Source organism: Panicum virgatum, chromosome 9N (assembly GCF_016808335.1).
Source record: "Panicum virgatum strain AP13 chromosome 9N, P.virgatum_v5, whole genome shotgun sequence".
Taxonomy (NCBI): domain Eukaryota; kingdom Viridiplantae; phylum Streptophyta; class Magnoliopsida; order Poales; family Poaceae; genus Panicum; species Panicum virgatum.
Genome location: NC_053153.1, coordinates 79792018 through 79860467, shown reverse-complemented (window position 1 = coordinate 79860467; position 68450 = coordinate 79792018). Strand labels below are relative to the sequence as shown.

At 47.1% G+C, this 68450-nt stretch overlaps 7 protein-coding genes, 1 long non-coding RNA gene and 1 pseudogene across 12 annotated transcripts in view; 5 read left to right on the top strand and 4 right to left on the bottom strand.

Annotated features, from left to right (window-relative positions):
* LOC120693293 overlaps positions 1–3432 on the bottom strand; it is a 19671-nt gene extending 16239 nt beyond the window's left edge. Inside the window, exon 1 of the long non-coding RNA XR_005682955.1 lies at positions 2680–3432. This is a non-coding gene — a long non-coding RNA (uncharacterized LOC120693293). The remainder of the gene's footprint in view (positions 1–2679) is intronic.
* Positions 1–5051, bottom strand: part of LOC120693292 (protein CHAPERONE-LIKE PROTEIN OF POR1, chloroplastic-like) — a 26093-nt gene extending 21042 nt beyond the window's left edge. Inside the window, exons 1-2 of the mRNA XM_039976714.1 lie at positions 4623–5051; positions 3439–3805 (exon numbers count right to left, since the gene is read on the bottom strand). Of these exons, the coding sequence (XP_039832648.1) occupies positions 3439–3805; positions 4623–4928 (673 nt within the window). The 5' untranslated portion in view covers positions 4929–5051. The remainder of the gene's footprint in view (positions 1–3438; positions 3806–4622) is intronic.
* Positions 5052–6790: 1739 nt separating this feature from the next.
* Positions 6791–9657, top strand: LOC120693287 (CSC1-like protein At4g35870). The gene has a single exon (XM_039976708.1). The coding sequence runs from the start codon at positions 7036–7038 to the stop codon at positions 9418–9420; it is 2385 nt and encodes a 794-aa protein (XP_039832642.1). The 5' UTR covers positions 6791–7035; the 3' UTR covers positions 9421–9657.
* An 892-nt stretch (positions 9658–10549) lies between these two features.
* LOC120693289 (mitochondrial outer membrane protein porin 6) lies at positions 10550–14225 on the top strand. Its single transcript, XM_039976710.1, has 7 exons — positions 10550–10829; positions 11278–11356; positions 11936–12003; positions 12094–12204; positions 12736–12822; positions 13039–13247; positions 13495–14225. The coding sequence occupies exons 2-7, from the start codon at positions 11308–11310 to the stop codon at positions 13799–13801; spliced, it is 831 nt and encodes a 276-aa protein (XP_039832644.1). The 5' UTR covers positions 10550–10829; positions 11278–11307; the 3' UTR covers positions 13802–14225.
* A 236-nt stretch (positions 14226–14461) lies between these two features.
* Positions 14462–16682, top strand: LOC120693288. The gene is made up of 7 exons (XM_039976709.1): positions 14462–14947; positions 15068–15165; positions 15311–15382; positions 15509–15633; positions 15726–15798; positions 15963–16089; positions 16450–16682. The coding sequence occupies exons 1-6, from the start codon at positions 14686–14688 to the stop codon at positions 16065–16067; spliced, it is 735 nt and encodes a 244-aa protein (XP_039832643.1). The 5' UTR covers positions 14462–14685; the 3' UTR covers positions 16068–16089; positions 16450–16682.
* Positions 16490–20017, bottom strand: LOC120693290 (annotated as a pseudogene).
* Positions 20018–49475: 29458 nt separating this feature from the next.
* Positions 49476–52828, top strand: LOC120691552 (cyclin-dependent kinase inhibitor 5-like). The gene is made up of 3 exons (XM_039974645.1): positions 49476–50155; positions 52130–52339; positions 52425–52828. Exons 1-3 carry the CDS (start codon positions 49821–49823, stop codon positions 52492–52494), a joined length of 615 nt encoding a protein of 204 aa, XP_039830579.1. The 5' UTR covers positions 49476–49820; the 3' UTR covers positions 52495–52828.
* A 6023-nt stretch (positions 52829–58851) lies between these two features.
* LOC120690767 (protein NPGR2-like) lies at positions 58852–63014 on the top strand. Of its 4 annotated transcripts, none has more exons than XM_039973569.1 (6): positions 58852–59304; positions 59869–60144; positions 60225–60474; positions 60575–61791; positions 62110–62260; positions 62360–63014. In XM_039973569.1, exons 2-6 carry the CDS (start codon positions 59896–59898, stop codon positions 62686–62688), a joined length of 2196 nt encoding a protein of 731 aa, XP_039829503.1. In that variant the 5' UTR covers positions 58852–59304; positions 59869–59895; the 3' UTR covers positions 62689–63014. The 4 variants fall into 4 exon arrangements, with proteins under 4 accessions (XP_039829503.1, XP_039829502.1, XP_039829505.1 ...); XM_039973568.1 differs by having other exon boundaries at positions 59866–60144; XM_039973571.1 differs by having other exon boundaries at positions 58855–59304; positions 62372–62962.
* A 396-nt stretch (positions 63015–63410) lies between these two features.
* LOC120690766 (splicing factor U2af large subunit B-like) overlaps positions 63411–68450 on the bottom strand; it is an 11968-nt gene continuing 6928 nt past the window's right edge. Inside the window, exons 4-10 of one of the 2 annotated variants that reach the window (XM_039973567.1) lie at positions 66052–66123; positions 65744–65785; positions 65347–65436; positions 65168–65275; positions 64989–65081; positions 64582–64661; positions 63411–64502 (exon numbers count right to left, since the gene is read on the bottom strand). In XM_039973567.1, the coding sequence (XP_039829501.1) occupies positions 63737–64502; positions 64582–64661; positions 64989–65081; positions 65168–65275; positions 65347–65436; positions 65744–65785; positions 66052–66123 (1251 nt within the window). In that variant the 3' untranslated portion in view covers positions 63411–63736. Of the gene's footprint in view, positions 64503–64581; positions 64662–64988; positions 65094–65167; positions 65276–65346; positions 65437–65743; positions 65786–66051; positions 66124–68450 lie in introns of both variants that reach the window. The other variant, XM_039973566.1, reaches the window with a different exon arrangement.

Below are 68450 nucleotides of genomic sequence, written 5' to 3'. Positions count from 1 at the left end.
TGGCACCGGACCCCGCAGCGCTTAGCGTAGCCTGATCCCCGGACGAGCCAGGGATCCGGAGCCCACGGTTCGGGTCACCCCCGGTCTGCCGCGGGGCCAGTCCCCCGTCGTCCAGGGTTGGCAGGGTGGCCAGCACCGCCACCCTCGCTGGGTCCTCGCAGAGGGGGACTATGCTCTGCGGGAGGATCAGATTCTCTGCGATGAAGGTGTCTCCCGTCACGTTCCGCACCAGGACCTCCAAGGCCTCCTGGGTCAGGTCGCTTCCCTCCCCGCGGTGGGTCCTGCTGCAATCGTTGAGGCCGGTGAAGCTCCACGCCGGTCGCGGCCGCTGCTTCAGGGGGGCGATCCGGCGCTTCACGAAGTCGCCGAGCACGTGCCACGAGGTGAGGCCGCTCCCTGCCAGTGACCTGATCTTATCCAGCACGGAGTCGAACTCCGGCTGCAGCGATGGCTTGGCCCTCCAGGACGCTTTGTCGGAGGCGGGCCCCGCGGTCGGCAGGACAAGGCGCTCGTTGGCTTCGGTGGTGGCAACCACCCAATCCCTGCGCCACTCCTCCCACCTTCCGCCAGCAAGGCCCAGAATGTAAGGAGTCGGCAGGTCGCTCCTTATCTGGAAGTAGTACCCTCCCACTTCGTCCTTGCTCCTTCCGGACTTCACCAGGATGAAGAAGTAGCGGAAGAGGATGACGCAGGGACGCACTCCTACGAACATCTCGCATAAATGCACAAAGATGGACGCCAGGAGGAGGGAGTGGGGCGTCAGATGCTGAAGCTGGAGGCCGAAGTCTTCCAGCAGCAGCAGCAAGAATGAAGAAATCGGCAGCCCCACGCCGGCGGAGACGTGCGAGGTAAATAGCACGAACTCCCCGGCGCGGAGGTTGCCAAGGGGAACCGAGCCTGCTCGCACCCCCCAGCCGGTCTCCTGAGCGCTCCACCCGAGCAGGCGGCGCACTGTGTTCAGCTCTCCCTCGGTCTGGAAGCGACGGGGATGAACAAGGGATGCCATCTCCTGACGGGCGAGGAAGGAGCCTGTGTAGGGGGGAGAGAAGGTCAAGGAAGGCTCGGAGGCAAAGGGGCGCAAAGGCTGGAGGAAGAAGACGAATGCGGGAAAGCAACCATAGGATACGGTATGCCCCGTTATAAAGCCTGTCTCAACCAGCGCGCCCCGGAACCGTCGCCGGAACTCAAGCGACGCTCGCACCAGGAGTTAGCCGCCCAGTCCATGACGTGAGGGGCCCAGGCCCACCTGTCAGGGAGGGTGGGTAATCAACGGGGGTGCGAAAAGGCGGGATCCGAACCGTCGCCCGCGCGCGTGAAGCAAGGCGGAAGCCGAGCTGACGTGCGCGCATTAATCATAGGCGTGGCCGAGCTTTTCGGGAGCTGCGCCGGTGGTAAATGATCCGTTTACTCCGGCCGCAACAATGCCAAACGTCGCGCGTGTGACTAAGTGAACCGCTTATCGTGGGGCCCTTAGTCAGTAATCCGTTGCGACGTGATGAGGCAGCAACCAACCCAATGGGTAGTCAAAGCCGGTCAAGACCTGCAGAAAGGAGCTTCAAGCTATATAGTACCAAATCGCAGAAGTGGCCCCACCTGTGGGCTCGTACCTCCCCCAAGGTGGGCCCGGGGGCCACTGTCGGTACCCTGCAACAGGGATACCCACTCTTACTGCAGCAAAGCAGGACCCGCGTAGTTATCCGTAGCTGCGCGGGAGAGACGGAGTAGCCAGGCCCCACAGGCCAGGCTTTTCCCTCACCAGGCCAACGGCCCCGGACCGTTCCCCGCCTGAGGATGGGTCCGGTGGCGCCACGTGTCTCCATGGAAGGGAAGCTCCAAGCTGACCGCCGAAGCCTCGGACCCCCAGAGGGGTCCGGGACCTCCTACGCCCGTCCGGACTCCCCTCACCGTGTAGGGGTCCGAAGCCGCCACGTGTCCCGGAGGCGTGGGATCGTGCGCGAGCCTTCCGGAGGAAGACTCGCCCACCTACCGCATTTAATGCGATAGACAAGGCGTGCTCTGCCGCCGTGGTACACAAGACAGCCTTTTGTCAGGCCCCGCTGCGCGCCGCGTATTACCAAGGAGCACAGTGCAGCCGCCTGAGCCGCGCCCGCGCAGAGCCCGCCTGTAGCATTAAACGGATACGACAGCACGGCACTTTTCCATCATGCCGCCTACGCCGCAAGCTACACCGCCCGCTTAAGCAATGTGACGGGCGGTGTCACTAGCTGCGACGGGCCTGACCTGACAAGACGACGCTAGGACATGATGGACGAAGGGCTCCGGGAGCAGGCGAGGGAATCCAAGAGAAAGATCTCCTTTGCCTGCGACGCCATAATGCATGAACAGTGCGTTAGGTTATACTACATCGTTGGACCCACCTGTCGGGGATCCAACGACTGTGTACGCGCCCCCTTGAGATATAAAAGGGAGGCGCTCGCTGTGCACAGGAAGATCCATACAGACTCAAGCTCTCGCACCTCCTCACGCTTGTGGGAAGGCAATACAACACACAGTGGATGTAGGGTATTACGCTCCGGCGGCCCGAACCACTCTAAATCCTGCTGTGTTTCTTGTGTTCTGAAGGGAGATCGATCTAAGACTAGCTACCCCCTGAGTACACACCCTCTGGGCTAGGGCGGGTGCCTTCCGCCACCCGGCCGTGGTTTGCAGCACCACGACACTTTTGTTTTTCATCAGGACCCCATTACTCTTTGAACCAAACTCACTGTCACCGAGAGCCCATGAAATGGTCCATGAGCAGATTGATTATAGGGAGATACAGCAGAAGAATGGACACACAGAAGGATGGTGCAGCATGTTTGACTTGGCTACCCAAGTATATATTGGGAAACCCACGCACCTTATCATAAAAGTCTGACACAGCATTAGAGACACTAGCATTGGATTATGACAGAAATAGCTTTTGTCCAGTATAACCTAATGCAAGCAATCTATGCTTCAATCATCCTATAGAGAACAAGGATTAAGGCAACTTTCTTAGTATTATATGAGTAGTGCCGTGGTGAAATCTCTGGTTTCTGTTACTATGCTCAGGAACACTGATAAATCAAATGATTCATGGGCAAGTATTAGTTTGTGAGAAAACCACCATGCCAACATAGCTTCAAAAAGCAAGAGGATAATATAGAATTCATATATGATGAACAATGCACAAATTTACGCCACTCAAGGAGTCAAGTATTGCACCAGCATGAGCATTACTGGTTTTTGCAAAAAAAAGGTGAACAATGTGATGAAAATGTTACTGTCGATATGAATTATGGAATCATTGCAAGTTCAACTCTAGAAGAACATTCCTATGATTCTGCAATACAAATCGTGCAGGCTTAAAAAACTTTGCTGCATATATTCTAAGAACAGATGTCCAAATGTATCAACACAGTATAACTACGGGGTAAAAGTGGTGGATCAATTTACCTAAGTTCATATTTTTCTTTGCTAGGAAATACAGTGATGCTCCAAATCCTGTTGCTAGGATAAAACCTGGCACATCCGGGCTAGTGTACGCAGATGGTAAAGACGCAGAGCTTCCACTAGCATAGGTGAAAACCATCAGTGCACCATAAACGCATGACTGGATACCCAAGCTGCTCGAAGATGGAGTCTCAAATGTAATAGGAGCATTCTTCATGGTTGTCTGCATCCACTGTGGGAGCGGGACTGTCCCTGCTCCTGCACTTTTTACAGGTTTAACATCAGCATAGCGAATGCTGTTATCAGCAACCTTTCCAGCCCTCCGCTGCGATAAACTCTGCATAAGCAACATGTCGTAGGCAGCTTCCACCTGAAATAAAACAAGCACTCGGAGTCAAATACGGCACCAGGGAAGCGTATGAGATTGGATTTCTGTGTTCATTTGAGGAACAACTGTAACTACTTGTGAAACTATCTTGAAATAGACAGTTCAGAAATTAGGCAAGTATCTGACAAACGGCCACAAGCAACTGTACTTATCAAGAAGATGCCTTGCAGAAGAAAACAAGAAAGAAATAGAGCTAGTTCATCTGAATAAGAAAGGCTATAAACGTCATAAAATAGCAGTAAGTCGCATAAAAAAATCGAGCACTAGAACATGCGAAAACAAAGTTACGAAAAACATAGAATCCTTCATCCCTACGGAGCAGGCTACTACCTCAAAAATAAGGCAATATATAGTATATGATCATCTCCACCATAAATATACAAAGGCCAATACCTCTTCAAGGCTTAAGCTAACCCACTGCACAGCTTTTTAGAGACCACGCGTGATGAATCACGCATCAAAATTGCATGAACCAATGAAAAGCAAGTCCATCACCAACTCAACGAGCTAGATAAAGTAATCACCCTTTCGGCCTTTCCCACACTGTACAAGCAATTGTGTTCATAAACAAACTTTGATTCTGCATTTGAAAGGCGCAAGGATATATCACAACAATCCACATCGCTTCACACATTCCCGATTGATCCAGGCGTCTCCTAGTACTAAATTGGCAACTTCAATCGGAGGTACCAAGGACCCAATAAAGAATACCCTTATTCCCCCCGAGCGGCTGAGCACAATAAAAGGCGGACGCGAATGGAATAATAATAATGAGTGGAGGAGAAGTAGTCTCGGGGACCTGGGCGACGGCGTCCTGGTCGTCCTTGCAGGAGGCGAGGACGGCGTTCTTGGCGCGAAGGATTTCTTCGAAGGACGCGCCCTCGGCGACGCCAAGCAGCTTCAGCGCGCCCTCCACAGTCATCTCGAACGGCGCCGGCGAGGAGTCGTCCGCGCGGGAGGCCGCCAGGCGCGGGGGCCTCCACCGCGAGCGGGGGAACGCGCAGCACCGCCCCGCCGCCGCGGCCGTGTACCCGCGGGGGAGGGGAGTACCGCCACATCCGCCACGGCCGCCGCCGCCGAGGGAGAGGGCCGTCGCCGTGGCCATTCTTTCCCTTTGGCTGCGCTCGCTTGGAGCCTCAAGTCTAGCGTGCGTGCGCTGCTGCTGTGTGCGTCGGCTTCTGCCGTCGCGGATGATTTTTTTCAGGGGGAGGATTCGGCCCTGTGGGTCGGGGTGTTTTCGGACACTTCTTGGGCTTTTTCTCGGGACGAGTTTGGATAAGCTTCCAGGCTTCCAGGTTCCAAGACGGGCTTTCTTCTCCATCCCTCCTACTAATATTTGGCTTTGAGCGCCACTTGGAAAAATTATTATTTTTTCCTTAAAGAGAACATGGAAGAACTACTATCAACGCGGGACAGGGCAAAGGGCTAAAGTAATGCTCCTCTTAAAAAAATATAGGCTGTTTTGACTTTTTTAATTTATAGTGCGTGCTATGAATCTAGATATAACATATATCTAAATGTATCGAAAGAACATAGATATAACATATATTAGTAGAATGGAGGGAGTGTGATGATAATTGGTCAAAATGTACAGACAAAGGGTAAAATGATGTTCATGATAGATAGATAGATAGATATTTTGAAACACCATAAGACAGACCTCTAGTAGGGTTATAGGGTATGAGCTTATTCTACAGTCATTTAGTACTGTATAAGATATTGAAACTTAGTTTTCAAATACAAGATAGAGGAGTTAGTACGTTTTCATGATTCTTATACATTCTTCGTAAAGTTATCGTAATATCTATTTATTTTGAATATGCATTGGCCTACCAGGATCAACGAGATTATACAATAGAGAATAGTGAGGAGAATGGCATGACACTTAGTGGATTGTAAAGCCTGACTGCTGCGTACCATTCTACTAATTTCCAATTTTCAGATTTTAGAGAGTAGAGAACGAGGGAGTAAAAAGGCAGAATGTTTTCTTTTCTTTGCTTTGCACGGATGAGAAAAACTGACTAGTTACAATTGATTTTATGCGAAATGGAAGCATGCCCAGCATTCCTACAAGCGTGAAGTGAAGTAGTTTGGTGGCCAAGTTAGATCAACGCAACAATTTTTTTTCATAAATAAACGCAACTGCTTGTTATAAAAGCAGTGGCATATTTAGGACATATTTGTTTAAACGGTAATTTTGAAGTTTTTCTAAAAAGCTGCTTTTAACTTTCTAGTCTTAAAAAAAGATGCGAAAAGTTTAGAAAATTGAATTTTTTAGCTTTTCTAAGCTTATAACTTTTGGAAGTTGCGTGAGAAGTTTGTTATTTATTTGAGCTTCTATCTATTCATGCTGAAAAAAAAACTGTCTAGAAGTTCAAACAAATATAGCATTACAGTTTTCACACGCGTATTAATTATGTGATATAGCAAGATTTACTGGTAAAAATTTGTGGGGAACCATCATTACCTTAAACGAAACTAATTTAATAATTTGTCTTTGACCGGAGCTAATCAAAACTAAGGTCCTAACTACCTTCCATGAAGTTTTGTAGGTACTTCTACAACCATCTGTTTCTTTCTCGTCCTCCGGTAATACAATAATCTTCTGATGTTGTAGTATAACAAATAAATATTGTGACTTGAATGGTATATGCAACAATAGCTCATATAGTGCTGCAAAATTGATTTCATCTTTTACTTGGTTAAGCTATTTATTCCGTTTTGATTTTTTAAATTTATAATTTTTGTTATGTACTTATATTATATATAGATTTATAGTAAAAATTATATATTTAAAAGTTAAAATACAATTTGGAACGAGTTGGCTAGTAAATTTGATTTGACCGGTTCTGGATGGAAATTACGTCCAAATCACCCTTGAGCAAGTTTTCCAGGTGAGGAGGAATCCTCTGCTTCCCGCGGTATATGCTATATATAAAAAAATTTCGAGGAAATAATTCTGCACCTCTTGTCCCCACCTTCAGCGTCACGCAACTCGACGGGCCGGCCGCGCATGGCGACACGGCTCGTTCACCGCCCCCCTCCCGTGATCTAGCCACCCGGACCGGATCCGCCACCCGATCCGCACGCACCCTCCACGACCAGGACCACGAGCCGCGACGAGGCATCTCATCGGCGACGGAATATTTCGCTGTCTGTCGGACACCGGCTCCACCGGAATCTAGGGTTTGCCGCACCCCGGCGTCGCTCCGATGGGACCGGCCGCGCATCCGCCGGACGCCGGCGGCGGCGGGGACCCGGAGGCGTGGTACGGCAGCATCCAGTACCTCATCAACATCTCCGCCCTGGGGGCCGCCTCCTGCGTCCTGCTGTTCCTCCTCGTCAAGCTCCGCTTCGATCACCGCCGCATCCCGGGGCCCTCCGCGCTCGCCGCCAAGCTCCTCGCCGTCTACCACGCCACCGCGCCGCAGATCGCGCTCCACTGCGGCGCTGACGCCGCCCAGTTCCTCCTCTTCGAGCGCGCCTCCTTCCTCATCCTCGCCGCCGTCGCCGCCGCGGCCGTCGCGGCGGCCCTACCGCTCAATCTCCTCGCGGGGGACGCCGCCATCATCGACCAGTTCGCCGCCACGACCATCTCGCACATCCCCAAGTCGTCACCGCTCCTCTGGCTCCACCTCCTCCTCACCGCCGCCGTCGTCGCCATCGCCCACCTCGGCATCTCTCGCATGGAGGACGCGCTCCGCATCACACGCTTCCGCGACGGCAACGGCAACCCCAGTGACCCCAATTCCAGCTCCGTGGCCGTCTTCACCATAATGATCCAGGGCATTCCCAAGACGCTGGCTGCAGACAAGACCCCGCTCAAGGACTACTTCGAGCACAAGTACCCTGGCAAGGTTTACCGTGTTATCGTGCCATTTGATCTCTGCACGTTGGAGTATCTCGTCCAGGAATTGGGGAAGGTCCGCAACAAGATCTCTTGGCTGGAGGCAAGGTTGAGCGCCCGTGACTTGTTTGATGACTTTTCACACGATGAAGCAGCTCAATCAGAGGAGCATTGGTTTGTGAGGAAGTGCAAAGAGGTGTGGGGGATGGCAGTGGAGAGGTTAGGTTTTACTGAAGAGCGTTGGCTGAGGAAGTTGCAGACTAAGAAACTTGTGCTTGGAAGCAAGCTATCAGATTATAAAGAAGGACGTGCGCCAGGCGCTGGCGTAGCTTTTGTGGTTTTTAAGGATGTATACACCGCAAACAAGGCTGTAAGGGATTTCAAGATGGAGAGGAAGAAGACTCCGATCGGCAGGTTTTTCCCGGTGATAGAGCTCCAGCTTGAGAGAAGTCGATGGAAGGTGGAGAGAGCACCACCAGCATCAGATATTTACTGGAATCATCTAGGTCTTAGCAAGACATCTTCGAGGTTGAGGAGGATTGCAGTTAATACCTGCCTTCTTTTAATGCTATTGTTCTTCAGTTCACCCTTGGCAATCATCAGCGGGATGCAAAGCGCGGCACGGATCATCAATGTGGAAGCTATGGATCATGCCAAATCATGGCTTGCCTGGCTTGAAGGCTCAAGCTGGTTCTGGACCATAATCTTTCAGTTTCTTCCCAATGTTCTCATCTTTGTGAGCATGTATATCATCATCCCATCCGTGTTGTCGTATTTTTCCAAGTTTGAGTGCCATCTGACGGTGTCAGGGGAGCAGAGGGCTGCATTGCTTAAGATGGTTTGCTTCTTCCTGGTCAATCTTATCTTGTTGCGTGCGCTGGTGGAATCGTCACTTGAAAGTTGGATACTCAGCATGGGGCGTTGTTACCTGGATGGTCCAGATTGCAAGCAGATTGAACGCTACTTAAGCACATCCTTTTTATCAAGATCATCACTTTCTTCCTTGGCATTCTTGATCACATGTACCTTTCTGGGAATATCGTTTGATCTGTTGGCACCAATCCCTTGGATAAAACATATAATGAAGAAATTTAGAAAGAATGACATGGTCCAATTGGTTCCTGAAGAAAATGAGGATTACCCAATGATGCAAAATGGTGAAGAAACTAATAATTTGACAACGCCCCTAGTGCCTGAGAGAGAAGATGGTGGCCTTCTGGATAATATTGAAGGGCATGATCTTTCCATGTACCCACTAAACAGGAGCTTCCACATGCCAAAGCAGAAATTTGACTTCGCACAGTACTATGCTTTTGACATTACAATATTTGCACTCACAATGATCTACTCCCTGTTTGCTCCGCTCGTGGTTCCTGTGGGTGCAGCATACTTTGGCTACCGATATCTTGTGGACAAGTACAATTTCTTGTTTGTGTACAGAGTTAGAGGATTTCCTGCAGGCAATGATGGGAAGCTGATGGACAGAGTGCTGTGCATCATGCAATTCTGTGTGATCTTCTTCCTTGCTGCAATGCTGCTGTTCTTTGCTGTTCAGGGTGATTCCATGAAGCTACAGGCTATATGTACTCTTGGGATGTTAGTGTTCTATAAGCTGCTGCCTTCAAGAAGCGATCGCTTCCAGCCATCTTTGTTAGAAGGGATGCAGACAGTTAATAGCTTTGTAGATGGTCCTACAGATTATGAAGTCTTTTCACAACCTGACCTGGACTGGGATTTGTATCAATCCTGAAGAAAAACTCAAGATCAATATATACTTTTTTCCCCATTACAATGCCATCTTTTATCACTTGATGAGACCCCTAGTCTACCACGCAGTCATTCATTCTTACTGTACAGCTATGTAGATTAACTGTCCGTTTAGATGTCTTTGTTTTGTCAGAGGTGACAGGTAGATGCAATTTTGATCATGAACCTGGTAAACATACTTCATTCTATTTTAAGATAATCTAAGCTCCTATTACCAGAAGAAATCTGTCTTATGCATGTCATCCTCTCTGTGCCATAAGTTTCCTATTATAATCGACAGTGCCTAGAAAAGATAAATTTATATGGTTTAGATACAATCATACAAGAGGCAAATTTTGCTACTGTGTATTATAAGTTGTGACAGGAAAACTGTGGCATGATCTTTTGAAGTTATAGCAGGCTTTACAGGCAATTTGTAACATCATTTGTGAGGCATATTGAAGCCTTGGCTGGTGGCTGCTGTAGTATATGCTAACTGGGTTATCGATGTGAGTTCTGATTATTTACTCTGTTCGGCTGGTGTTGATTCTTTGTGAGAGAAATGTACTGGTGGCTGGTACTGATTTGTTTCTACGACGCAACTTTCGTTGGAGCAGCATAAATTACCTCTAAGTTTCTCTGATGTTCTTATGCCCATCCAGATTGCAGAGGATGACGTCTTTAGCTGGCAGTGTAAAAAAAATTCTTTAAATCACGCCTTGTTTTTGTTACTGTATCTTGTGATTCATGTTGATGAAAGGATGATCAGCTAAATAATATGGCCCTCTCGTTTCCTTTTCCGTCTCAGAGCTGTGGGGCCCAACGGTCGGCCACTTAACCTGACCTGTCTGCGTGCCATTTCTCTGTTTCCATCATGTACGATCACCAAAATTTCTCGCATGGATCCGGACCCTCAAAATCAGATCAAATGTTTGAAGCCTGGTGAGTGCCCTCATGTCGCTCTACACCGGGGAGGGAGAATCTTTCTGGATGCGTCCAGCGAGAATCTTGGAGACGAAAGACAGCGAAAGGGGGAAGGAATCCACGGGTGAAACGGATCCGGGAGCGTGGCCGCATGTGGGCCGTCGTGGGCCAAGCCGCGACCCCGCGTGTTCTTGCCGCCTTGCCAGTGCGGTTCGGGATTCCAAACCTAGGAGGACTCTGGTGCGTCTCCCACTCCCAGCCAAGGAAGCACCGCGCCGCGCCGCCGGTCCCCTCCTTCTGTTCTTCTCCCACTTCTCCGTCGGATCCTCGCCGCGCCGCCTCCTCCCACCTTTTCTTAAACGTTTCCCTTCTCTCGGACTCTCTCCTCCCTTGCTCTTCCTTCCCTAGCGGCGACGACTGGGCGAGCGGCGGCGCCACTCGTGTCCTGTCTTCGCCCAGCGATTTGACGGCGACGAGCGCATCCTCCAGGTATGCCCGCCCCTTCTCTTTCCTTCTGCTGTGCGACACGGAGCACCCTAAACCCTAAGAAAACTATCTGTATTCGGATCTGAATCCAGTTGCAATAGATTGCCTACTAACTTCGATTTCGTTTGCAAGAATTATCGGGTGTACATGTGTACACCCATGTCCTATGCTGGGTCCGCCCCTGATTTATGTGCGGGTGCAGTTCGTTTTCCAGAAAATTTGGAGGTTCTTCAACCGAACACTCTGACCCCCGCGTCATGTCCACCTCTGATGGTGATGTAGATGTTCTAACTGAAAACCATTGGTTGTTTCGAGCGGGAACAACTGGTTTTAACAGAGACTTTTGTGTCGGAAGACTGATTGCTGCATGTTTTGAGACTGTAGCCATTTGCATCTCTTGCTCTGTTGATTGATCACGGTATTAATGTGAACTTATTTTCTTGAAATATAGGTCACTGGAACATTACTAAGTTCACGAAGGATGAGCAAAGGTCCAGTTCCATTCGTCAACATCGGGAAGAGAGCAAAAGGTTCTCAAAAGCCCTTCCGGCCTTAGTTTTCGATTGTTGTGCTTCATGCCATTCTACACATTTTGGCAGACAATTCCTTGTGTGATACCTGGCTTAATTATTTGTGTTGTGGCCTGTTATTAGTATGCAGTGCTCTCTCTCTCTCTCTCTCTCTCTCTCTGAATGTAGTATTTCTGTACGAGATGCATGGGGTGATTTTAGAATCTGAGTCCAACCTGAATGACTCTGTTAGGTGCTAGAGGATTCATATGACCATCACGAGGGAGGTGCCTAATACTCGGATTCTTTGTTCTTGTTGTTCTTGCGTAACTTCATAGAGAACGGACCATTATCTAGTTGCTGTGATCTGTATGGATAGGTCATGGACAGAGAAACAGAAGCTCAATTTTGTGTGTCTTATCTATCTTTTCTGTAGAGTGGCAGAAATGTACATCTGGCCCTGCCTGTCAACATATTTATTTGGGATAATGTCATATACTTCTATCTGTTGTTGTATGTGGTATGACACGTGCATATGCATTTTATGATCATATTTATGTGCTAGCAAACTTCATGAGTTAATACTTCCCCTACTTACAGATCTCCTGTACAAGGACTACAACTTTGACCAAAAGTTTTCTTTGTCGACGTCTAGCAGCTCTGGTTTGGTAAGATGTTCTTGCTTCTACTTTTCATTTAGTTTCCTCAGAAAACTCTTTGAATTTCATTTTTCTGATGACCTGCGTTTTTTGTCATAGAATCTCACAGCCACTGGTGTGAGGATCAATGAAGACTTCATTGGTGATATACGGACACAGCATAAAAGTGGTAGAACCACTGTTGATGTCATAATTGATAGCGATTCTAAAGTACGGTCCGTGTAAACTTTGTTGTTTTTCTGCATTTGAATCCCTTTTGTGGAGTTTGGTAGCATATGTTCTCTGTTTACTGCATCAGGGCTGCTAATTGTGGCATTGCTGTCACTAAATATCTTGCACGAGGCATGAACATATCTTGGCACCAGAAATAATTACATCACTGGCCTCATATGCTAGGGATACATGCGTTGGTTATGTAAGCTGCAAGAATACACTTCTAATAAATTCTGTGGGTAGGTAATAGTGTTAAATTTAGCTAGTTGTGAGCATCTGAAAGTGATTCCTATATTAAACAGGATCCCCTTCCATTTTTAGGCTAATAAGATTTAACGCCTTAAAGAACAAGTGGATTTCTGAATTTGAGTTTTAGTACAGATGCGGGTTACTATACCATTTCTATCAGCTGCATTTGTGCATTCATAATATTTAGTGCTTGTTATTCACTTTTGCTCTAGCCATGGTCTTTCTTCATGCATTGGCCATCCTGCACTTGTGTTCTTACTGGAGTCCTCTTGTTTGCAGGTGTCAACCACAGTCACTGTTGATGAAGCACTCACTGGCTTGAAGACTTCATTCAGCTTCAAGGTTCCCGATCACAAGTCTGGGAAGGTTAGTATGTTTCAAAGTAAAGGAGGAAACATCAGCTTTAATGAAACACAGAAAATGAGCAGTGCAATGTGTGCAGGAAGTCTTATACACTGTATTTGGCCCACATGTTGTGTTTATTGATTACATCAGTGGCTAATGATCTACATCTCAACCCACTACGTTTCAAAGAAATGTTTTTTTTAAAACTTTGCTAGTACTTACTTTTTTTTCTGACAGCTTGATCTGCAGTACGCACACAATCGTTTTGCGTTGAATTCAACCATTGGTTTGACATCAGCACCTTTGGTTGAGCTTGCTGCAACTGTTGGCACAAGTGAACTTAGCTTTGGTGCTGAGGTTGGATTTGACAGTACTTCAGCTTCTGTTACCAAGTACAACTCAGGGATTGGATACAACAAATCGGATTTCTCCGCTTCTTTACTATTGTAAGCTCTGCAAGTTTATGCTTTCTGTTTAGACATACATAGAATTTGTGCATTGCTCTGAATGTTATAATGACTTGCATAATCTCTGGTCGCTGTACAAAAGTTAATCCATGTCTATACTATTGTAGTTTGTCATTTTGGTCTTTTCCTTGAAATAATTTGCATGTTTAGCAAGCAAACGATATCTACCTAGCAACCTCTCTTTTACTTGCGGGCTGACCAATCTTTACACATGTTTGCTACATAGAGCTGATAAAGGGGAGACTTTGAAGGCGTCTTATATTCACCTTTTCAATCCGACCAATGGTGCTACAGTGGCGGCTGAGGTAACACACAAGCTGAAAACAAAGGAGAACTATTTCACCATTGGGAGCTCCCATGCCATTGATTCTTCAACATTGCTTAAGACGCGATTCAGCAACTCTGGGAAGGTCGGACTTCTCTGTCAGCATGAGTGGAGGCCAAAGTCCCTCGTGACTCTTTCAGCTGAGTATGATCCAAAGGTGGTACGTTCGCCTTCAAGATTCGGCGTAGCAATATCCGTCAAGCCTTGATGAGTCGACTCACCTCCTGTAAAACAGTACAAGCGTTACACAGTCTCCAAGAACATAAGCTTTGGAGCGATACCTAGAACAGCTCTCCCATTTTAGCCTTTTTGGTACCTGTCTTGGGCAAAGGAGTATTGTCTGGGAGTTGGACTTGTTTTGTGGAATGCTTCCATCAGAGCCAACTCCACACCGAGAATTGAAAATACAGAGGTTTGTATTATAGAGCAGAAGCTTTATTACTCTTTTTGCGATGTTTTTCCCTGTTTTGCTATTCGAATCCAAATGATTTTGGGGGCGATTAAATGCCAAAGGCTTGTGATCATGAGGACAGTTGATTACTCTGGTGATAATCGGGGCATCTTGTACCCAGCGACTAAGGAGTGACTACTGGGATTGTTCCCAACCAGTCAATTGATTCTTTTTGGTGAAATTCTTGTCCTGATTTGATACTTTTGAAATTCATGTATTCAGATGCAGGCTTAGTTTTAATTGCTTGCTGGTTCTTGTGATATGGGTCGAATGCGACTAGACTGGAGATGAGCCGATGGAAGCTTATCGAGCTGCTGGGGTGGAGGCCCGCGCTGCGTGTCCTAACGACACATGTCCCTCGCGACGGCATCGAGTCTACTATTGTCCTTGCACACTCACAGGGCCACGCTCGCGCACGCGCGTGTGCTCGCCTCGCTTCCCTTGGCCGGGCTGTCTCCACGCCACGCTCCCCACATCCCCTTTTTCCCTTTTCCTCCCCTCGTCTCGCCACCACCTGCTCCTGCTCTAGCTCCATCGGTCTATCCCTCCGCATCCGCATCGTTGGGCATCTCACCACCGCCAGGTCCAAGAGACCAAGATATAGTGACTGGTCGGTAGCCAGTAGGCAGAGTGCACGAGGGATGGTGGCCGTGTCTACCGCGGCGATGGCGAGCTCGTTTCTCCTCCGGCCGCGCGCCTCCTTCCGGCGGGCGCTCCCGCCACCGCCACCGCCACCTTCCAGCCGCCGGGCATTGCCAGCGCCGCGGGTTCAAGCGGCGAGCACCCAACAGGAGCAGCCGAGCCTTTCGACGAGAAGCGAGGGCGAGCGGGGGCGGCCGGCCGGGACGCGGCTCTACTCGCTGGCGCCCTACCCTCTCCTGCTCGCCGCGCTGCTGCCGGGAGGTACGTAGGGCCTTGAAGCCTTGTCCTTGCTCTCGGTTTCTTTTTCTGCGCGTGTGCGCCCAGTGGTCGGTGCTGATGGCTTTGCCCTCTCGCCGGCGGTTTCGCTTGCCTGGTGGACAGCTGAGCCGGTGACGGCCGTGTTCGCGCCGTTCGTGGAGCTGGTGAAGTCATGGGACCTCCCCGGCTGGCTCGTGCACTGGGGCCACCCCGGCAACATGGTACGCCTACGCCTCTACGCTCCGCCTTCGCAGATGACATTTTTGCAGTTCCTACGAGTGTGGAGAGAGAAAATTATGTGGCTGCCGGAGCAACCATGTAGCTGAGCTGACAGTGAAACTCTATGTCCTTTGTTCTTTCTTTCAGGCTGTGGTGCTTTTTGCGATGGGTGGCTACGGAACATACCTCGGCTTCAGGATCAAACTATCAGATGATCCAGTAAGTAGTATTCGCTAATACGGCCGTATCTCAAGGCCACTGATAGGCAGAAATGCATCTTTTCTGCCTGTACATTTTGCCTTCCATTGAGAACACTGTTAATTCAGGCATATAACTTGAATACAGGAAGAGAAGGCTAAGGCCAAAGATCTCCACCCAAAGCTTCTTGCCGGCATGTTCTTCTTCTTCGCCCTCGGTGCCACAGGTGGTGTCACCGCTCTTCTTACCTCAGACAAACCAATCTTTGAAAGGTACTCCTCTCAGAGAACTCAGAATTTTCAGGACACCATCTTCCTTCTGAAAGCTAAACTCGCCTTCTGTTCATTTTTCGATGGATTTGTAGTCCTCATGCAGTAACTGGAGTCATCGGCCTGGCACTCCTGACCATTCAGTCTATTCTTCCAAAATTGTTTGAGGTAACTTCAGAAGACACATCAAATGATCACGGCAGTTCAATGTTTCACTTTTGGAATTCAATTCACAGACCCATCGAACTACTGATTTTTTTTCGATGAAATATACTCTAAAATTACTGATGATACGTATAGCTACCATGAATAACTTGGTTCTCTGATGCCAGGGGAACCCAGGGCTTAGGAATACACATGGTCTACTCGGCAGCGGCATCATGGCTCTGTTTCTAATCCATGCAGCGCTTGGCCTGCAGCTTGGGATCAGTTTCTAACTTTTGGCTAGAATATCTTGGGGTTTGCTTCTTTCAGATTGTTTTTTGGATATTGAACTCACTCTTATTATTATTCACACGAGGCATCCCCTCATAAAGCAAAACAATTTAAGAGAAAGCAAATTTACTATCCTTCTCCTAATATGATATCGCAGTTGCATATTATTATACAAGCATACATGTTTGCTACCTAAAAAAAGAACAGAACAATCAGACAAGAAAGAACAAGCATATTGTCATAATACTAAATAGCAGAAAGCAGCGGGCTGTATTATATGAACTAACCATTATGATGAATCTGAAGATCGGGTTATAGCTGTCAAAGATGGAAAAATCCTGTTGGAACTCATTATTTTAACAGTTGGATCATGTCGATACACAGGTATGGCATGCATGATGAATGCCGATGCAATCTCCAGAAAGAAAAAGAAGAGGGCTTCATATTATGATTAAAGGATCAACATATAAAATGTTCCAGACAAGAATTTTCTCCTTATTCCTCAACTATCATATACCCATAGCAATGTATTGCCTCTAGCCAGGAGGAATTATGAAGATGAATACCTGTCCGACTGTCACCAACATAATGTCCCTGGTTTCATGGGTTTCCCTAAATTTTGCATTTTAACTGCTGAGTAGTCTGTTCCTCCAAGCATATCCAAACAACACGATCATGACCAACAAGCAGAACGACGAGGTGGCCCCAACAAATGGCCAAAAAGGACCTACGGTAGTGTTCCTGTCACCATTGTGAGGCAGGTTCATGCCAAATGATGCAGCTATTAATGTGTTCATGGCTATGCCAAAGGATACGATGATCAGGATCAGATGGAATTGAATAAGTTGATTGCGTTGGTTGTCAAGTTGGATGTTGATGTAGTCTTCTGTGTCAACAATATATTCTCGAACCTGCTAAGTACCAAAGAAGAATTATCTGATAATAGGAATTATAGCCGTCTAGCAAAACAAAATGCTAAGCTTCTATCAGTCCAATGAAACTGCAACAATTTACTATGAAAAGTACAAAGGAAGTGGACTAGGCTTTCCATCTTCACTAGCTTGCTCCATAATGAACAAGAAAACTCTTCTGGATGGTGATGGTGATGATGATATAACGGTGAATAAGCACAAATTCCCAAAATAAGCGAGTGTGACGTATATTGTAGTCTCAAGGAAAGCCTATGCAGATGCAGTACAGGTTTGGGAGAAAGAAAAGAACAGACCATCACAATAAAAAAAAAGGGCGTACCCAGTGCGAGTGCTCCCACGTTATGTGGGGTCTGGGGAAGGGCCACGGGTGTTATCTAGCAGTCTTACCCTTGCAGTGCAAGGAGGCTGGTTCGAACCCAGGCTGCCAGGCCACAAGTGGAAAGCTCTACCACTGCGCCAGGCACGCCCTTCGAACAGACCATCACAATCCTGTTGCGAATTCCATCCAGCTGCATGAAATAGGATTCAAGTAACATCTCTAGGTTTCCAGCATCAGTGTCCAGTGGCACACTTGTAACAATGCCCATGGCTTGGTTGATAATAGGATTTGATCTAGCCAGGCTTGTTTCTGAAGGAAAATTGCTATTTCTAGCACCAGAAGCCAGTACAACTTGATCCTGCAGAGTTTTTGTTGGCTTCCATGACAGGTGTAGCTGTGTCATGTTTTCATTATGATCCACAAGATGTTGTACTTCATCTCTGACCTTCAAATTTAAAACAGCAATATCAAATAGTATGAAAAGGAAGTGGCTATAGACATCGTAAGGATTATCACTAAAGTCTTTGAGTTATAAAAAAACTCGGCCGGCGGGGGAATGATCGCCCCCGCGGTATTGTGTGATAGAGAAGACCGTCTCACACCGGCCAAGAAAATCCCCGAACCCCTTACACAGCGGCACCGTAGCCCATGTGAGACGACCACAATCGGGGCCGGGCCTTAGACCTGTGCTTTGGCACTATGGGGCAGACGAGGGGATTTTTTTAACCTCAACCTGAAATTCGCTCCCACGGGAAGTCGAACCCAGGACCTGAGGAGTGCCGCTGGCTTCCTCTAACCAACTCAGCTAGCAGATTGGAAGGCATTGTGGAGTATAAGAAAGCCTAGCATGATATGAATGGTAGATTAACTTGTCTTCTTTTTCAAAGATCCAAACATAACTATTTTCATCAACGGCAACAGTCTGCAAAGTGCAATTTTAAAAAGCTAATTTCGTTTATTATTTTATTAGATGGAGCACTTCTTTGGTGTCCTGCTAATCAGCAGGAGACACACATACTGCAGATTTTGTTCTTCAGAAATTCACATGAATACAGTGCGGATCAAAATCTATATGCACAGTTGTAATGAAGCAAACAATGCCGGTCAGCCATTCATTCACAGAACATTAGACATTAAAAATAAGGAAAGAGGAATTGACCAAAAGAAAAATGTATGTCTAACAAATACCTTGTGCACACCAGCAAGCAGGGAAGTGAGATTTCTTTTTAGGCTCCGAACATGCTCAAGGTTACTAGTGCTCACACTTTTAGCCAATTCATCCAGCACAAAACGTGCATGCTTGTTAAGATCAGATAGGCTGGAATGAAATGACAAGCATACAGCTTTCAGGGCAAGCTCCAACACCTGAAACTCAAAGGGAAGCCCACGCTCAGCACTAGTTTGATCTTGGTTGCCATCCAAACTGCCCACTTGTGTGACGCCAACATCAACCTCCAGGCTCTTCAAAGGGAATTTTTTTTTTTGAAACGAACCAGGCAGGAGAGCTGCCGATTATATTAAAAAGAAGATGAAAGCTCAGATTGAGCAATACAATAAAAAGAAAAGAAAAACACAACAACCTAACACCAAACCTCTCAACAAACATATCACACTACACAACACACACCGCCAAACATGAAGATAAAAATCCAGACAATACGCACCACTTAGTCCTCGCAAACTCCACAACTCAAATGTCATCGTTGGCCGCCGCTTGACTGTTACATCCTTCGCCAGATGGAGACTCAGCTCAACCAGGTTCATGTACTATCGCATCTTGTAGATCATCGACACCTTCCCCAACAATGCCGATTAAGGCATTGTTCTTCAAAGGGAAATGGTGCCTCAATTTATCAATGAAAGGGATAACCTCCTGAGCAAGAGGTTCCAGCAGCAGGATTTCATCAGCAGTCACAATAGCTCTTATGAACTCTAGATTGATTACAATAGCCTTCTCTCTAGCTGCAAAACAGGTAAAATCTAAGGTTAATCTGACGGATAACAAATATGATTCATGGTATCAATATTTCAATGAATAACACTTTACGACATACCACTACCAGAACGAGGATACCATTACCAATTAGTAGACCAATAACCTGTACAACACTCGCTAGTACTAGTTCATGGCTCTAGAGATATCAAACTTTTTGTGGACCAAAAATACGAGAGAGCATCAGCTCACCGAGGATAGTGGGGCAGCGGGAGAGAAGGGGCCCGATGACGCGGAGTTCGCGCGTGTGCACCCCGGAGCGTTCCGCGACGAATGCCTTGTCGCACATGAATACCTCGCAGCCGCCCCACCGATCCATCCTCATCCACAGCCGGGCTGGCGCCTTCTTCCGCCTCCTCCCGGCGAAACGCGGCGCCGGCGGCGCGAGGGGCGGCTTGGGGAGGGATGGGAGGCGGCGGAACGGGCGGGAGCGCTTGGAGTAGGACGACGACGAGAATGATGCGGAGGGGGAGAGGAAGGGAGGCGGCTTCCTGCCACCGCTGCCAGACAGCCTCCCCATCGCGGCGGCCACAGCGGCGGCACGGCGAAGACCATAGTGGGGAGGAGGCGGAGAGATAGCGGTGGGGTTTTCGGGCCGGGGGGGAGACGGAGGCGGAGCGGCGGAGGCAGCCGAGAGCGAGAGGTTTGGCCGCGAGCGGCGCGCGGTGGCTGGCCGTTGGGTGGATGGCGCGGCCGGCGAAGCCGACGAGGCGTGTACTACTTGAAAAAAAAAACTGGAAAAATATCCATGGTTTTTAGAGTCGACGCTGATCTGGAGCCCACTAGAGGCCCAAGCTTTCACAAGCCTATTTGCGTTAGAACCCACAGCGCACGGCCCACCTTTTAGTCAACGCGGCCCATGAGTTTGAGGTGGTACTGAAACTCTGCACGATTTCAGTCGTTTCAGACTGCAGGGCGCTGCCGGATGAATCGATTCCTTTCAGACGACAAGGATGCAGCTGAAAATCCCAGAGGCAGCCAGCCACACCAGAACGGCAACAAAACGTCACGATGCTTCGTCCCTCGTCGCAGTCGCGGCGTCGCTGCAGGTTGCCGGGCGGGCCGGCGAGGCGGAAGAGAGGAACCAATCAGCCATGGCTGCTGGCCGATGCCGCGGGGCAGAGCGATTCGGTTCCACCGGCAAGGAACAAGGATGCTGGTTGATAGGAATCCCTCGGTGTCCGCGACCGTCGAGACGTGCACGAGCGATGGGGGGGGGGCTCGCTTGGCCGCTGCCCCTTTGTGCAGCAGGGTGGTGCAGCCGCGAGGCGAGGCCCATCATCCATCCGAAAGCTAAAGGGGAAGGCGGCGGCAGGCGCGCATGGACGGGTGATTGGCCGGCGATTCGGCGGCGTCCGGTGGGGTCGCGGCGGCGCACGGCAATTTCCTAGTGTTTTTACGCGGCGCGGGCGTACGGGCACGGCGGCGCCCCCGGACAGTCTCCGCGCACTCCGAGGCGATCGGTCCACGAGGCTCTCGAGTCTTGACGCGCGCGCCCCTGATCTTGCTCTACTACTACTACAACAACACCGTGCCAATCCACTGGTCCCTCGTCCCTCGAACAAGAAAAGGCAAGCAAACCACTGCACCAGCTAGGCAGGCACGGTACACTCGTGCTCCTCTCGACCTGTGCCTCATCTTTCACCCTCGACGACACTGCTGACTCATACCACTGTACCTGTAGGCAACCGGCCACCATCATCATCAGTTCATTGCTGCAGAGAGAAAGAGAAATTCGCGATCAGTTCATTTCCAAGGAGGAACAGGGTACATGTTGGATTGGATACAGCGTTGTACAGTAGGGTAGGTGTTCCTCCTCGGATGCTGAAGACTGAAGAGATCATACAGGCAGCAGCCAGCAGGCACCCCGGCCGTCAAACGAGGAGAGCTTCTCGAGCGCCTCGGTCTCCGTCGCCCTCGCGCCGGTGCCCACCCACGCTCCCGCTTCTCGCCGCTGCCGCGTGGGCCCGGACACCGCACTGGCGGCTCCAGGCGGTGCTCGCGGCCACCGGCGCTACAGACACGGGAGAGCCCCACCCATCGTGATCCTGACTAGATGTGTGGCCCACGTGTCGGTGACAGCCGCGGCGGGGGGCGCCATCATTGGGAATGAGCGGGCGTTTGACCCACCTCCCGGCGCCGCACGTGCCCCGGCCGGCGGCGGGGCGGCGCCTTTTTGGCGCCAAGTTTTGGCGGGAGGGGCTCGGTTTTGGCGGGTTTGAGCGTCCGGGGCCGAATCTGCGGCGGGAAGGGTTCCATTTCCATCCACCTGTCTATCCATCCATCTGGTTTTCACCATGGGCCTCGGACCGTGCCACCAGGGTGTGCATTTTCAGTTTTTTCACCGGTGCCAAGTGCCGTGTCCTTCCTTCATTGCATCTTGTCTTCATCATTCTTCGACACAAGATGGCAGAGTACAATCAATCTTGCACGTACAATGCTTGTCGGCAAGCGCTGACGTAAGATTCTACTACCACTACCAAAACTAGTTTTGTACGTAGAGTACAGTGCAGATACGCGCCACGCATGTACCGTCGACTGTACTGGAGCTGGTGCAAATTCGAAAGCATCGGATGCCATGCGGCCGGCCAAAGCCTGCTGCGGCAGCCTGCACCACCTGGCACATTCACCACAGGGGATAAATAAACTCAAAGTCCAAAGGCGACGCGGTAAAAACCATTTCGGCCATGGGGAAAGGCAGCTTTTCCGTGCACGGGCTGGGGGTCAGCTCCCAAACGTGGAAAGATCGCAGCTTTTGAACACGGCAACGGACAAAAACGAGCAAAGGCCGTCAGGGGGGATGGGCCCGGCCAGCATGGGCAGGGGAAGAAAAAAAATGAATCCCCGTCAGGTCAACAGCATCAACAGGGTGCGCCAGCTTGCGGCCATACACACCCTAAGAGCATGTATTATGGGAGGCTCCAAACCGGCGGAATCTCACGTGGAGGAGAGAGAAGAGAGGAAAGAGAAGAGAACGGGCGGTTCGCTTGCCGCCGGCTGCTGCGGGCGCGTGCGCCTCTGCTTGTGGCCCCGCATGCCCCTTGCCGCCCACTCCCAGCCAGCAGCAGGCGCAGAGCAGAGCTCCCAGCCGACCGCGCGGGCTGGGTTGTTGCCCATGCTCTAAACCATACCCTGATCATGCAGCAGCGTTGGCAGCTTGCATTGCAGATTTGCAGTGGGCCGCTTGCTCGATCGATCGATCGGTCAGAGTTTGCGCCGGCTTCAAGAACACAAGCTGCCGCCCCAGCCTACTTGTTCAACGGTTCCTAGTAGCTTGACTTAGTACCGTCGATTCTGTGATGTCTGATCTAGGCATGATCTAGCTGCGAACAGACCATAGCTTGCTAGTTTGAGTCTGTTCGGCTGGTAAAATGAATAGTGCTCGGCTGGTAGATTAAATAGTATTGTGTGAGATGAAATAAGCCGTAATAAGCCAAGCCAAGCCAAGCCAAGCCTAGACCAGCCGAACAGGCTTTCTTTCTAGTTTAACATGAGCAAAAGACTGCTTGCATTTTTTTTTCTTGTTGTAGAAATTAATCCTATTATTTTTCTAGTGGTGGTAGTCGACGCGCTCATTAATAACGTTTGTATAACTTCATTAACATCAAGATATGCCGGCTAAATCTTTTGAAGATGCCCATATACGTATGAAGTTGGTGTATGTAAACATCTTCCTCAGTAAGTTGTTTACCGAAATCAAAATAAAGGTAGATTGCTTGGGTGTGCAGGTCTTCAAAAGGGTGGAAAGAAATCATGCGATCGGGACAGCATCTGTCTTTTGTCAATGCTCGAGATGGGAGTTTGAACTTGTGAAGCAAAAGAAGGAAAGAGCGCTAGTTATGTGATTATCACAGCCCCAAAACTGTCCAAGAAGAGAACCATCGGCGACGATGGACTGGATTGGAATCTATACAAGAACATGGTCCTTTTTTTACGGATGCGTAGAGACACTGAGAGAAGACGCACTGCAGGTCACTACTCACCAAAGCTAGGGGGAATCCGAATCTCTTTGAAACCTGCATCATTCCGGGCGATAGATAGGACACAGGTCGTGTCGCATGCCATGATGGGCGATGTGATTCCGGTGGGTACGAGCTGCTGCATGTGTGCGGTGCGCCGATGGCGATGCAATGCAATGGCACTCCGTAGTTGGTACGGAGGAATCGCGGTTTGAGGTCCTCATCGATCTTTATTTTGTATCGAAATCATTTGTACTAACTTAAAAAACACCGAACCGGCAGATTAGTGAATGATGAAAACAGTTGACAGTCTAACCGTGAGAAGAAGAAGAAGAAGAAGAAGAAGAAGAAGAAGAAGAAGAAGAAGAAGAAGAAGCTGCAGTAGTCGATGAGCATTGGGACGCCGTCGTCTACAGTCGGAAGAAGTTGCAGCAAGCCAGCAAGTAAGCTATGAAGGGGGCGCATCGACGCGGATGCATGCATGGCATGGCACTTCGGCGCTGCGCATTGCACTGCAGCAGACAGGAACAGTGCGGTTCCCATCGGATACCCTGACGCCGATGCCGCACGTGGCGGCGTGAATGAGAGGAGGAGCATCACTACTGTCTCACACTCTCTCTCCTGTGGGCCGCAACTTTTGACGTCTCCCTACGTCGGGAAGAGTGCACGTGGCGGAACAAATAATTGGGCGCCGCAGCGATCGGGATGCTGCGGCTAGTCTGCGGCTGTGGCTCTGTTTGGTTTTCACTAACACGAGTAGCGCAACTAGAGAATTTTCAATGCACGAAGTACTAAATGAAGTTTATTTGTAAATTTTTTTAGAAATAGGTGCAATTTTTCGCGACGAATCTAATGACGGTAATTAATTGATTATTGGCTACAGTATTGCTACAGTAACCAACTTCTAATCGTGCGGTCAAAAGAATTATTAGATTCGTTTCGTAAAATAGCGCAGGAGTTGTAAAGTTAGTTTTACAAACTGTTTTTATATAATACTAGTAATTAACATTCAAAGTTTGTGCTACTCCAAAATTAGCGCAAACCAAGCACGACCCGTGTCGCCACGGCCAGCCGCCCCAGCCCCTTTGTTTTCTTCCCCGTCGGCCGTCGCCGTCCTCCTCCACCAGTCCACCTCCTCCCAGGAGCTCCCGTCCGCCGCGTCATAAATAATCTTTGCGTCTCGCCGTGGTTAATTGGCAGGTCCGCGCCCGTGCGCAAACCCCATGGCCGGGGCCTGGTTTTTTCTACTGCTTTTCCTCTTTTTTACCGTACGGAGTCCGTGCTCTCCGGAGACCGAGGCGAGCCTCATTAACTGGCGTATTAACTGGATGGGGTTACCACCAAAGTCAGAGCTTTGTTTGCAACGGGCAAGTGTTTAAGGGAAGATGGGGTTGGGATCCTATGACTACTCGATCTCGGCAGCTCGGGTGCGCGGGATGCTTGTTCATCTATCAGCGGGTGAGCTTGATTAGTATTTGAACCACGGTTAGCGTCTGATCGACAAATCAACCCTTTCGAGATGCTCGCATTCATTCCAAGTTCGGTTTGAATTGTTTTGTGGGGCCTGTGCCAAAGTTGCATTTTTGGAATTCGTCGGTGTCAAAAGGTGGTGGTGTGTGTAGATTTAGAATAGGTCATCAGGTCACTTTATTCTCTCTGTTTCGTTTTTTTCCCTCTCCAAGAATGGAGAACAGAGCCGCGGTTCTCCATGACGTCACGCAGAGAGCTTTTCCGGCGAGGACAAATGGCAAAATTTACTAGTTACTACTAGTAAACCCTACACGTTGTTTAACGCCTGCTCCGCTTTGCCTGCAGGCTGGGCAGCTTTGCATGCATCAGACATGCGAAAAGTACGCTCGGCAGAACTGGATTGATAATTATCTGATTAATTAGCGGCCGTTAATTTTGTGCAGGCTGGGAAAAGTTTGTAACATCCCAAAAATTTACCAAATTAAATCACGCGCTAAAATATTTTTTTAAAATTTTTTTCATCATTGAGCTCATTTAACCATAACACTAATTTCTTCTCAGAAATTTTCGTCGTCCCAATCATCCTTCCATCTTTTTCTTCTCTTTTTTCCGCCGACCGTACCCCTCCATCTTTTTCCTCGCCGCCATCCCATCCCGCGCCGCTCGGCTGCCTGCCGCCCACGCACAACCGCCCGTCGCGATCACGGCCGCGCTTTTCGCCATCTCTCTCTTTCTCTCTCTCCTTTTCTTTTTCTTTTTCTTTTTCTTTTTTCTTTTTCTATTTTCTTTTTCCCTCCTTCCCTTCTCTTCCTTCTCTCTCCTTTCCTCCGCATGCTGCAGAGCAGCTCGCCGCTGCGCCGACCCTGCTCCTCGAACGCACGCGCGCGCCCGCCTGCTCCCGGCTGCCTCCACGCGCTCCACGCGCCCCACGCGGCCGCGCCGCTCGCCGAGCCGCTCGCCGACTCGTCCCGTCGCCTGGCCACCTCGCCGCGCCGCCCGCCGAGCGGCACTGCTCGCACAGCACCCCGCCTCGACGCTCGAGCCCGCACAGCTCGACGCTGAGCACCACAGCCGGCCCTCCACGTGCCCACTGCCCGAGCCGTCGCGTCGCCGCCGCGAATCGCGCCGCCGACGCTCGCAAGCGGTCGAGCCCCATTAATGGCGCCCCGCCGAGCTCGCCGGCCGCCACCACCGCCTCGCTCCTCCTCCACTGCCTTACTCCGCCTATAAATAGGCTCCCCGCGCAGCTCATCTCCCCCCACGACCTTCCACCACCGCTCCTAGCTCCCTCCCCAAGCTCCTAGCGCCGCCGCCGCACTCAGCTATGCCGCCCCGTTGCGCCCCAGCCCGAGCCGAGGTAGGGATAGAACCCTCTCGGTCCCCTCTCGCTTTTCCCCCTCCCCTTGACGCCGCCGTGCCTCCAGGACGCCGGTCCAGGGCCGCCGCCACCCGCCGTCCGCTGGTCGTCGTGGCCAGGCCGCCTCGGACCACCTCCGCCCGAGCCGCGGTAGGGAATCGACTCCTCTCACTCTCCTCTCCCTTTTCCCCCCTCTTCCCGAGCGCCGCCTTGCCCTAGCTCGCCGGCGACGAGCGCCGTCGTACGCCCCCCTCCTCTGTTTCCAGTTACGGGAGGAAGAGGAAGGGCACATTTGTGCTGAGCCCCCTGCCCTTTCTTCTTTTTATTTAAGTGTCCTCCCACTCTTTAGTCTATTTGCCAAAAAAACCCCTTCCCTTCCCTCTATTCTTTAAAGAACCCTTCCACTCTCTAGTTCTTTTACAAAAGAAACCCTGCCTACTTTCCTATTCACAAATAAACCCTCCACCATATAAACATATTTATAAATAAAACCCTACCCCTTTCCAGAATAACCCAAACATTCCCCAGAATTCTAATCAGGTCCTTTCACTAATTACAAACAAGTCCCTGGACCCTTGTTTAGACCCTAAACACCCCGTTAACTTATTATTTCATACGCCAAAAATCCTCCAATCGCCCTCAAACTTTACCACGTCATTCCAAACATAGTTTTGGCCATGCCATTAGGAAACCGCCAATAATATTACTCCTATCTCCATATCTTAATTGTTTCTGATTCGAGCTCAACGATAAAACCTTTATTTCTTTTTCTTGATTGTGTGTTTGTTTGTATACGTCGTAGATCACGGTGTGAATGAGGGAGAGGCCGCCGACGAGCCGCGAGTGAATGAGGACCAGTTATGCGACCCCGAACCCGAAGGACAGTACCTCGATCAGGACTTCCCGGAAGGCTTTGAAGACGGCAAGTTCAATCCCATTCTTTGATGCATGTTTTGTCCCAGTTTTATAAACACAACCTATTGGCCTGTTTTACAAAATTGCATATGTTTTGACTGTTAAAAACATGGTTGGATACCCACCCCTTGATCTGTTATAACCATTCCTTGACCACCTAGATTAATGTCTGAATGTGATTTGTTTGGACATTAATCGCTGCTAGAACGCTTAGGACCTTAAACACGGTACAACTTGTTTTATAAAAAGAAAATGTGTGAGAGTGTGTGGGAAGGAAAAAATGTGGAATTTTCGAAAGATAAGTTTAGACGGGATGGATGGTACTTCTGTGTGATTTGCCAAATGGTGTGCTCTAACCTGTGTGGTAGAGCAAGGAAGGGAGATATTCATGTTGTCACAATTAAGGACCGAGTTGGTGTGTCATCTCACCTAACTCCACTATCGTGCAAACCACTCGACCGTTGTATGGGCAACGACTTAGCATAAACCCCACTAGTTAGTCTGATAGCCATCAGGAGAGCTGAGAGAAATGGGTGACTGAGGAGAAGGGATAAGCTCTGTGTGACTTATGCCCCGGTTAAACCTAGGTGAAAGGTCGATGACCCCTTGGTGGATCCCGTGGTGGCTAGTCAGGTCTAGCTAAGGTGGGTAATGGCTTTGTTGGGATCTGCACCGACACTAAGGTGATCGTGCTGTGGTACCCCGCTTGTGGGTAAAGTTGCACACCTCTGCAGAGTTAAAATCTATTCGAATAGCCGTGCCCACGGTACTGGGCGAGTTACGGTGTGGTCACATAACTAGTGTTTCTTCTGGGAATGGATGAGTTGGCGTGAGTTGTTTTGGAAAAGTGTCCGGCAGTTGTGCCGTGTGCTACGGCGGATGAGGAGTCCGGTAGCAACTTAAAACTTGGATCCTGTGTGGATCAACACTACGGGTTACTCGGTACAAGAAAATTTGCTTTAAAATCCTTTCTTTCAAATGAACCCCTGCATAAAAATTAGCTTTCCGTAAATTAAACCCTAGCCTTATCCTTGATTTACCCTGTGCATTATATTCTGTTTATACCCCTCCGTGGGTGTGGTTGGACTTGCTAAGTACGTTTGTACTCACCCCATTCTTAATTTTTACAGAGGAAGATCCAGACTTCATTCCCGAAGACATTGAGTAGTGGTTCCGTCCTGCACCCAACTTTGCCTGTGGATAGGGTCACCCGCAGGAAGTTCCGTATGGCGCAAGACTCTGATGACCCCCTCTTCATAGTTAATGTCGTTGTGTGGGTGTTAGTTGTTATTCTCGCGTTAGTGGCGCTTCACTGCCCACTCCCGTGTAGAGTTGTACGGTGATGTACCATCTGATATAATATAAGTATTATCAGCCTCCTGGGACTGATATTGTATCACTTTTAAGTCTTCTCTTACGAGGGGACGCTTCAAAGTACTTGTATTTGCAGTCAGTAGATTGCTCCACTGCAAGGTGTTCATTATTTTACCCTCTCCAAGTGTGCACAGTTGGCGTTTGTAAATTCTTACGGTCACTTTTCTTGTCACTGATTCATCCACGTTTATCTGTGCATGACTGCGTGTACTTACTTCTTTCCTAAACGCAAAACCATTCTGATTTGTTTTTAAGTTAGATCCTTCTAACTGAGTGGCCATAGTGAAAGGGCATGGAGCCTAGTGATTATAAGAGTGCTAGCACAACAGATTCTGGATTCGATTTCCAGTGAGAGCAGATATTCTATGATTTAATGGTGTTGTGCTTTCAGTAGTAGCCGACATATATTCCCGCCGACAGTAAGACGTCTCTGGTGACAATCTCGAGGATTTGCCAGCCTAGTCTTCGAAAATACTTATAGGGGTAGAGTTTGCGTACATATGTTCATATGGGTGTGAATACGCGTATATTGTAAATGTCTGAGTTGTACTGTGTAATCTAAAAAACTCTGTGGCCATATGAATTGATTATATGAGGTCGGCAATCCTAGGTTCGTCGTGCATGGAACTTACTATAATACTCCCTCCGTTCTCTATTGATAGTCCTATTTCACCTTGACACAATGATCAAGAAAAAGCAATCTTGCTTATCATCTAATTAATGTAACACAAGGCTTTTGCTAGTTCTCCAATGTCTTTGCTAGAAACTCCTCATTACTGATGCTATTTATTGTAATGGTTCTTATCAATAGCAAATAGGACTATCATTTGTGAATATTTAAGTTTTGGAAATAAAACTATCAAAAGAGAATGGAGAGAGTACTATAAAATGACGTCGAATGGCAAAATTAAACTACTTGCCGTCATATATACATTTCTGGAGGGAGTATATGTACTAATTTACTAGTAAAGTGATACTCGTACGTGTTGAAGTGCAACCGTGAAGACTAGGGCTTGTCGACGCCATGTGTTGGGTTCTCAGTTTCTTAGAAGCCCAAACAGGGAGCATGAACAGTATGAAGAGGCAATGGAAGTGAAATGCACAATTCTCCTGAAATAACCAGAAAATTCAACCCCCTGCACAGTGGAGTGAGGGGGCTATTTATACCCTTAGCCCTCGGCTAGAGTTTCCTAAATTGCCCCCTTCCCAGCTCATTTACAACTCACTTCCAACCGGCTCCGGGGTAAAATTACAGGGTGAGAGGTTTACAAATCCGACCTTCTCACGTATTCGGGAGGTTTACAAATCCGACCTTCTCACGTATTTACGTTTTACACACATGTCTTCAGTCGACGAAGGTTAAGCTAACCTTCGGCCATCTCCGGAAGTTTGGGCCATGAAGGTTCCATCAACGATCGGCCAGCCGCCATCCTCGTCCCCGGTTGCGGGCTCTTTTTTCGTCGGTCTTGATCTTCGAGTTAATGCTTCCGGGTGGCCGTTTGTCACCTTAGGCGCGGCGGAGGCGGTATCCTTCGGGACGAAGGCCTTGGGGCTTGCGCTCGCGCTTCTGGGCAGCCTTCCGTTACCTTCGGGACGAAGGTTATAGTTTGCCAGCTTGCGCTTCTCAGTGTTCATCCAATACCTTCGGGTACGCTTGGCTCCATTTTGTTGTGGCCCTGCAAACAGGTTAGGGAGCATTTCCGAGGGTGAGGGCTCGACCCGGAGGTCCAATCCCCAACAGTAGCCCCTCGAGGGCGAGGTCCGAAGCCGACGGTCCGAACCCTTGTTTTTGAAGAAGATTGCGTGTATCCTTCGGGAAGCTCCCGAGGAAAAACGTCTCCCGAACCGTCGGCTACAACGGTCGGTTTTTGCTGTATACGTGTCGTTCTCTGATTGCGCCGCTTGAGCTGCCGTTTCCTCGGTTTTACCGCTGGAACTGTTCCTTTTCACCGCCTATAAAAGCGAAGGGGTGGGGGGGGGTTAAAACCCGTGCCTTCTCGAGTTTTGCTTTCCTTCGACGCATTCTGCTTCAGAGCGCTTTTTCCGAAGGTTTAGCTTTCGGGCGTGATCTAGCTCCTTTTTTTTCGGTGTAAGTGTCTGTGGGTTATGGCTCGTACTAAGCAAACAGCAAGGTTGATCGAAGGTTCGTTTCTGTTTCTAATTTGACTGCGTTTTTTGTAGATATGGCATTTATTAAGAGGGGGGTTCTCCGTGCAGACTCTGTTTCAGCCCCCGAGGGAGAGACGGGTGGTTCGCAGCCGTCTCAGCAGCAGCAATCCAGCGATAGCCTTTCAGCGGTGTCCGCGGACGTTACGGATCTAACGGCTCCGGAGAAACGTAAGACACTGCTTTTCGAGCCATCTGTCGTATCTCAGAGCATGATAGACTTCTACGTTACGAAGGGTTACTTCGCGGAGGGTGTTTGTCGACCTCCAGGGGCAGAATTGATTCCCGTACCAGAGACCGGTGAGGTCGTGGTTTTTAAGGATTTTTTTACAGCGGGGCTTAGACTTCCGATGGATCCGATTGTGCCGAAGCTTTTGGAACCGTTCAACGTTAAGCTGCACCACTTTACGCCGAATGGGATTGTTGCATTGGCGAAGTTTTTGTGGGTGGTGCGCAGCTTCGAAGGGGAAGTGTCTGTGGATGCCTTTTGTAGGCTTTTCCAGTTGCACTGCCAGCCCCGTAAGGTTTATGTGGACGATGATTCGGAGCTTAGTGAGGTTCAGAATGGCTGCTGCACCTTCGTTCCTCGTAAGCCGAACAAAAAGACCGGCCTGTTAAAAGTTATGCTTTCAACAGCTTACAGGAACAAGTGGGAGGGGAACTGGTTGGGGTATTGGTTTTACGCCAAGATTGGCTTCCCTGATCCCGAAGGCTCTGGTGAGGAGAAGTACCTTTTAGCTTCGGACATTGAGATGTTCGATCACATCTATCAGCCTGCCTTCAACAAGCGTGGGCCAAGCTTCAAGTCGTGTCTGGAGGCCTTCATGACTTCTTGCCAAGTTTGTGGTGGTAGGGATGCTGTTGAGGAATTTTTGGCTGCGAAGGTTTGGCCGCTTGCTGCCGGTTGGTCTCCGTCGAGATTCGAGCGTAAGCGCTTTGCTGGTTTGAAGTATGACGTTACTTCTCCGGTTTTTGGTCTTCGGAGACCCGAGGGTTCTAGTGACGAAGTTATTGTGGATGAGTTGGAGAGGCAGGCTGCGGAGATACTCGGCCCTTGGAACAAAAAGGAATATCTTTCTTTAGTGGAGGTGTGTGGGGGTAACCTTCGGTTGAACCGTTGCCTGGCTGAGATGGGTGTCGCGTACGAGCCTCGGCCAGTTCCAGCGAAGGCCATTCCGAGAATGACGCCGCCTGGTAACGTTGGTTCGGAGGTTCCTGTTTCGAAGTCTAGGGGTAAGGGTAAGGTGGAGGAGGCGGGGAGTTCCGGGGCTGCTGGCACGCGAGGTCGCGGGCGCGGTCGGAAACCTTCGAGCTCTAAGGTTTCCGTTGCGAGGGCTGAGAGCGCCAAGAGGAAGGCGCAAGATGAGGAGGTTTCTTCGGGCGACAGCATTACGCCTTCATTCATGGAGGAGCTTATGGGGACGGTGGGCGGGGAGATTGTAGTTCCCGAGGGGAGGCTTTTTAGATCCCGTTATGATCTCAGCGATGAGTACGGGACCATGCTTTTTGGTTCCGGCCGTCGGGTTGGGGTGGCTACAGCGCTGATTAACCTTCATTGTTTCTCCGAAGGTACGACGAAGCGCCGGAGGATTCAAAGCCTCGTTAAGACTGGCCCTAGGCCTACAGACCTTCCGAAGCCACCCGTGACGAAGGTGATTGCCTCGGTGGCTGAGGCCCCGAAGGAAGTACAGCCTGTGCTTGCGTTGAACATCGAGGGGGAAATCGCGATTGGCGAGACGCTGATGGCTCTCAGAGGTGGGGATGCTGGATGTTCCACTGCTGTACATTCGGACAAGGAGGAGGGGGAGATGGGTGGAACGACCTTCGACGAGGCTAGTAAGTTTCACCTACTTGGCTTTTCCTGATTACCTAACCTATTCGCCGCCTTATTTCGATGACTTTTTACTTATGTTATTTTCCGCAGCTATATCGGCGTCGATGCAGCAGCTTTTGGCCGTCATGCGCGGACCTGGCGCGACTGGGATTCTTCCTCCCGAGAAAGGTATGGGTCTTGCTTTGTTTTTGGCTTTTGTTTAATTTTTAGTTTTTCCGAAGTTGACTTTGTTTCTGATTCAGGATTTAACGCGGCGGTGGCGGAAGCGTCTACCTCTGACGCGGCTTTCATAGTTGCTGAGCTGAGCAAGAAACTTGCCCATGCCAGTCGTGCTTTGATGCAGAAAGCCAAGGAGGACGCGGACCTTCGGGTGGCAAGTGCCACCGAGAGACTGGATTTGGCCGACAAACTCCGGCGGGCTGAGGCGGAAGTTGCTGTCTTGAGGGACGAGAACCAGCGGCTGAAGGCCAGGTGTTCGAAGCTGGAGTCTGCTGCTTCGGACAATGAGAAGGTTCTGGAGAACCTTCAGAAGACCGTTGAGGGGGAAGCGAATGAGAAGGCTGCCCTCAAGAGCAGGATCACTGAGCTGGAGTGGGTTAAGGCTAAGATGACCGAACTCGAGCAGGTCTTGCCCGAAGTCGCCAGACGAGCCGATGGGGTGTACGAAGAGTACAAGAAGGCTCTTGCTGCCCTTGGAGCGGAGCCTTTGCCTTTGCCTGCGCCGGTCGAAGGTCCCCAAGTTTTCTTCGTGCTTTTGGATTGGTTGTTGTCAGAGTTCGAGGGCCTCGGTGAAGTGATGAGTATTGCAAATGACAACGCTGCTTCTGTCTCCTTCGAGGGGCTTGTTGGGAATCTTCTTCGTGCCGGCGCAGTTGATCCTGCTCGACTCGTTGATTTTCAGTATGTACCCTACGAAGGCTTGGCGGCCGAGGTTGCAGGAATTCAAGAGGTGAAGGCTGCGTTTTTTGAGCGGTTTTGGGAAGCTTCTGGCAAAATTGCGGTTCGGACTCTGGCGGCCGCAGCTGCTAAGGTAGGGTTGTTTCCAGCATTTTTTTTTTGAAACTTCGTCTATTTCTTGCAGGAGGCGTCTCCTGAGCGGCCTTCGGAGGACAATAAAATGTCCGAGGATCGCAGATCTCCTTCGGGGAATGCTGCTGCTGGTTCTTCCGGGGCTCAGGTTTAGAGTTTAGTTTGTGGGGATTTGTTTTGGGGACTTGGAATTTTTTGTAAATATTCCCATGCTGCAGGGCGCAAACAATGCTAGGGTATCTATGAGCTGGGAGTCCTTCAGCCTTGCTCATCCCGGGTGCAGCGTCGCAGAGTACTTGTGCTGGTCTGGCCGTAGCTCGTTGTAATTTTTGTTTTGTTGCCCGATCGTTACCTTCGCGAGGCTCTTTGAAATGTATGATATTCTCGCATGTCTTTCTTTATACATCCTTTTCGCTGTCTCCCTGGATGCATCCTTTGAGGTGCCTTGTATGCATCCTTCTAGGTGCTTTGTTGTATGCATCCTTCGAGGTGCTTTGAAGCGTGCATCCTTCGAGGTGCCTATGTGTGCACCCTTCGAGGTGCTTTGAAGCATGCAGTGAAAACGTCTACAATTTTGTTATTCTTATTACCCGACGAGCTACGTGCGAGAGTAGTGTTAAGAAAAACGTCTCCCCTTTCTCGCACTTGGGTCGTTGGGTCCCTAGTTCGAAGTGTGCGTGGAGGTTGTCCTTCGGGTACGAGGTTGTTAGCATCTAAAGTTACCATGTGTTGTCCGAGGCAGTGCGCGCGAGTTTTGTTTTTGGAAAAACGTCTCCCCCCTTTCTTGCGCGCTTTGTCTCGGTTTGCGTTCGGATGATGGATGCCAATTGTGTGAAAAACGTCTCCCCCCTTTCTTGCATCCGTCTTTCGACTTAGTGAGCGCTTGCTTCGTAATTTGAAAACCTTCGGCTCTTTTGTATTTTTTGGTTTTTTGGCACATTGTGTGCTTGGGCCGAAGGTTATTTGCTTTGTATCATTGAAAGGTGGTCCCTTTTTTGTGTTTTTACCGAAGGTTTTTTTGTTCGGACCTTTTGAAAGGTCGAAGCACCTTGGCCTTTTTTCACTTATTGCGCGTTTTTGCCGAAGGTTTTTTGGTTCGGACCTTTTGAAAGGTCGTAGCCCCTTGGCGTTTTTGGACGTATGGTGTGTTTTTGCCGAAGGTTTTTTGGTTCGGACCTTTTGAAAGTTCCGAAGCCCCTTGGCGCTTTTTTGCACGTATTGTGCGTTTTTGCCGAAGGTTTTTTGGTTCGGACCTTTTGATAGTTCCGAAGCCCCTTGGCGCTTTTTTGCACGTATTGTGCGTTTTTGCCGAAGGTTTTTTGGTTCTGACCTTTTGAAAGGTCGAAGCCCCTTGGCATTTTTTGCACGTATTGTGCGTTTTTGCCGAAGGTTTTTTGGTTCTGACCTTTTGAAAGGTCGAAGCCCCTTGGCGTTTTTTGCACGTATTGCGCGTCGATAAGTATGCAAAGTTTGCGGATTCTGCATACTTTGCTGACTTACTGTTTTTGTAGCATATGGATGCTTGCCGAAGCTTGCCATTCGGGCTGCTTAGGCGAAGTTGACACTGTTTGGGGACAATTCGTTGTATTGAGATTGTTTACACTGGGTCCGCCTCGTTAAAAACCTCACCTCCTGTGCGGAGTTTCCCCTTGTGAGGAAAAGAGTACGGCCCGTTTACAATATGCAATAACTGAAAATAAATGCGAAGGTCCACGATCGCTTATAATTTCGCGACGCGTCCTCTTTACAAGCTTAAATGTAGTACTTTTTTAGGCTATCTGCATTCCAAGGATGCTGCAGCTCGTTGCCTTCGGCGTCTGACAGATGGTAAGACCCTGGCCTGTTGCTCTTGATGACTAGGAATGGTCCTTCCCATTTGGGTTGAAGTTTGCCGGAGGTTTCGGCATTTGGCTTCCTTTTCAAGACCCAGTCTCCGACTGCTATGTTTTTTTTTACTATCTTCTTGTCTCTCCACTTCGCGGTTTCTTCTTGGTATTTTTCTAGGTTTTCCGAAGCTTGTAGAATGTCCAGCTCCAAGAGGTCTTTTTCATCCGATGGGATTGCCTCGACTTGGTGAGTCACCCTTAGGCTTCTGTTCTTAAGCTCCTCCGGTGTCATTGCTTCAGCACCATAGAGTAGCCTGAACGGGGTGAAGTTGGTGGTTCTTGATTCTGATGTGTTATGGGACCATATAACCCTCGTCAATTCATCGGCCCATTTGCCCTTTTTCTGATCGAATAGGCACTTTTTGATGCTGCCGAAGATGATGCCATTGGCTCTTTCGACGGCTCCGTTGGACTGTGGGTGGTACACCGAGGCAAAGATTACCTTCGTTCCCACACTGTAACAGAATTCTCTGAAGAGCTGAGAGTCAAACTGTTTGCCGTTATCTACGGTGATCTCTCTTGGGACCCCGAATCTGCAGATGATGTTCTGCCAAAAGAATTTTTTGATTGCTTGTGATGTGATGTTGATTAGTGCCTTGGCTTCAATCCACTTTGTAAAGTACTCGACAGCAACTGCTGCGTACTTGTAATTGCCCTGAGCTGTGGGTAAAGGTCCCACCAGGTCGATTCCCCATCTTTGAAGAGGCCAGGTCGGGGGTATCAGCTGGGTTGTCTCCGATGGTTTAGCGGACTTCGGACCCATCATTTGGCATGCTTGGCATGTTTTTACTATGTGCTGAGCATCCTTCAGCGCTGTTGGCCAGAAGAACCCTTGCCTGAAGGCTTTGGAGACAAGTTGTCTGATGCCAATGTGAGATCCGCAAAACCCGGAATGAATATCCTTTAGGAGCTCAATTCCTTCGGCTGTCGAGATGCACTTTAGCCATGGGCTGGTTACACCTGACTTGAACAACTCTCCCTCGGAGATAACATAGCCCCTTGCTCTCTGGAACATTTTCTTCTCCTCTTTCTCATTTGGCAGCTCGATGTTTCCCCGAAGGTACTCCATTATTGGTTTTCTCCAATCTTCAGCTGAGATGATTGAAACTTGTTTCTCTTTTTTCGGCTTGACCGAAGGTTCTGTTATTTCTTCGAAGAATACATCCGAAGGTAGTTCCTCTTTTCTTGATGCTGCCTTTGCCAGCTTGTCGGCTTCGTCGTTCATATGTCTCGGGATGTGGACGATGTCGAAGCCCTTGAAATACTTTTCCATGGATCTGACAGCCTGGAGGTACTCGATGAGTTCTGGTTTTCTGGCCTCCGAGTCCTTTTCGATGTGGTCTCTTACGACCTTCGAATCTGTTCTGACTATGAAATTTTGATGGCCAAGGGCTTTCATTTTCCGAAGTCCCAGGAGCAAGGCTTCGTACTCAGTGGTGTTGTTGGTTGATGATTCTAATTTACCGAAGGTTAGCCGTGCTGCGTATCTTGTTTTCGCTCCCGAAGGAGACTCTATGATTGCAGCAATGCCGGCTCCGTCGTTGCACCAAGCTCCATCGCAGTGCACGATCCAGGTTTCAGTCGAAGGTTCCTCCCTGAAGGTTGGGGATGTCCAATCTGCGATGAAATCTGCCAATACTTGTGACTTGATGGTTGTTCTTCTTTCGAAGTCTATGTAAAACTCAGAGAGTTCCGAAGCCCATTTGGCAATTCTAACTGAGGCCTCTCTGTTACCGAACAGATCATGCAAGGGTTGATCTGTTACCACTATTATCTTGTGAGCTTCGAAATAATGTCGAAGCTTCCGGGCAGACATGACTACTGCATATGCGATTTTTTCTAGCTCTGAGTACAGGAGCTTCGAGCCTGCGAGAGCTTCTGATACGAAATAAACAGGTAGTTGCTTCTTTTTGCCTTCACTCTCTCTCTCGAGCACGAGCGCTGCGCTGACGGCGGAGTAGGATGCTGCGATGTACAGGAGCAGCACATCCTTTGGGTCGGGTGAGGTCATTTTGATCATGTTCTGTAGGTGGGTTTTTAGTGCCTGGAGGGCTTCGCTTTGCTCGGGGCCCCACTGAAATTTGTTCGCGTTGCGGAGGACCTTGAAGAACGGGAGGCTTCGGTCTGCAGAGCGGGGGATGAATCTGTTTAGGGCTGCTATTCGCCCTGTAAGTTTCTGTACGTCCCTGATGGACCTTGGCTCCTCCATGTTCCAAAGAGCTTTTACTTTGTCAGGGTTTGCTTCGATGCCTTTGGTGGATACCAGGCATCCTAGCACCTTTCCTTTGTGAACTCCAAAGATGCACTTGTTGGGGTTCAAGGACAGTCCTGCTTTTCTTAAGCTTGCGAAGGTTTCGGCCAGGTCTGCCACATGGTTGCTTCTTAATGAACTGGTTACAACAATGTCATTAACATAAGCCAGGACATTCCTTCTGAGTTGGTGTTCTAAAACTACGGAGGACATTCTTGAAAAAGACTGTCCTGCATTCTTTAATCCTTCGGGCATCCTTACGAAGCAGTAGGTGCCGAAGGGGGTTATGAAGCTTGTTTTCTCTTCATCTTCCTTTCTCATCCATATCTGATGGTATCCAGAGAAGCAATCCAGCAGAGACATGAGTTGACTGTTTGCTGCGTCATCAACGACTCTGTCGATTCTTGGCAGCGGGAAGTCATCCTTCGGGCAGGCTTTATTTAGGTCAGTGAAATCGATGCACATGCGCCATTTGCCATTCTTCTTTTTGACCGGTACAGTGTTTGCCAGCCATGTTGGGTACTTGACTTCTCTAATGACATTTGCATCTAGCAGTCTCTGGACTTCGGCCTTGACTGCTGCAACTTTTTCATCTGCCATTTTGCGAAGCTTCTGCTTCTTCGGCTTGATGTTTGGGTTGGTGTCCAGGCGATGCTCAATGATGTCTCTGCTGACTCCCCGAAGGTCGCTGGCGGACCATGCAAAAACATCTTGATTTTTGCGGAGGAACTCGAGAAGTTCTTTCTCCTCTTCGGGCTCTAGGGTTGCATTGATAGTCACCATTTTATCGGGGAGATGTACATCGAGGGGGACCTTCTTGACTTCGCAGTCTTCTTCGAAGGTTGCTTTCTCGGTGTCCTTTTGTTGCTCTTTGAAGGTAACGGGCTTGGATTCATTCCGAAGGTTGTGTACATTTTTCTGTCCTGGGGTATATCCCCGCTCAATGTCCCGCGCAAGTTGCTGGTCTCCGCGGACGGTGATGACCCCCGCGGGAGCTGGCATTTTCATACACAAGTATAGTTGATGGACGATAGCTTCGAACTTGTTGATTGTCCCTCTTCCTAAGATGGCGCGGTACGGGTAGGGCATTTCTACCACATCGAAGGTGATGTGCTCTGTTCTTGCGTTGGTTGTGTCTCCGAAGGACACTGGTAGTGACAGTTTGCCGATTGCGTTCACTCTCTTTCCTCCGAATCCCATTAAAGGGATGTCCGAAGGCTGAAGCAGGCTTCGGTCAATACCCATTTTATCAAAGGTGTCAGAAAATATGATATCTGCTGAGCTGCCGGTGTCGACTAATATCTTGCCAATCCTCCAGCCTTGAATGTTTGCCTCGATAACGAGGGCGTCTGTGTGTGGGTAGCTGATGAGGTTGACATCTTCTTCGGAGAATGTGATTGGGGAGTGCGACCACTGGGTTCTCTTTGTTGGGCCTTCGGAGACAATGCAATGGACTTGCCTGAAGTAGTCCCTACGCTGCCTCTTGTTTTCGAAATCCAGGGTCGATCCTCCGGATATGGGCATGATCATGCCGAAGGATGGTAGTGCCGTGGGTTGGCTATTGGTGGTTTGATTTTCTTGCTTTGGTGGGTGAGCTGGGGGTGGAGGTAGCTGCTCCTGAATGGGTTGAGCTTGGGTTGTGGTTTGAATGGGTTGCGTTTGTGGGTTTGGCTGCTGCTGCCAATTGTGATTGTAGTTGTAGTTAAACATGGGTGGGCGGTACGCCTGTGTAATTGGAGGTGGTGGAATGTATGAAGATTGCGTGTATTGTATTTGTTGAGGAGGTTGGTTCTGTGGCCATGTTGTGTGCCCAACTCGCTTGGCTTTTTTCTCGGCCTCCATTCTATCAAGGGTTTTCTTCTTCTCCGGGCACTGGTTTGTTCTGTGGTCGGAGTCAGATCCATGGAAGTGACAGAAGAATTTTTTGGTGTCGCGCGAAGGTCCACGACCTCGGCCCCTTCCTCTGCCGCGACCTCTGCCTCGTGCCCCGGACGAAGGTTGCTTGTCGTTTGATCGTTGCTCCGACTCTGGTGGTGTCATGAAGGGATCGAAGGTTATCTGATCCTCATCTTCGTGCGTAGGTTCCAGAGGTAAGATGAGCTGGTGGGTTGGCTGTTTTTCTTGCTGCCATGTTTGTTGGTTGTATTTTTCTGCCTGACGCATGATTCTTCTTTGGTCGACCCTTCTGCGATGGTCGGCGTCTGACTTTGCATACTTTTCTGCTTCTGAATAAAGCTCCTCTAGAGTCCTCGGAGGTTCTCTTATGAGGTGTGAAGCGAGTTGGCCAGGCAGGAGACCCTCGATGCATTTTTCTATCGCATCTTTCTCTGGGAAGTTTGGTATTTGAGCCTTCTTTTGGACGAACCTCCGGAAGTAGTCGTAGAGAGGCTCACGGTCATGCTGGGGGCATTTGAAATCTTTTACGGTGTTGGCGTTGAGCCTTCTGAAACCTTGGAAGTCCTGTAGAAGCCTTCCTTTCAGCTGATACCAGTTGTTGATTGATTGCGGAGGCAAGTACGAGTACCAGTTGGCCACTGAACCCTCACAGGCCATGACGAATGACTTGGCCATGGTTGAGTCGTCACCTCCGGCCGAAGCTATGGTTGCTTCGTAGGCCATGAGGAATTGAGTTGGGTCTGTTGTAGCGTTGTACTTGGGGAGCTGTGTTGGCTTGTAGCCGAGCGGCCATGAAGTTCGCTGAAGAGCGACTGATAGTGGCGAAGTTGGGTCAAACGGGAGGTTGACCGGTGGCGGCCTTCTGTCTTCATTGTGTGCGAAGGCTGTCTGGAGGATGTAGCGGTTTTCTTGCTGAGAGGATCCTTCGGGAATTTCTTGGTATGCCCTCTGCAGGTTTTCAACTTCTGCTTCCATCTCTGCTAGCCTGCGCCTGGCCTCGGCTAGCTTGTTTGTTTGGTCCAGTGCCCTCTTTTTGGTTGCAAGCTGGGCTTCGATGTTCTTTTTCTTCATTTCCAGGGCCTTGAGCTTCAGTGCTGCTTCTGTGAGTTGATGAGCAGTGTTTTCGGTGTTATCAGCCGGTTCTTCATGAATGGCAACTTCGTTGGTAATTTCTTCGATTCTTGGGTTGGTTCCTTCGTGCTGTTGTTGAGGGCCATCGAGGATACGGCCAGGCTCGGTGGTGCTTGTGGTGCCGGCGTTGGCTTTTTTCTTCGCTGGGGCCATCGAGGGTTGTCTTTCGTGCTGGAACGGTGGGCGCCTCTGTTGGGTTCTCAGTTTCTTAGAAGCCCAAACAGGGAGCATGAACAGTATGAAGAGGCAATGGAAGTGAAATGCACAATTCTCCTGAAATAACCAGAAAATTCAACCCCCTGCACAGTGGAGTGAGGGGGCTATTTATACCCTTAGCCCTCGGCTAGAGTTTCCTAAATTGCCCCCTTCCCAGCTCATTTACAACTCACTTCCAACCGGCTCCGGGGTAAAATTACAGGGTGAGAGGTTTACAAATCCGACCTTCTCACGTATTCGGGAGGTTTACAAATCCGACCTTCTCACGTATTTACGTTTTACACACATGTCTTCAGTCGACGAAGGTTAAGCTAACCTTCGGCCATCTCCGGAAGTTTGGGCCATGAAGGTTCCATCAACGATCGGCCAGCCGCCATCCTCGTCCCCGGTTGCGGGCTCTTTTTTCGTCGGTCTTGATCTTCGAGTTAATGCTTCCGGGTGGCCGTTTGTCACCTTAGGCGCGGCGGAGGCGGTATCCTTCGGGACGAAGGCCTTGGGGCTTGCGCTCGCGCTTCTGGGCAGCCTTCCGTTACCTTCGGGACGAAGGTTATAGTTTGCCAGCTTGCGCTTCTCAGTGTTCATCCAATACCTTCGGGTACGCTTGGCTCCATTTTGTTGTGGCCCTGCAAACAGGTTAGGGAGCATTTCCGAGGGTGAGGGCTCGACCCGGAGGTCCAATCCCCAACACCATGAATACATAATTGAATACCAGTACTGTAGCAGTGACACTATTGTCACTACTCATGGGCTCCAACGGAATCTGCAATCTGGCTGCCCTAGATCGACGTGGCTGGCTGCAGCCGAAGCTGAATTTTTTGGTGTCCTATCAACGATTTGATCAGATGTCAAGAAGATTTTTCGGACACTAATTAAAAATTAATTTCAGAACTCATCTGGAAATTGCGAGACGAATCTGTTGAGGCCTTTGACCGCATCATTAGCACATGTGGGTTACTATAGCACTTATGGCTAATTATGCACTAATTAAGCTCAAAAGATTCGTCTCGTCGTGTACTTCCAAACTGTGCAATTAATTTTGTTGTTTAACTATATTTAGTGCTCCATGCATATATCCAAAGAGAAAATCACGAATTTCGAGGTGAAAATTTTTGGGAACTCAACGCCCCCTCAAAGAGGATCACGGCACTGTGCGAGGAAGGGGGAGACCACATCGGGCGGCCGGCCGGCCGGCGAATGAGGAGCCCGGCGGGATCGCCGCGGGCAGGACGGCCATCAAGACAACCCCGGCCGCGAGCATTAACTCCACTACTACGCCTGCAGCCGCTGCCGGAACGCGGCAGGCTACGTACTACACGTACCCGTCGCGAGCACGACTACTCCTACGTACTAGCACTAGTATTTCAAGGAAAAGAAAAAAAAATTGGGTGCCGGCCGTACCGTGCCGATTGAATGCAAGGACGCTGCGTGCAGCGAGCCCTGGCACGCACGGCCCGTATCTTGTGTTTAACTTGGGCGCGTAATGATCCGGTACGGCGAAAAGATATGGGGTACAGCCCGGCTGATTGCGCTGCGTTAGTGCTCTTGGATTCTCCCATAGGCTGTTTCCAGCGGCTCTCCTATCCGGCCTCGCATGCGGAAAATGGGGAGCCGGGAGCTACTGTGTCCCTTTCCAGCAGGTCCCGCATGCGGATGCGGAGCGCCCGCAACCAGGAAAGAGGATGTGTATTCCTGCGGCTTCTCTCTCCTACCCGCAAAACTCCTGCAAGCATCTTCCGTCGGCTCCCGCGTTGGTGCAATCCTTGTGAGTCGTGTCCTATGAATCACTGGCAGTGGGACCCACGAAGCTCTTTGCGCATGCGACTTCGCATTCTGCTGGAAGAAAGCTTTGTTTTTGCGTGTTGCCTGCTCCCAACACCCTGCGCAAAGATGCCCTTTTGCCTATCCGCACCCGCACACTGCTGGAAACAGCCTTAGTTCCCAAAAATTTTCGTGCCCTACAGTAATTTAGAATGTTTGACCACTAATTAAAAATATTAAATGTGGATAACTGATAAAAGCCATTCCATAACTCCGGGTAAAATCGCGAGACGAATCTAATAAACCTAATTGTGCAATGATTAGACAATGTCGTGCTACAATAATCAATCTCTAATGATAAATTAATTATGCTTAATAGATTTATCTCGCGATTTTCCGTCCATCCGTGTAATTAGATTTACAATTAGATTATGTTTAGTTCTCCTAATTTTCAGTTGAAAATTGCTAAAGTAATTTTTCCCAAATATTTTTGGGAACTAAACGCGCCAAGCAGCTGATTAGCTAGCCGGCTCATTTGCTGCATCGAGCCCTCGCTCGGCGCCCAACCCCGGCGTCAGCGCACGAGCGCATCCATGAACGACGAGCCCGTGCGGGAGCCGGACGGGGCCACGGGGACAAACGGCAAAACCAAAAGCCCGCCGCGCCGCCAGAGATCGAGCCAGCCCCGGGCCCGGCCGACGGAGACGTCCCGGCGCCATGTCGATCGCCACCGTACCGGGGCACGGACAGCACGGTGCGCTTCCATCCCAGGTCACGCAGACGCAGCTAGGAGGAACGCATGGAAGGGTAGGAGGGTAGGGCTGGGGTGCTAGCTCTGCAGCGGCCTGGGCGTCGCATCAGGGAATTGAAATCGGGGAGGACTGACGCGAAAGGTTCGATTATGGGTAGGGCATATAAGGATGGATCCGGATGCCTCAACATTCGAATTATTCGTATTTGTATCCGCTTAAAACATAAACATGAATATCCATATCCGTATTCGAATTTAATATGGATGTCATATGGATGCATCCGAATTCGATTTTAAAAACTTTTCTCTATCTGATTCCATATTCGTATTCGAAGAATATCCGATCACATCTGTATCCGTCCGTATCCGCAAAGAAAAAGTGACTAGTGAGACAATCTTAAAATTATCTTTATACCTATTACTTAATGATGTACACTATTTAAATTATTTAGAAAGCTAGATAACTAATAATATATTTATTAAAATTAGTAATGATATAAAAATTAACTTCAACTATTTAATATATTTATTTCATGATTAAAATTATTTAATACGAGTCAAATTAATTATTTATTTAATGATAAAATCTTTTTTATATATCTTAATTATTAAGTATATAAATATTTATTTATTTTACATTTATAATTAGTATTATATATTTAATATAAAAGCTATGCATAGATAATTATATTCTTTTTTTATTAGCTATCTCCTAATGATAGCTCATGATTTTGATCTACTATAAAATTGTTGACAAAATAAACTGATACTCATAATAGCTCTATGTTTCAAATCGAGAAGGTATTCGGATTCGTATCCGGATTCGAACTATCCGTTTTGTATTCGTATCCGATGAGATCCGCATTCGTATTCGTATCCGGATTAAAATGTGGTAAAAGGTGACATCCGGTTTTGATTTCATCCGTATCCGATCCGAATCCATCCTTAAGCCATCCGGCGTACTCGCTGTATCTTCTGAACTTTTTTTTTATATCTTGGAGTGAGGACATTCTTACTTTACTGCTGCAGTACAGTGTCGATATATAGGAGATTCCTATCGTTTTCTTTCGAGTTCGTTCGAATCCGGGGATACTCCTATTCCCTCCATTTCAATCCATCCTGAGACATCTGAGAACAAGGACCTCATCAGCCTATCATATTAGTTTAGTTGGAGATCCTCAGCAAGTTTCACTTTGTTCCTTAGGATAAAAAACCGCAGGACGTGCCTGTTATATCTACTTTAGGATTGGTCGCAGTCGCAGCACGTGAGGGCGAAGGAACACAAAGGAAGAGACAGAATTTAGAAAGGAAATCAGAAAGGAAGCATCGTTTCCTCAAAAAAAAAAAGGAAAGGAAGCATCGCCTTTTCCCCGGGGAGAAGGGAACGCTCACGCTCACGCTCCCTCCCCGGCGCTGCCAGCCATTGTGTTTATGATCGCCACATCACCTTCCCCTCTGGCCTCTGCCGGCCCGGTTCTCCCTCCACCGCAAAACCCAAGCAAAGGAACCCGCCCGCCAGCCCCCACGCGGCAACAGGCGCCGCGCCCGCATGGTTTACCAAACCGTCGGTAACCGGACCGGTTTGACCGGTAACCGGTCAAACCGGTCCGGACCGGTACTGGTTTGGTCCGGTATGAAACCGGTCAAATTAAAAATTTTGAATTTGAATTTATAAAAATGAAAAATTCTCAAAAAATTCCTAAAAATATTTCAAGGTACGGCGAATCTAATGGTGTCAAATTTTCCCAAATATTTGATCACTTAGTATGGTTTGCGGAATTTAGAAGTTAAATCAAAAAAGAAAAAGAAAAAAAACGACGGCCCATTAAGACCCATCACGCGGCACAACGTATTTAACCTATCCCCAAGTGTCCTGTAGCCTCAACCGCCCCCCGTCCGCTCCTCTCGCCCCCTAGGCACCCCTGTCCGCCGTCAGCACCCGCCGTCCGCCGCCCTGACCCGGCCATCCGGCCCCTGAGAGCGGCTAACCGATCCCCCACACCGGTAAGCCGGGCCGGTACCAGATCTACCGGTACCGACCGGTTAGCCGCCCTTGACGCCGGTTTACCGGCCCGGTTAGGCGGTAAACCGCCACGAGCGGCGGTAAGCCGCCGGCAGGTCAGGTTTCTTTCTCCCTAGGATTTAGGTGTATTTAGATGATTTTTTTTAGGATTTAGGTGTATGACTTAGGTATATTTAGAATGTAGGTAAGATTTAGGATTTAGAATGTTTTAGGATTTAGGATGTTTTAGGATTTAGAATGTTTTAGGATTTAGGTGTATTTAGATGATTTTTGACACTATGACTTAGGAGTTAGAATATTAGATGATATATTTTTGTTGTCCATGTATGCAGATAGACAATGGCAAGCAGAGATGTTGTATGGGAACACGGGGAAAATCTTTATCCCGGATGGCGATGCAACTATTGTCGTACGCAGAAAGGAGGAGGTGGTGCGACTAGATTGAAATAACATTGGGCTGGGCGCGGGGCGGAGGTGGTCCATTGCAGGAATGTGCCACCTGATGTGCGGGGCTTCTTTCAGCGTGAGTTGGATAGGGCAAAGAAGGCAACTGCTGACCGGGCTCGAGAGAGGTTGAGACGGGAGAAGGCTGCAGCGGAGGGAAACTATCCCGGTGATGAAGAAGATGAGGAAGCTCAAGTGCAGCGTGCCATGGATCTATCAAAAGCGGAAGCAGAGTTCCGACGGGGGGTGGAACAGAGAGGAGGTGCATTTGAGCGTGGAGGGGGTAGTGGTTCGACGAGGGGGAATGTTATGCAGAGGATGTTTCGAAGGTCCACTTCGCAGAGGGAGAGTCCTGTGGTGGAGGACTATAACTTGGCAGCTGGTGGGAGAAGAGGAATGATGCAACCAAGGATTGATACAGGCTCCTGGACGCAGAAGAGTAAGAACGCAAAGGAAGCTATTGGTAAAGCTTGGTCAAAGTTTTTCCATATTGTAGGAGTTCCTGGAAGACAGGCTGACAGTCCATACTTTATTTGTGCGGTCAGGGAGACACAAAAGTGGGGTAAGTTTTCTTTCATTGCAATGATACCTATGAGCGTACATCCTTGTATCTCATGATTTTCATATGGTTTGCAGGTGAAGGTATCGCATCACCCACTGGACGGGATATTGATGGCAAGTACCTTGATCAGAACGAGCAAGACTTGAAGACGAGGTATGTAAAGTTTCAGAAAGACTGGCCCTTATTTGGCGTCACGTTGATGTGTGATTCATGGACTGGTCCGACGTGGATGAGTGTCATCAACTTTTTGATATATTGCAATGGGGTCATGTGGTTCTATAAGTCTATTGATGCGACCGGAAGAACTCAAGATGCTGCATATTTGTTCAAGGTAGTCCCTAAACATGTTCCATTCGCATGGTGTATATTTTGACATGTTACTAAACAATCTGTCTTCCATTGCAGGAGATTCAAAAGGTGGTGGAAGAGATTGGACCGGAGAATGTCGTGCACGTAGTCACCGACAACGGCTCGAATTACAAAAAAGCATGCAAGGAACTACTAAGTGACGTGTAGGACCACATAGTTTGGACACCGTATCTAGCACACACCATCAATTTGATGTTGAAGGATATAGCTCGAAGGCCTGAACATGGTGTTATGATCAAGCAATGCAAGCGAATTTCAAATTGGTTACACAATCATGGTCAGTTGAATACAATGATGAGGAACGCAATCGGTGGTGAGTTGGTGAAGTGGAATGCCACTCGATTTGGAACCAACTACATGTTCCTAGAGAGCATCTATCGGAAACGTGATCGTTTCATGCAGTGGATGGCATCTACTGAGTTCCAACACAGCAAATGGGCGAATACCGAAGAAGGTAGATTTACTCATGCAAGTTTTTCAAGTATGGAGTGGTGGGATGCAATGAAATATATCATCAACACGGTTCAACCAATATACAAGTTTCTCCGCTTCGCTGATCAGGACAAGAAGCCGAACATGTGCGAAGTCGTAATGGCCTACCAGAATATGAAACAGGAGCTGCGGTCTTTCTTTGGAACAAATATTTCAACACTGAAAGAGTATATTGACGTGGTGGACGAGAGGTTGGGTGACGTGTTCATAGGCACGTATGTGGGTCCAGGTAAGCACACACGAGTCATCTATTTTTAAACTCTATCGAACTAAAAAAAGCTTATTGAAGTGATTTATATTTTGCAGCTGCTGTCCTAAATCCGAGGTATGCATATATGATGGATCCAACTCAACAAATGTTTCGTGGTCTCAAGGATACATTTCAGCGCATGACGGATCTCCAGAGCGCCGTCCAGGCATTGCAGGAGTTTGACGTGTTTCGGCAGAAGGTTGGCGAGTATAGCAGTGACATGTCAATGCGGATGGCGATGGACCCAAAGACATCCCCAAGTAAGAGTTACTCCGTATGAAATTGTTATTTTCTCTATTCGAATATATTGCTTACATACTCGGTTGCACATGGAGCGTCATGGTGGATGATGTTCGGATCAAGTACTCCAAAGCTGCAGTACCTTGCCATGAGACTTGTTTCACAATGTTGTTCGTCCAGTGGATGCGAGCGGAACTGGAGTACTTTTGCCTTGCTGCATACAAAGATTCGCAATCGGTTGTCGCACAAGAAACTTAATAAGCTTGTCTATGTCAACTACAACCTTCGTCTCCGACTTGAGGAGGTATCCGGCCCACTGATGCGTGAAGAAGGTGATTTCATTGACCAGCTGGCCCATCTTTCTTTCTATGATGAGAATAATCCGGTGCGGGAATGGATGGAATATGGTAGATCTAACCGGGCTCCAGTTCTGGACGAGGATGATGATTACGGCGACATCCCTCTCCCGTCCCATATTGTCAGAGATCAAATAAACGAGTCAGATCTACGTGAGGCTACGGGGAATGATTCCATCAGCGATTGGGCACGTACAAATATAGGTGACACTCACCTAGGGAAGAGAAAGTTGCAGAAGGGACCTAAGAAGGGTGACCCGAAGCGTCGAAAAGGCAAAGGAACAGCAAAACCAGTGAGCAGCGACACCGAGACTGATGATGGCAAAGGTGAGCGTAGTCCTCCATATCAGGAGTCCGAGGATAGCATCTCGGCCGATGATGGTGATGATGGTGACGGTGCTGAGCCTGATGCTGCTGGTGGTGGTAGTGGTGCTGATGCTGCTGCTGGTGGTAGTGGTCGTGCTCGTGGTGTTCGTTTCATAGGTATCCATTGCACATATAAATAGACACATATTTCTGACTATTGACTACTAATTATGAAATATGGTTGATTGCAGAGGAGACTCAGTTCACACATGCTACTCAGGACACCGACCATGGAGCACCGCAATCGCAGAGGAGAATAGGTGGACCAACGGACTATGATAGTCCACATCACTCTTCTTTCTCCTACAGCGATTCGAGGCACTCTTTTCACTATCCCATTCCTGACATCAGCATGCAGCCACCGACGAGATGGGTGTACGAATGGGAAGACCCCCATTTTTACACTATGTTAGTTCAGGAATGGCAGACAACATCGGCGTGGACGGGCCAAACTTGGCAACACTACAAGGCTGAGCTGCTTAGAGTGCGAGGTATCGCTTTGATGTCCAACGCCGAATACCAAACCGCGTCCCAAATGGGGGTTTTCCCATTTCTACGTTGAACTTTCGTTTCATGTGTCTAGGTGTATGACTCTGTATTTGTATGCACACTTATTATTATTGTATTTGTATGTATGATTATAACTTGTTGCTTTGGTATGGTCATTTACATTAAAATGTGCATAGCTCATGCCGAATTTTTTTTTTATTTTACACCGGGATCTATTTTTCAAGCGGCGGAAAACTAACCGGTATACCGGTATAACCGGCCGGTTTACCGGTTCGAGCTGCCCCTCCCACATCACCGGTATACCGGCCAAACCGGCCGGTAAACCGGCTCGGCCGGCCGGTATACCGGTCCGTACCGTTTGAACACCGAGATTTAAATTCAAACAAATTCAAATGGGGTTTTGTCCAGTTCCGATCGGTAACCGGTCTAACCGGACCGGTAAACCGGTACCGGAGGCCGGCGGTTAGGCCAGTCCGGTCGGAAATTAAAACCGTGCGCGCCCGCGCCATCCGCCCTCCCCACCCCCGCCCTGCGCCCCTGCCCCGAGAATCCCCTCTGCTTCTCTCTCTCTTACCTAAGCCCAGGCGCGCGCCTCTCTCTCTCTAAATAGCATCGCCCGCCCGCGCGGGACACCACCCGTCCTCCCGCGCCTTTTCCCGCTAGCCAACGCGCGGCACCGCACCACAAGGCGCGCCCGCCCCTCTGCTGCTGCTCCTCTCTCTCGCCTGCAGCGCTAGTGAGCCCTCTCGTCTTCCCCTCACCATTATTCCCGGGATTCCCCTGTTGCTGCTGCGACTGCGGCCCGCCCCACACCCACCTACCGCCGCCCGTCCCCCCGCTGCTCCTCCTCGCCTCGCCTCGCCTCGCTTCCGGGCAAGCTCCGGGCGCCGCGCGGGACCGTGCCATATGGGGAAGTACATGCGCAAGAGCAAGGTGTCCGGGGAGGTCGCCCTCATGGAGGTCCCCGGCGGCGCGCTGCTCGGCGTCCGCACGCGCTCCCGCACGCTCGCGCTGCAGCGGGCGCAGAGGCCGGGGGACGCCGAGGACGCCGCCGGGGAGTACCTCGAGCTCCGGAGCAGGAGGCTCGAGAAGCCGCACAAGGACCAGCCGCCCGCGCCCGCGCCCGCGCCCAACAAGAGGGGCGCCGGGAGGAAGGTCGTCGCCGCGTCGCCCGCGCTACCCGACGACGACGTCGAGGCCTCCTTCGGGGAGAACGTGCTCGACTTCGACGCCATGGAAAGGTGAGATTTCTCGACCTCTGTTCAGGTTTTCATCCAATTTGCTCCTTTGCCGCGAGGGGGGGATTGCTTAGGGTTTGCCTCGGCGCCTTCAGGGCGTACGCTATCTTCTCGATTCCAGTCCATTAGCGCCGCCAGGGGGCACCTAGTGCTTCGAATTCGAAGTTGAATGATGCCACCATTTGGCGCCGGACGCAATATTTCGCTTTTCCCCATTACCCCTTGGGCCTTGGGACAAGGTATAGGCTGACAAGTCCACTCCTTGGCTGAAATTGAGCAACTCAATCACTCGTTCCAATATTTTCCCCTCACTTGTTCCAAGGATTGAACGACCCCGTCTTTGCTCAGTTCTTGCATTCATACCAGCTTCTTATCCGACCGAAATCACCTGTACTACCTTTTAACCGCCCCCCCCCCTCCAAAAAAAAAGAACCACTTTGTAGGATACTAATATTTAGCTAAGTTTTTTTTGTTGAGAAGTTAGCTTAAATATTCCGAAGTCTTTCTAGTTGCAGGCAGCCATGCCATTTGTTTCACTAACATGTTATAGTGGTTGGAGAAGTAATCCTGTTTTGCTCAGAAGAATCTCTAGCTTATTGAACAGAAACCTAGACCTACAATGCAATTTTTTTGAGGGAAAAATCACCTTTTCTTTGCTCAATGAAATAAGTAATCCACAATTAGTTGCATGTCAATTTCTTGCATCTTTGCGCCCAGTCCGAACAAAAGCAGCCCTCTTAGTGGAGTATCTCTAGTGGCCGTTGCTTAGTCCTTACCCATAGCCGGAGGGGAAAAGTTGCCTCCTTTCCCCTGGTTCTCACCCCTTCCAGCCCTTCGTTCTCTTGCATTTGCTTGCTCTTGTGCTATCTAGTTGGGTCTCGGTTAGTGGTGGGGTTCGGCAGTGACCCTCCCAATCTTTTGCCAATCAAAAGCCCTTTTGCAAGAAATTTCAATCGCCCACCGCCGGAAAGGTAGTACTAGTGTCTACTAGTGTCGCACTCAAGATCCCATTTCGTGCGTTTCTGCTCACTTGCCACTGGTTTGTGTCTGGACGGCAACTAAACGGCGTGGCATTGGTAAGCAGCTCATCATTAGCCGTGTACCAGTCTACCAGTGTGTCACCACCATTGAATACCTCCTGCTTGTTAGCTGCCTGGGATCACTGGGCCTCGGGATGGACCACCTTTCTTGAAATGCAAACATGAAATGGAGTTTTTCCTCCATTCCTATTCTGGTCCATCAACCACTATACTTCTTCGAAAAAATGTCTAGCACAAGTCCTTCAAGGGAAGGATGAAAGATAAAAGACTTTTCTGGTATCTTTCGTGCAATGTGGTGCTCTGGATTCTATAGCTGTTTGAAAAGAAAATTCAGTGTGATGACGTGCGTAACACTATTTTAGTTGCATAATCTTGTGTGCCTGGGCCCACGTTGGCATATGCTTGTTGAAAATCCTATTTAGCTCAGTTGTCTCTATTAGGCCCACTTGTTGTTTGCCTGTATTAAGTGTGCTTGCTGCAGCATAAATCAAGTACCACATTGTGGGGGCATATGCCGGGAAGAGACAAGAGCAGATGAGGAAGGAGATAATGTGCTCAATTATTTGCCATTTGTTGTCATGTTCACCAATCCAGCTTGCACCTTGCAAGTGCCACGTTTCGGGTTTTGGAGCTCTTTGTTTGGGGATTAGGGACAGAGTCACAGAGACAAAGTCTAAGAGCAATTTTTGTTTGCCCGTTAGTACGTTTGCATATTGTAGTGCACTAGTACAAGACTGAACAGTAACTTGAAGAACTAGGGTTTTTGAATAGTGTGTCTTGATTACTTGGCCTTCCTCAGTGTCTGCTTCTGGGTGGCACCGTGTGATTTTCAATTTAGGAGTGCGAAAAAAATTATACATTGCAATGGTACTTGTGCGTTTAAGGCACTCTTTGATTTTCTTTCGAGTATTTTTACTCATGTCTCTTTTGGTTGCAGGAGTACTAGAGAGACGACGCCTTGCAGTTTGATTAGGAACTCAGAGATGATAAGCACCCCAGGATCCACAACTAAAAGCAAATCCAGCAACTCGATGACTTCCCGTCGCAGAATGGAAGCCTCAGTCTGCCGTTTCATACCGAGTTCACTTGAGATGGAAGAGTTCTTCACAGCGGCTGAACAACATGAGCAGCATACCTTTAGGGAGAAGTACTTCCAGCTTCCTTGTCTATAACTCAAAACACTATTAATTTTTGCGTTGGCTGACATGGAACTGCAATATTGTTCTTATCAGGTATAACTTCTGTCCTGTGAATGACTGTCCTCTTCCTGGACGGTACGAATGGACGAGGCTAGACTGCTAGATTTTCAGCACAAGAGCTCCGTTGATCTGATATGTCTACAACAATTACCAGTGCCATGGTGGTGGCGCAACCAACTGGATTGCATTAGCTTTCTTGTCTGTTGTAAAAATTAGAGTAGTTAGCCTGTAGCTGAATGATCTTGTGTAACGAACAGGTGCAGCGCTGAGTTACACACATATCCCCAACCTTACTGTAACCGTTGACTGCTCAACGCTCATGCTGTAACCGAATCATCTCATGTAGTGTAGTGTAGGCCTAATCATCTGTTCCTAGTCCTTGAATCAATTTAATGAATTAGAGTTAGATTTGCATGGCATTTGCCTGATGTTTTCAACTGTTGTCTGTCACATGGCGAGCTCATGCTCTGGTCCGAAAAAATTGGCATTGCGCCACTTGAACGTGGAAACCCTTGTCATGCCCTTGAAAGGCCATGTGGCATGTTGGATTCTGTGGGGCTTCGCAGGGCTTGTATTTTTTTGAAACAAAACGCAGAGCTTGTATTCGCGATACTCCTTTTAAACCGTGAACTGGTTTTGGTTCCATTGGGACTTGGGAGTTCGGTCTTGTGGCTAGAGTCAGACACTGTGTCTTTTCCTTCAAGTGGTCACTGGATGATGCCATGGTGGTCTCACTTGGAGAGACCGGTGCATCAGCACCAGCAGTGAGGAATCATTTTTGGAATGTTGCCGGCCAACGCTGTTGTTTTCAATTTCTAATATCCTAGATAACTAGTAAAGTTCATCTTTACGGTCAACTAGCCAGCTAAGTCATTGAGTAATTTGTGATTTCTGCTCCTTATACCTTTCAGGCAAATGCCCTTTTTCGCTCCATCTTTGCCGCTTTCCCGTTTAATTAAAGATTATCTTCCAGCACCGCTGCCTGAAATTGCTGCTGGTATTGGGTAACGTGTTCTTAGTGGCTGTAAACAGGCTTTACCCACACACACGGTTGGTGCCACTTGGTCCCGTATCGTCCCTGCGATCTTTTCCTGCAGTGGAGTTTCAAATTGGTGCCCCCGGCGTCAAAAGCTGCCGCAAGTTCCCAAGAGTATCAAATAGTGTAAAGAGAATCCAAGGTGCAACCAGAAGCATGCATTTCCCGTTCTTCGAGTTCTAGTGTGAAACACAGTATACTAGTCTATCAACCCGGAGCACGGGCTAACTAAAATTAATATAAAAATAAAATTAATAATTATAATTATCTATCTTACGTCCTTTTTATCTCTTAAATATTCTAACACACACACTAAAACATATATTTACCATTATCTAATTTCTATAAATTTCGTTTTGCATCACAACTCCATATGTATTCAATATATGTTTAGTTGAACTATTTGTTTTGTTTGTGAATTAGTATTCTTATCTCTTCCATCTTAAATGAATATATGGTGACATATATCATGGGTAGTATTTTTATATAAATAATAATATAATAATATATGATTAATAATAGAGAATAATAATTTAGAATTTTATATTGATACACTTTAATATTTTATTATAATTATATAATTTAGATTCAGATTTAGGAGTAATTTATCCTACAAAATAATGACATAATTGAAAAATTTATATGCAAATTTAGAGGGTATTTGTATTATTTTTATAATGGTATAGGTGGGTAATTTACACAAAGAGTAGGGGGTTACTTCAGAATTTATTATTATAATGGTAGAGGTGGATAATTTAGAACAGAATTAGGAGATTAGTTTAGTCTATTTTTATAATAGCAGAGGTGGGTAACTTATTAGGAAAGACAACAAATCCGATGGTTATTATTATTAGAGTTGTTGGATTGGCTGAATGTTTCTGATTTTTATGAGAAATTATAGGATTTCTTTTTTTTTACAGTATCTAATGAGTAATAGTAAAATTCTTTATTTAGAGTTATTATTTTTACAGTATCTAATGAGAAATTATTAGAGTTATTATTCTTTATTTAGGAGATTTACAGTATCTACCTAGAATCCTAAGTAGCTTCATGTGGAGAAGTCTCCAATGAGTAATAGTAAAATACCTGGCAAGGCATAGCTGATATGCTCAAAATGATCTCATTTCAGTGAGAAAATGTCTGCACAGCGCCACTGCTGTGAATTGACAGTAGCTTTACACTTCAAATTTTAGCGCCAGGTGTTCTCATCAGTTATCATGCTACGGGTGTGTTTAGATCCATGAAAATCTGGTAGAAAATGACACATCGGATACTGTAGCACACTGTAATATTTTTCATTTGTTTGTGGTAAATATTGTCCTATTATAGGCTAACTATACTCAAAAGATTCGTCTCGCAACGTACATCAAAATTATGCAATTAGTTTTTTTATTTAACTATATTTAGTACTCAATGCATGAATCATTTGCTATATTTAATGCTTCGATGTGATTTTGATGTGATGGAAATTTTGGAGGAGTTTGGAGGAAGTGAACACGGCCTACATTGTTTTCCAGCATCCAGCAGGACTTGTGGCGACATTTGCGTCCGAAAGATGCAGCAATCCTCTGAAACAAGCTGCAAATGTACTACTACTGGCTGTCTATCACGCGCACACCAGCTGAGCCAAAGGATTTTGGATGCATCAGGCGGTACCTGTTCGCTGTTCTGCGATGGTTATCGGTAACAGTCGTTGCTCCAAAACGGTGTGCCGACCCGTGCTGAATCTCGCTGCAAGTTGCAGTACACGAGTTGCAGATTTGCAGTCAGATGACGGGACAGTTCACAGCTGGAGCTGCCCCCCTTTTGGGCGCCAAGTGACTGCTGTGGGGGCTGCGTTCAGTTCTCAAAAAAGTATGCCTAGTACTTGTCACATTAAATTTTTAAATTTTTAGATACATATATAGCCGGTGTTTAGATGCAAAAACCAAAATTCCAAAAAAAATTTCCGGCACCCGCATGGAGACTTAAATCTAGACGAAATAAAAAACACATTGCGACTGCTGTCTGTAAATAGCGAGACGAATCTAATGAACCTAATTAGGCTGTAATTAGATGTTAAATTGCTACAGTAATGCTACAGTAAATAACCTCTAATGACGGATTAATTAGGCTCATTAGATTCGTCTCGCGATTTACAGACGAATTCTGTAATTATTTTTGTAATTAGTCTATATTTATTACTTCAAATGTAGAAAGATGACTTTTCAAAATTTTTACAGCCTGCAACTAAACGGGGCCATAGACTATTAAATATAGTTAAAAAAACTAATTACATAATCTAATTAATTCCTACGAGATGAATCTAATGATGCTAATTAATCCATAATTAGACATTAATTATTAAACAACAACGAAATGTGCTACAGTAGCCAAACCCAAACTTTTTCACTAACTAAACACCCCCTAATGATTACTGTGATGACATGCAGCTGCAGCTACTGAACTCGGCGCGCTCTCATGAGATTTGTACGGCACAGCCCTCTCGTGTGCATCAAAGCCTTCAACCCGTTCGTTTCAAAAAAAAAAGCCTTCAACCCGTTGTACCTACTAGTGCAAGCTAGCGTTGGAGCCAAAAGCATGAAGGCAGAGTGTTGCTGAATGCTGAATGCAGATAGCAGCTTATGGTTACATGAGGATTAGGCTCCCTATTTCAGTTCTGAAAAACTGGATTAAATTTTCTGTCTAGCAAGTAGCAACGGCTTTCCGATGATGGTGTCAAACCCTCGCGCACAACACAAAGCTGCTGCACTGCACTGACCCAGCACAAAAGTGCCCGCCCCATGCTTTTTCTGTACCTCTGAGGGTTGTGTACTTGCAAGAGTCATTTCTGCAAAGAAAGGCGTAAATTGCTTGGCGCGAAAAGTTTGAAAGTCGGTCTAAAAACAAGGTTTGAAAGTCACATTGCAATCAAAATTACAAGTGCCACAGAGTCCCTGAGGCTAGCGCATGCCTGCTGACACAGCAGACTGAGCAATGATCATTGTTTTAGGAGTTCGTTTGACTGCTCTTCATACATCTTTTACTATTTATCAGTTTTTTTTTGAGTGTATACTATTTATCAGCTATTAGTGAAGAAGTCTAACAAACAGCTAGGGCTGTTGTTGGTGTGGTAGAAACTTGAGAAGCTGCTGATGCTGGAACGGAGGCGGATGGAGTAACATCCATATGCTTATGGAATGTTTGCCTGATCTTTACATTGCACAGTCAAGGGTAGTAAAAAGGGCTTCCGGTTCACGAGAAAAAGGCGCTCGAACATGAGGCCGTAGCGCACACACGGTTCGAGCTTGCCCTTTCTGACCTTTTCTGCATTGAAGACCTGAGATGCCCTGACAGAAGAGGCCCTGAGTGCCATTGACACACATTGACACAAGCTTCGGATGAGCAGCAGACAACGGGGAGGGCGAAGAACAGTGCCTTACCAAATGTTGTCTTCTAAGCAGAAAAATATTTGTGTGCCAAGCGTGCAAGCTTACATCTTTATGCATGGGAAACGAGGCCAACGAGTGCTGTATATGGAGCATTCTGTTCCACTGGAAAATGTTCAGAATAACAGCATTGAGATAACTGCTGAACTTAATGCACTGAAGGATCGGCAATAACTGCTGCTTAGAGACCATCAACTCCTGCTTATTACTGAGGTTGATCTTATGCAATACTGAAAGCGACAAGGCCGGGGGACACTGCACCTGCTGCATGGAGTCGTCTGCTCGTATCGTCTCCTCACCCTGTGCTGGTGCCGTGGTGCGGCGACAAGCTAACCATGAATTGAACGCGTGGATCTACTGAGAGATGGATCACGTGGAGATGCTGTATTTTTTTTAAAGTACCCAAAAACACTGGGGAGTCATGTAAGATTTTGGACGCCCACGGTGATCGGACTCAACGCAGACGAGGCTGCCCAAGTAGTCTCGAAACACACCATACTGCAACACTCACACCACCACATACACACACCACACACTCACACTACAGTATCCGTGGGAACACTGCTCCCGGTGCGACACCCGCGTTGCTCCCTATGGGAATCCAACGTGGGCCGGCAGCCTCGCGCAGCTGGCGAGTTGCCAACCGAGCTACGGCTCGTTCGCTGGAGATGCCGTAAGAACCATGTAGTCCGTAGGCATACCCATCAGCTATCACATCGCGTGGCGGTGCCCTAGACAGCTGCTCCTGCTCACTGGTCGTCCTCGTCTCTAGGAAAAAAAAACTAAAAAGGACAGCGTGGTGCGGTAACAAAAAAAAAGAGATCTGTGTAGTACCCCCAAGCATCAACATCCAATCATCAACTCCCGGTGCATTCACGCTTGCAGTTCAGTGCAGTGCATGTGCAGCTGCCTACGGGGGCTACGGTGAAAAGAAATTGGCAGTATTTACCTGTGTTCATCCTGCAGGTTTTGTCCTGATGAAACGGGAATCGCCTGAACCCTCCTCGAGTGCATTTGCTGCGATACGATTCAGGGAGGTGGACTGTGGAGTATTCTCCTTTCTCAACGCCGCCATTTCTAATGCTTCACTCTCTGTTTTTTTTTTTGGAAATTTATTTGTGCTGCTTCTCTTTAGTGAAGAAAGAAAGAAGCGGACTTTACTGGGCCCTGTAGGCCCACAGATTCGGCCCATAAAGTTCGAGCTCGCGGCACGACTGCGATATGGTTTGAGGCCCAAACGCGTGGGCGCGTGCGTGGTCAAAGTTAGGCGCCAGCCACGTGGTCCGTTGAGGGGCCGCGGGAACGGGGGGAATTGGCCCGGTCTCCAACGAGATCAGTCGGCTGTGGAGTGCGTTATATTCACGCTTTGTTTAGATCTATAAAGTTAAAATACAAATTTTTTATAAATCGTTTGCATGGTGTACTAAATATAGTCGAAAAATAAATCGCATTACACAAATGGACTGTAAATCGCGAGACGAATCTTATAAGCCTAATTAGGATGTGATTAGATACTAAATTGCCACAGTAATGCTACAATAAATATGTTCTAATGATGAATTAATTAGACTTATTAGATTCGCCTCGTAGTTTACAAACGAAATCTGTAATTAATTTTATAATTAGTCTACGTTTAATACTTTAAATGTTAAGATTGGTTTTGCTTCAAAAAATAAAAAAACCAATTTTCAACATTTGAAGTATTAAACGTGGGCTCGTACGGGAACAGCTTGTGTGTCCCGCTAATTCAGGCTGCTTTCCGATTACATTATCTATATTTCCTCTGCTAATTAAATCTAAAAAAATCCACGCGTGATCGAGGAGGGACCCACGTACGAACTGCATGGAGATGCAGAAAGGTCCATGACGAAAAAGTAGTGCAGCGCGTTGGATGTTTCGAATTAGCCCTCCGATTTTTCAAAGGTGAACGGAACCACCCGCACCTTTCCGAGGCAACTGCAAACCACTAGCCAGGCACGCACGAGGGATATTGTTTTTTGACCTGAAAAGAAAAAAGAATCTTGTAGCATATAGTTCTTCTCGCTGCTCCCCTCGAAGATCTTCGAATTACGATCACGCCACACCCTCTTGGTTCTTCAACCAACTTGAAATTCCGAACCAATAAACAATTTCTGGCGGGTGGCTCTGGGTACGTCGCGTTTCTCGGATTTGGCTCCGGAATTCGAAGTGATCGAAGAAGGATCGCCGCCGCCTGTCCCCTTTCGACTCCCACCCACCTCAACCCCTCCGCCCCCCCCCCCCCCCCCCCTCCCCCTCCATCGCTTGCTCGGAGAACCTCACGATCCCGATCGCCCTCCCGATTCGACCAGTTCGATTCCAATTAGGTCCGGACTGGTGATCGGGGGGATCGAGGAGAGGACAGGATTCGATTTTGACTTGGCGAATCCATTTGTGCGGCGGAAGTCGAGGTTTTCCTTGTGCGGCGAAGGTGAGCGAGTTCGTTTCAGCCTTCATCTGTATGAGCAGTATCGGCTTTGGTTTCGGTTTTGTTCTTTCCTTTCGGTTTGGGATTTGGGCCAGTAAAATTCATATTTGCTTTTTTGGGTTTCTTTTCCTTGTTTTGGGAAGACTATGAGCTCGGCAATTAGTTAGTATAGGATTTCTTTTTTTCATATTCTTTTCTCTATGATCCACACGTGTTGGACAAAGTACCACTCAAATTTCTTCAACCTTAGTGGCAGTGAAATTTCATCATTTGTTCAATCAAGATTTTCATCTTTTTGCTAGTGCTGTATAGGACTTCATGCAATCGTGAAGGTCCCCAAATCCTTATTGCCACTTCCTTTCCCAACATGTTGCTGGGCTAGTTAACTGGAATGGTTAATCCTCCGAACTCTGAAGCATAATCGATATGATTAGTTGATTGCATCATCCATCGAGTACATACCCGTGGTTCCTGTAGGATAATTGTGTTGTTCTAATAGCTCCAAGCACAATGTCGTGGCTAAGATATCGAGGTATCTCATATTTGAACATTTGGTAATTGCAGCAGAGAACCGACTGAACATGACGTCGCTTGATGAAGGGTACGAAAGATATGGGGAGATATAGCAGATTTACCCGCTGCATGTCAATGCAATGCCTGTGCTCTGGGAATCAGATGAACAGGATGGATCGTGCAGTCCAATTATCTGAGAACATAGACATCAAGGATGGCATGAACAGGCGGTACTCATCTCCAAATTTTGTGATTGAGCAGCATGCCAACAATACTGTTATGGAGGAAGCTGAGTTGTCCCTCCAGCGAGTTGGCTCTATTAATTATGAGGTTGTTCCTTCGTTCTTTGGCATAAATAGTCTTGTGACAACATACTGCGCTCACTGTGTGTAATGGTTAAAATTTTTCAGGAAGCAAGGGCATTGCTTGGAAGAGTAGAATACCAAAGAGGGCATATTGAAGAAGCGCTTCGAGTATTTGATGGGATAAAAGTATCTACACTAATTCCTGAGATGAAAATATCTATCGCCACAAAAGTGGACCAGCAAAAGCCTCGCCCATATTCCAGCTCCCCAGCACTGTCATTCCATGCTGTTACTGTACTGATGGAGACTATTTATCTTAAGGCTCTAGTACTTAATGATCTTGGAAGGTTTGAAGGTAGAGACCCAGCTTCTCTGTTTTTTTTTTCTTTGCTTTGCTTTGCTTTTCTTCTCAAGACTCTTTTAGACGTAGCTCCAACTATATTTTGGTTTTGCAGAAGCTGCACGCGAGTGCAGTACAATATTGGACATTGTGGAATCTGCAGTACCTGAAGGTTTGCCATCCAACTTTGGAAATGATTGCAACCTGAATGAAACAATATGTAGAGCAGTTGAGTTACTTCCTGAGCTTTGGAAATTAGGAGGTTTTCCTCTTGAAACTGTCTCTTCATATAGGAGGGCTCTTGTTACTAACTGGAACCTTGATGCAAAGACCATTGCTAAAATACAAAAGGATTTTGCTATTTTTCTGTTATACAGTGGTTGTGAAGCTTACCCTCTCAAACGTCGATGTCAATTGGATGGTTTATTTGTACCACAGAACAATCTGGAAGAAGCTATTCTTCTTTTATTGATTCTATTGATGAAGTTCAATCTTAGGAGGATTGAGAGGGATCCAACTGTGATGCATCACCTTGCTTTTGCACTATCTGTGTCTGGGCAGTTGAAACCTCTAGCTCGTCAGTTTGAGGCACTACTGCCTGGTATTCTGGACAACATAGAGTGGTTGTACAATGTAGCATTGTGCTACCTAGCATCAGATGATGATTTAACTGCACTGGATCTGCTTAGAAGGGTATTGAAGTCTGGAGAAGATTCAAATAGTTTCAAAGAACTTATCCTGGCTTCAAAAATTTGTTGTGAGAGCAGTGCGCGTGTTGGAGAAGGTGTTTTATATGCTCGTAGAGCCCTTGCCATTCAGCATGGGGGTTGTGATCAAATGGATGTTGTGGCAGGCCTTTTGCTTGGCATATCCCTTTCCAATCAAGCTAGATATGCTACAACTGACATAGAGAGATCCTCTCAGCAGCATGAAGCATTGGAGGTGCTTGGTAATGCTGGAAAGAAGGCGCATAACAGAGATTTCGGGACAATATACAGTATCAGCCTTGAAAATGCTGTGCAGAGGAAATTAGATACAGCAGCTCGTTATGCAAAGAAGCTGTTTAAATTAGAGGCTGGGTCGGAATTGAAGACTTGGTTGCTTATAGCCCGAATAATGAGTGCCCAAAAACGATTTGAAGATGCTGAGTGCATCGTGAATGCTGCGTTAGATCAGGCTGGCAAGTGGTCTCAAGGAGATCTATTGCAAACTAAAGCCAAAATTCAAATTGCCCAGGGCCAACTTAGGAAAGCAATTGAAACGTATACGCAGATTCTTGCTCTGGTCCAACTTAGGATGAAGAGCTTTGGTGCTGGCATTTCTGTGTTGCAGGTGGCTATCTTTTATTTAAATCGATCTTAGAAGGATTAAAAAAACTAAATACTTTTATGCGTTTAATATTTTTCTATCTTCTATTGCATATACCAAACCGACTGGAGTATCATCTAAAATTATCTGCCAAATGTGCTAGTGAAATAAAACATCTTTTGTTATTCAGTTTACATATTGAATATCAGTAGTCATGCTATGAGTATATTTCCTGAAAGTAAAGGGAGAATGTAATTATGTTAGCTACATGTAGTCGTGGAACTTCGATTTGGAAAAGGAAAATCTTCTTATAGTCTTGCTCAACAATTTTTTGCATTGTAGGGTACTAAGACCGATAAAAGTCTGGAAATAAAGACATGGTATAATCTTGCCCTTTTGTACCTAAGAATGTCGCAGTGGAAGGATGCAGAACTTTGCATATCCAATATAAAATCTATCATTCCATATTCCCCCTTCGCTTGTCATGCTACAGGTGATTTATCCATTTAATTATATTTTATCCAATTGCTTTGGATGTTAGCATCATTTTCTGTATCATTAGCAAGTCTCGCTGTTCTTAGCGGTTATGAAGTTCTCCATGCAGGAAAGCTACTTGAAGCCAAAGGTTTGGCAAAGGAGGCTCTGCAAGCATATTCAACAGCGTTAGACCTTGAACCTAAACATGTACCAAGCCTGATATCAACAGCTACTGTTCTTCGACAGCTTTGCGAGAAACCCTTGCCTGCAATGAGATGCTTCCTAACTGATGCATTGCGAGTAGACAGAACAAACCATGTTGCTTGGTTCAACCTTGGCTTACTCTATGAAGATGAAGGTGACAGTGCAGCCATTGAAGCTGCTGAATGTTTTAAAGCAGCTGCTGTTCTTGAAGAAACTGCCCCCGTAGAACCTTTCAGATGACATCAACACTTCTGAGGGACACATTAAACAACCATGAACCAATCAGACGTTTTACAGAAAAGGCAATGGTATAGGCAACTTTGCCACAAAGGTTTCAACTTTTTTGTATGCTGCATCTTTTCACCATTTCCTCATCTCCCATTACAGCATGAGTCGGAAAGTGGTGTAACTGCTTAGGATAGAAATACATGTAATGTACCATAATCCCTTGTTTTATTATTATATAACAATGCCTGATAACATGCTATAGATAACACTTCATAGACATTATTAACTTGCGCTCTTTGCAAGCTGTCAAGCACACACAAAAAAAGTTACTTTACTGATTTTACGAAGCCCTGTTACTTGAGATCTTGAAAGAGCGCAAAACAATGTTCCTTATCATTGTAGTGTAAGTGCATTTCGAGGAAAATATTTGGCTTCTATTCCCAATTATCGTATTTGCTATCATTCTTGAGACATTTTTTACTTCAGAAGATGACTGTGATCCAGAAAGGAGATCTTAGAACCCTAGTACCTTAGCAATTTATGGAAGGTATCAATGTATATTTAAACTTTATACTGTTCATTTACTGAAATATTGTGAATTTGGTTGTGCTTGCTGGCGTCCGCACGATCAAATTCATGACAACTGCGGTTAGTTGGAAAGCATATATAGATCGCAAAGTATTCTCTCTAAAACGACGAAGTTGAGAGCTAAAAAAGCATCTACATCAATAAGGTTAACAAGTAGAACGTTCAGGCTCTATCTCCTTGTTGCAAAAAATATATAAACGTCAATCTAATCTAAAGGATAAGTATAAGCAACAATTTAAGAAGTATGGTTAGTGACCACTTGTGTAGGTACCAAGTATCCTATTGTTCACCCAATATTTCATTCTGCTGTGGAATAATAATCTCCCAATATTTCATTCTTACTAACAGTACCACCATCTTGACTGAAGTAATGATCCATCTAAAGGCTCAAAACTACGAGTTGCTACAACTGTTGGCACATGCAAAGCTTAACTAATTGCTAATCAGAGTAGCAGCTGTCTCAAACCGAGAATCACCTAGGGTACTTTTTCAAGTAGAGATCATATGGAGCATATCCAGTATAAACAGTTCTGCTGCCAAAACGACGTCCATGTAATGAATGTGCAGCCATGCATGCAGCCTCCTTACGCATGAACTCCACAAGCACAGAACCAGGTTCAAACACGAAAACAGTGTCACTGGTCTCAACAGCAGGTACTTTTTCTTCATGATCTTCAGTCACATCAACAGCACATTGTTGTTCCCAGTCCCTTGCAGGCTCCTCCACTTCCTCTCTAGGCTCAGCAGGTCTACAGATTTCTGATGTCCTTGGGTCATGTTTCCTTTCTACTCCATCATCATCCATTGCGGTTCTGGTGGCCTCCACTGCTTCTGTATGTTTACTCTCATCCGCAGCTGCTTCATCAGTTTCAGAATGTTGCGATGTGGGGAGAACTGCTTTATTCTGAGTGTCATCTATGTCTGTGTGCCCATCTGCTACAGGTGCTTCATTCTCACAAAGGGCTGTATTAAACGGGATGTGTTTATCCTTCTGATCCTGACTCTCTGGAATAAGAACTACATCCTTAGTTTCTGTGGCATCAGAATGATTGAGAATATCTATGCTCTGATTCGGCACAGAACATTCTGATCCAGACTTTGCAATGTTTTCAGTACCACCAAACCCAGTGCCCTCAATCTTGACTGGCCTGTCTTCCAGCTCAACTATGTTATCTTCCGTAGCGTTGTCACTATCAGCAGCATAGTCAACTACATTTACTGACTTGACTGCTCCAAACCTGTTAATCTTGTCCACAGTGTAAGCTGATATCCACCATAGTCAATGGCATGAAAGGAATTTAAAAGAATCGTACGCACCTTGCACATTCAATACGTACATCTTCCAATGTCTCTTCCAGCTCAGATTTCAGAAGTTGCATATACTCTTCTCGGTCAAACTACATATGTTACACAGAAAGTGTGAAAATCAATTGATGGGTTGATATTTTTGTTCAATGACATGCATTAGTGTCAGAATTCAGGATTGATGCATTAGTGCATCCTCAGGATTGATGCATTAGTGCATCCTTCTATCAATGACAGGATCGTACAGTAACGCGAGGACTGAATCTATTTGTTTATTTATTTGAGTGTGTGGATCTACAAACAAACAACAGTACTGACCATTTGAGAAAAAAAAACAACAGTACTAGGAAAAATATGAAAGCCAAAACTGTTTGTTGTATAACTATGAACTTAAGCGAAGATATAAGACTAAAACATACCACATTTTTTAGCTGCAGGACCTTAGTGGGTTCTTCAAGAAGTGATTTGGCGTTGTCAGGGATACCATAAAACAGAGAAGTCTCGTTGGCAACCTGATAATTCAACTAAAACACCATATATTATTTCAAATATTGGAGTAAATAAAGGATGGTAAATGAATAGGTCGAAATATTTGTACCTCCGCAGGAGGATTAGGAAACACATGGACAGCAGTCAGTACACATCCACCAAGCTTCATCCCATTCAGGCCAGCACATGCCTTGGATGTAATGGAACGATCGGCATACTGTCCATATAGAATTGATCAGAAGTGACTGATGATCAAATGCTCTAGCTTATGCACACTAGAGTTCATACCTCAAGGAATGCACAGGGCCCACCAAGTTCATCATTGAAAAGAAAGCGGTACGCAGCCAATGGGCCAAATGCACTAGCAATCTCCATGAGCTGAAAAAGAGGGAAATACAGCTAATTGTCAGGACATAATCTATTTGGAAATTTTGCTACAGGACATTCTTCGTCCTTGGTTCTGTGGGACACTAGAAAAAAATTATTGGCTCCAGGACACTAGGCAGTGTCCTGCAGCAAAGAAACTAGCATGTTACAGAAAAGAATATACATTTTAGTGTCCTACAGCTAATTTCATGAAGCAGTGTCCTGTAGTAACATTTCCTTCTATCCTCACAAAGCAAGAACAAGAAAAGTCAATACTCAATATATATAAAGCATAGATACTTGTAGCTTCTCATATTACCATCTCAGATGAGATCACTCCAGCAATCCCTGCTATGAAAATCTGTAAAATTCAAAGGTGACAAAGAAAACATAAACATTATGACGATTAAAAAAATCAGTATCCAAATCTTCTTGTGCTTCACTATTCTGTGTGTTAATATTAGAGATACACCTGCCAAGTTGTGTATCATCCTCACAAGATTATGCTTCACTAAATCGGATAATTTGAGAAAATAAGATAAGGGGAAAAACTAGAGAATGTCAAAAGTTTCTCAGACAGCTCTCTTTGAAAAATTCGAACAAGCAGAAACCAATTGTGTATGTTACCTTGTGTGGTGAATCAGCAACAACGTCAGATACTAACCCAATCTTTTCAGCAGGCTTCTTAGGAGCTACATTCTGCAGGGAACAAAAAGGTATCCCTTAACATTTAAAATGCAATATCTAAAAATTTGAATGTCTCATAATTAAAATATACAAATCTAAAAAAATGACATAACACTCAAAATATGATACAGAACCCTGTTACTTCTGCAGTCAAGCAGCCAATATAAGTAAATAACACTGATACCCCAAGATAATATGGACAGCTTATGCTGATTGAAAACAATCACTGTAGACTATTGTTAGGTGCCAAGGAAAAGCCTGATTCTTGACTCGCACCATAATACTAACAGGGACCTGACCCACATATCTGCTCAATCCTATTGTTCAGATAGTCATGTTGCCATGTTGGTATACAGCACATTTGCTCATTACCTGGACCACACTGCAAAAAAGGCCTCTGACCACACAACCTAATATGCACCAGACTATTCCCTTAAGAACAGAAGTGGGAGAATCGCCTATCTACTTCCATCTCAGTGGTATTTGTTTGTGATGTTCTGTTTCCGGCTACAGGTGGAACAGCTAACCATATCTACCTATAATGTAAAGGAACTTATTTTGCCCCTTTAGAAGTAAAAAGGCCAGGTTTAAGGCAAGAAATAGAAATACAGGAACTATGATGTAAGGCAATCTCAATGAAATAAACTGAGAAAATATTAGAAATGCAACACAAACAAGAAAAATAGTATGTCAAAAGTTTGTTAAACTAAATGAAGAGTAACTTTGAAGTTGTCAAAGTTTAAATGACATCTCTTGCCACCAGTGGTACTCAGCTGTAGATAGATGGATAATTAAGCTTAGCAATCATCATACTCGATCTTTGCTAACAATACATTTACTTGAACCATGCTGTACAAGATGTCTTCCTAATGTTCCCATGAACTGACTCTGCCTGTCTGCCAGCACTGTAATCAGCCAATGAAATCTGGAAGTAGCAGCAGTCACATAATAATGGCCTACATCAGGAAGTCTGCTTTACAATTCCTTTGCTTCATGATGCTGTTGAACGTGAATTATGACACACCCAATTAAAATACCCTATTTGAGAGATTTCAATATGACCATCAGACAGGAATTTGTCGAAATAGAAATATATCCAAAACAGCAACTCTAGAATACATTCTTCACCACGAATAAATCTGAATATAGCTACCCCAAAACTATTTTTCATTCATACAGATACAATTCGTGTACATACAGCAAGGTTCACCATGCAAAACAGAAATGAAGGTACCAATTGACAACCAATCATTTTTTTCCTCGATTCTCATATGCAACTGGTAGGCCAAAACTAAAACATGGCATAGTTGAGCATAGCATTCTATCCAAATATCGAAACTACACACATGATCACTATTTGATTTTCATTACCAAGTCATTAGGATGCAAAACATGTCAAGTGTTAAAAGAAACCAGCGTAGAAATCTTGCCATTTTTTACAAGTTCGCAGCTGCTAAATATTGTTAACCAAGCATGAAGTTAAATGGAAAGACCGTGGAAATAGGGGAAGGTAAACTAATAGCATGCAAATTTCTATTGCTGAACAAATATTCATTTCAAAAGTGGAAGATTTCTTTTGCAGAAAAACAAGTTACGCATATGCAGCAAATGTTCGAAAGGTTCTCAACCAAGTATAAACCAGAGGCTCATAGGTATATATTACAACCATTGGGACATTTAGCTTCACGCAATGAAATCTAAGAAATTCAAATATTGAAGCACTATATGTGCAAGTCAACAAGATGTCCAGAAAGTAAAACACTAATTTGAGATATTTAGCAACTTCATGATAACCTAAGTCAAGCAGTTGACGTCCACACAGAAAAGAGGAAGAGGAGTCAGAAAATTGATACCAACAAAGTCAAGTGACGCCTGATCAGCAGGGGGACTTAATTCAGACCCAAATCAAAACATCAATTTCAAATTGACTAGGCCATCCATTACACAATGCAATTTAGCTGATGATTCTGTACCAAAATATTAACTAAATAAAAGTTTTTCAGAGATGAACAACAAGTGTTCTTTGGTGTCCTAAAAATGTTATATAGTACACGGCCACTTACAGTGGTAGCACAATTAGAGCATTTCAGCATTCGTATAGTGGGGTATGCAGCATGCACTAAGATGTTTATTCAACCCAATAGAGAGTAGTCTTTCAAGCAAAACAAAGAAAAAAATGTTAATATAGGCCCAATCTCCGCAGTTATCATGTCTCAACTCTCAACAAGTTGCCATAAAGTTGAGAACTTAGAAAAATATGTGTTGTGGGGATTTTTAGGGGTACCCACAGCCGGGTGGCGGAGCGCACCCGCCTATTCCCAGTGAGGGAGTACTCGGGG

Excerpts from the sequence above, each read along its gene's own strand:
- LOC120693287 (XM_039976708.1), top strand. The coding sequence starts at position 7,036 with ATGGGACCGGCCGCGCATCCGCCGGACGCCGGCGGCGGCGGGGACCCG.
- LOC120693289 (XM_039976710.1), top strand. The coding sequence starts at position 11,308 with ATGAGCAAAGGTCCAGTTCCATTCGTCAACATCGGGAAGAGAGCAAAA. Across the intron at positions 11,357-11,935 it reads CATCGGGAAGAGAGCAAAAG|ATCTCCTGTACAAGGACTAC; the intron begins GTTCTCAAAAGC and ends CCCTACTTACAG. Across the intron at positions 12,823-13,038 it reads CCGATCACAAGTCTGGGAAG|CTTGATCTGCAGTACGCACA; the intron begins GTTAGTATGTTT and ends TTTTTCTGACAG.
- LOC120693288 (XM_039976709.1), top strand. The coding sequence starts at position 14,686 with ATGGTGGCCGTGTCTACCGCGGCGATGGCGAGCTCGTTTCTCCTCCGG. Across the intron at positions 14,948-15,067 it reads CGCCGCGCTGCTGCCGGGAG|CTGAGCCGGTGACGGCCGTG; the intron begins GTACGTAGGGCC and ends CCTGGTGGACAG. Across the intron at positions 15,383-15,508 it reads TCAAACTATCAGATGATCCA|GAAGAGAAGGCTAAGGCCAA; the intron begins GTAAGTAGTATT and ends ACTTGAATACAG.
- LOC120691552 (XM_039974645.1), top strand. The coding sequence starts at position 49,821 with ATGGGGAAGTACATGCGCAAGAGCAAGGTGTCCGGGGAGGTCGCCCTC. Across the intron at positions 50,156-52,129 it reads GACTTCGACGCCATGGAAAG|GAGTACTAGAGAGACGACGC; the intron begins GTGAGATTTCTC and ends TTTTGGTTGCAG. Across the intron at positions 52,340-52,424 it reads CAGCATACCTTTAGGGAGAA|GTATAACTTCTGTCCTGTGA; the intron begins GTACTTCCAGCT and ends TGTTCTTATCAG.
- LOC120690767 (XM_039973569.1), top strand. The coding sequence starts at position 59,896 with ATGAAGGGTACGAAAGATATGGGGAGATATAGCAGATTTACCCGCTGC. Across the intron at positions 60,475-60,574 it reads TGATCTTGGAAGGTTTGAAG|AAGCTGCACGCGAGTGCAGT; the intron begins GTAGAGACCCAG and ends TTGGTTTTGCAG. Across the intron at positions 62,261-62,359 it reads CTTCGCTTGTCATGCTACAG|TTCTCCATGCAGGAAAGCTA; the intron begins GTGATTTATCCA and ends GCGGTTATGAAG.